A 71794-nucleotide genomic window follows, 5' to 3' on the forward strand; every position below is an offset into this window, starting at 1 on the left:
TTTTTTTTATTGAGTCTGCAAAAAATCCCAACATAAAAAAAATGCAATGATTTGGACATGTATATGGGCATATTTTTTGTCTTTCCTAAACTTAATTAGGATTTTTAGTTAAAATTGTCACAACTGTCACCAGCAAGAGTTGGTGGCCTCAGAGTGTGGCCAACAAAAGTGTTGTTGTGAGAATCCCTGGGTTAGTTGACTGAGTAAAGGCATACAATGAGTCAGTAATAAAAACAAGAAATAGAATCCAGGTGTCCAGATTCCCAATTCCCCCTTCAACTGCTAGACTTCACTGGCACTGACAAGAATAGGGCAAAATTGTTTTTCACCTGTGACTTTTTATTTTTGTTCCCATGGAGCAGGGATTCCTCAAACAGGGCCGGCTGAAATTGCAGTGCTTTCCATAGTTACTCAAATATTATTGGTAGTTGTTTGCCTCCAAAAATCCACCTGAAAAATCTTGCTCCATTTGTACACCGTTAAAAAGGTTCAGGAGCTGATAATTGCGTATTAACATAACAAAATGAGTGTTTCAGCACCGGTTCTGTAGGACATTGTATTGCTGTAAAAACATCTATTATTTAGTTACCAGTTGTTGAATGAAGACTCATCAAAGCAGCTGTTATTTATTTCTGTCATTAACAGTGTGATTATGAAAGAGTGTGCTAAACTGAGATCACATAACTCTACTACACACTTTCCAGAATATTCCCTTCCTGACAATTGGGCTTAGCAACCGTTTATGAAAACACCCATTACAACGGTTAAAAACTTTCCAAATAATATTCACTTATTTGCACAAGTCATATCCATTCTTTATCTACCAATAGCACTAAGGGTCTAATCCAACTCTCACTGAAGTCATTGGAAAGACTCTCATTGACTTAAGTGGGAGTTAGATTAGACTCTGTTCTACCTCAGCTGTTTGTTGGCCTGGGTAAGCAGTAGCACCATGGACTAATTCAGTGGTTTAACCCCACTGGAGAACTTGATTTAGATTCTGTTTCGGGTGCAATGAATGTAATGATCTCATTCAAGTTTTCAGTGAACACTGGTCCATGTAAATTTGGGAAGGTTAACATATCTGATCAGAAGCAATTACTGCTGCAGGTTAGGACTACCATGCTCTGACAGAGCGTTTGGCCAGACTCTCTGCTGGTGTATATCGGTATCGTTTGGTTGACTTCGGTGGAACTATGCCAGCTGGGGATCTATCCCAGTTTACAGAGATTCACTTTCTCCCACTGCTGCTATAAGTACTTCATTTTCACAACTACCCGGTGCCCCTTAGCAATTTCAGAACTTAAAACGAAAGCAAATTGGCTTGGTCGCTAAACTGGTCTTCAGCTGCTGCTCTTGAAAATGAGCTAGAAATAAGGAGGCATTGTTGTTGCTTAAAGTGACATTAAACTAGCCAAGGAATGTGAGAAGAGCTTTTGCAGATCCCCCACCACGAGCTTGGGCACCCAAGCTTCAGAAATGCAATTGGTGAATTAATTAGTTAATTAAGAACTGTGAGCAGGTTCTTGTCCCCAAATGCCCTGCAAACACAGTAGGCAGAGTCCAATGTCACCCCCTTCCTGGAGTAGGGATGACAAACAAAACAACATTAAGATAACAAAGGTCCACTCAAACCTTTCCCCAGGCTTGGCTGGTCCTATGGTTTCTCTCTAATGACTGCTCAGCCCATATGCTCTAGATCTTCCTCCCCAGAGAATCACTCCAATTTCCCTTGTATCCTCTATGAGTCAGCAGAACCAACTTAATCCTTTCCCAACAGTGTCAGCATCTGCTAGCAAGGCAGGGTATTTCAGTCAAACACTACAAGACTCTTACAGGAGCTCATACTATATCCTAATTTTCATTTCTTTTAAAATTGAAGCAGGAGATTAGACTACATGTTTTTGCTCTTCCGGGTGGTTTGTGGTATGTCTAGTAATAAGCATGTGGAAGTGATATGGGGGTGAAGGAATGTTAACCTCTGAGATTACAAATTTGGTTGATAAAGGTAATAGTGTAGATGTAATATATGTAGACTTCTATGAGACATTTGTCTTGCTAGCACATTACATTTTGATTTAAAAAAATCTAGAAAGATATCAAATTAACATGGCATATATTCAATGGATTAAAAACTGGCTAACTGATAGGCCTCAAAATTGAATTGTAAATGGGGAATCATCATTGAATAGGTATGGTTTAGTGGGATCCCGCAGGGATCAGTTCTTGGCCCTATGCTATTTAACCTTTTTATGAATGACCTCGAAGAAAACATAAAATCATCTCTGATAAAGTTGGCAGATGACAAAAATTGGGAGAGTGTTAAATAATGAAGAGGACAGAGCAATCTGGATCACTTGGTAAACTGGGCGCAAGCAAACAATATGCATTTAAATATGGCTAAATGTAAATGTATACTTCTAGGAACAAAGAATGTAAGCCATGCTTACATAATCATAGAATCATAGACTTTAAAGTCAGAAGGGACCATTATGATCATCTAATCTGACCTCCTGCACAACGCACAGTGGGAGACTCTATCCTGGAGAGCAGTGACTGAAAAAAATTTGGAGCTAAACATGAACTCCCAGTGCAACACTGTGGCCAAAAGGGCTAATGCGATCCTGCAATGCATAAACAAGGAAATCTTGAGTAGGAGGACAGAGGTTATTTTATGTCAGTATTTGGCAGTCTTGTGACCACTGCTGGAATACCGTGTTTTGGCGAAGGTTCAGAGAAGAGCCACGAGAATGATTAAAGGATTAGAAAATATGCTTTATAGGGATTGAGTTTTTTAAGTCTATCTATTTAGCTTAACAAAGAGATGGTTAAAGGGTGACTTGATTAGAATCTAAAGTACCAATATGGGGAACAAATATTTTAAAATAGGCTCTCTACTCTATCAGAGAAAAGTATAACATGACCCAATGGCTGGCAGCTGAAGCTAAATAAATTCAGACTGGAAATAAGGTGTAATTTTTTTCACTGTGAGATTAATTAACCATTGGAATAACTGATCAAGTATCGGGTGAATTCTCCATGACTGCCAGTTTTTAAATCAAGATGGGAAGTTTTTCTAAAAGATCTGCTCTAGGAATTATTCACAATGTCCCCTTCTGGCCTTGGAAGCTATGAATCTCATGATATTACACATTCACTGGGAAAATCATAGATTCCAAAGAGTTAATCCTGCTCTCAGGAATGGAAGCTAGAGATCACAGAGGGGGAATTTCCAGCCAGTGCTCATTGGTGGTAGCATTGAACCCACCTTAAAACACCTGAAGAATGAAAGTTGGTGATTGTGCAGGGAGTTCTCCCTGTCTCATTTAAAGATGCTCCATGATGCTTCTCCCCAAGGATGGAGGCTGGAAATAATGAAGGAGATGCTCTGTGTCCCCATCCCACATCCCAGTGAGGGTTTATTTGCCGGGTGCTCTCAGCACTTTCTCCGCTGTCATCATCTGATTTGGACGTGTTACTTTTGGAGATGGAAAATTCAATTTAACAAATCCTCCAGCGGGGTGGGGGTGGGAGGGAGCGCTCTGTAAGAGTGCTGCCAACAGTACTTTTTCCAGTTTTGCCCAATCAAGTCGCCCCACCCTTCCCCGTCTCTCAGGGTTTGAAAAGCTGCCACAGCATGCCCCTGAGGCAGAATACAGAAGGCTTTCATGGTTCTGAACATGAAGACTTGGCATCATTCCCAGGCACGAGGCCGAAGGTCAGAGGTTCATTCCTATGGAAGCTCAGCCCAGTTCAACCTTTGTTTTCTCAGTCCTTCCAGTCCCTTAATCTGACAAAGCACGTGAGGAGCAGTGAAACGGAGTGGGGGAGGGGAATGTGATGTAACTCCAGATCAGGCAAAGTCAGAGACGGCCTTCAGCAATGGTGGTGCTTGCAGCTCACAGTCACTGGTGGTGAACATTACACCCTGAATCTTGTCAAGGAACCAGAATTCAGAGCATCTGTGTGGGAACCTAGCGGATGAGACACCTTGTTCAGGTGAGGAGAGGGAAATATGACACGGTGCCTGCTCAGTGGCACAGACTCTGGCAGCTCTTTGTTCTGCTGTCTCTGGGGTGTGTCAGGCGGGACTAGAAAGGTTTCTGCACCCTGACGGTATTCCAGGAAAAAGAGAGAAGTTACAGTATCTCCCCTGGAAAGGTAAGTCTGCTCTGTGTAATGGGGTTCTCTTTCACTTGGGGGTTCAGCTCACTGTTGTGGAAGAAAAGGAGCTGGAGCGGAGCAGGCTGGGCTGTATGTAAAGTGTGTGTGTATGTATATATATAAATAACCACAAAGAAATCCTCCTTGGTTTGACTCAGAGTCAGCTGTTAATCCCTTGACAGATCTCTGCTGGAGATTTCTGTCCAGGTGATGTGAGCATGTACCTTTTGTGTCACAGTGTGTATATAAGTGATCGTGTCAGAGGGTATCAATGCCCGGGTGTGTGTGTGAGAATGACAAAATGAAAGTGGAGGTGCGTGTTTGATTGCTACATGTGTGGGAGAGAGACAGAGTCTTGGGTGTGTCTTCGAGGGTGATTGCTATGTACGTTTTAGAGTATGATTGGGTGCCTGTCAGATTGCATCTAGGTTCTCAGGTGTTAGGAGCGCTATAAACACCTAAGTAGTGAGAACCAAATTTGGCTCTGTTTCACCAATGTAAATCTGTAATGAGACCTTTAACTGTTATGGTTTTCCTCCAGATTTGCAATGATGTAAATGAGAACAGTATTTGGCCCATAGTGTCAAGCCTGGTCTAGTCCTCATTTTTGTACTAGTACACTATGTCAGTTAGAGGTGTCTTTCCTCACCCCCCTCCCCCCGAAATAGTTGCACCTGTACAACCCCTAGTGTAGATACATTTATACCAGTATAAAGCACCTGTATGCAGATAGAGCTGCAGCTGTTGTCGCTGTGGAACCCACCTCCACAGATAAATAGCAGTGCTGGGAAGGCTGGCTCTGACCCTGGAGCCCTGGTCAGCTGGGGATAAGCAGAAAGGAGAAGCTAGTCTCTCCACCCTCACCACACCACTGGTTGGCTAGAGAGCTGGCAGAAGATCCTGTGCCTACTTGCTTCCAAGGGAAGTTGTGATGCAGGCACCCAGTTATATCAATGCAATAACAACACCCCCAATAACGCAAAGCCAAAGTCTACCTTCTTCCATCCAATGTAGTGCTAGTGTAGACACTGAATTACCTGTGTCAATTCTAACAGTCCTCCAGCAGCTGTTCCACAATGCCCCTGCCCCCACAATAGTCGCCACTCCATTCTCTATTCTGAACTCCACTGTCCAGGGGTCACAGATGCCAGAATCCCCTCCTTCCCCTTTAAAAGAAAAATGCTTTTTTTTTAAAATACCTTTTCCCCAGTTGAACACCTTGGCAAGCATACCCACTAGCCCACATTTCAAGCATCCAACTATGCCTGCTCTGCACAGACAGAGAACTATACCTAGACACACTCCTGCCTGGAGCAGAGCAGAAGTCCTGGATCTCCTTGTCCTATCAGCCATCGGAGGAAGTTTTAAAGAATATGTTAGACAAACTCCTATCAGGGATGGTCCAGGTATATCTGGTCCTGCCTCAGGTGCAGGAGGCTGCAGAAGATGGCCTCTCTAGGTCCTTTCCAGCCTAACACTTCCATAATTCTATGAAAATTTGTTGAAATTTCAACACAATTTTAAATTGTAATTTTTTTAAATTGCTAATTCTCTTTTCCCCCAGACAATTTTTTTTGACCAGCTTGAGTCCTAAACCTGTGTCTATGAGTAACCAGAAGGCTCTGCACACTGCAGGACTTGGAGCCTGGGGTGGCATAAATGGGGTTAGGTGATCACAGACAAGTTAAATCTTATTTTGCTTTCCGTTCAGGGATCCGGGATGGCTTCAACTTGGCAGAAAATTCAAGAGTTCTACAAATGGGCCCTTGAAAATGGAGGTAGGTGGAGAAGCTGCCTTGCATGGGAATTGCCCAAGGATATTATTAGGTGGCACTATGGAAAGTACAAACCATTAATAAGAATTGTCCCCCACTTGAGCTCACTTTCTTTCCCTGGACACATGGCAAAATCTCACTTTTCCCTACCAAGATCTTGAGCTTCTTTAGAGCCCTGAGCTATAGCCCAGGGAAACACCAGCTTGTGGGGTGAGGGTAGGGATTTAAGCATCTTCATTCTCGCAAAGGAAAACCCTTTAATCCTCATCCACATTTGTAGAGTAATGTTGTGCCCCACGAGCATACATGTTCTGATAATTCATAAAGTAGTGGTCCTCCAATTATACTGTTTTAGACATTGTCACCTAAGCACACGTACACAATTCAATGAAAATTTTAATTTAGCATAAAAACACTTTTTCTGCATCAAAAATTGTGTGGGGTACAAGTGTACCCCAAACATGCTGCACTGTTATACTGTATTTTTAGAAGTTCTGTGTATACATGTTTGCTTCCAGTGACAATATCTGTCTAGTATTGTAATACTGGTAACTGTCTCCACACTTAACAGGCTAGGTTTTTTTGCATAAATGTAACTTGCATGTTTGAATTGATGATGCATATGTGGGTTAATGTTATACCCCATGAGGATGTATGTTGTGACACCTCATGAACTAGTGGCTATCCAGCTATGCTGTTCTAGGCATTGCATATGCTAACTGAAAATGCATTGTATCAACAATGGTTACTGCATACAGTCACCCTAAATAGAAGGTATTCCAGGGATGAGTGACTAGTGCATATTGGTTCACAGTGACTGCAACTCCTTTTTTTCAATTTGCTGTTTAGATAAAGTCTTTTCACCTAAAACTTTAAAGAATTGTTTTTGGTTTCTGAATGCATTTGGGGTACAAACTACAGTTAATGTAACTTTTTTCTTGACACTGGATTAAGGTTAAAGAAGGCAGCCCTTTATGGGTTCAGCGCGGGGCTCTGAAAGTCTGTCCAGCAAGAAGTGCATCTTGCTGCTTGTAAACTCTGAAATACCATGGAAAGTGTCGTCTTAAAACGTGCATAGGTATGTCATGGCCAGGCTTGATAGACCAGGTGGTTAGAGTTCAGGTTTTGACTGCTGAAGACCCAGGTACAATCCTACCTCGGGTAGCAAGTGAAATGTTGAGACAAACCAGTGAACAATGTTTGCAGAGTCATCAGGGTGTACTTAGGAGAGACCCAGGACTGGAATAACAGGAGGTGCTGCAGAGTAGTGTGGCATGTCAGGAGTGGAATATGCTGCAGATCAGAATTAAGGTGCATTGGCAGCTCTGTGTGCTGGCCCAGGATTGGGATAATAAGAGAAGGTTGAAATCTGGCTTCAGGAGCATTGAGTGGCAGAGTGGGGGCTCAGGACTAAAAAAGAGGGAATTCTACAGGCAAGTTGAGAGGCATGTTGCCAGAGCTGTGTGGGTCCCAGGACTGGAATAGCAGAAGGGCTTCTGAGTGAAGATTTAGGAGCACTGGCAGACTGTGGAACCCAGAAGTAGAATATTAGAAGAGTTCTGGCATCAGAGTCCATGGCAGGAGTAACAGGAGACCCTTCAAGTGGATATCTGTGGAGACAGGAGATCTGAAGGACAGGGAGCTGAGAAGGTCAGTACTACGGAGCATTGCCAGCGCTGTGTAAGGAATGGGTGAATGGAAAAGAAAGGAGGTGATGAAACAAACTCGCTGTGTTGTGTGGATCTTCAGCACCGGGATAATGGGTGAGGGCTGACATTCATTGGCAGAGCTATATGTGTGGGGAGCCCAGGATTAGAATAGCAGGGGGGCTGCAGGGCAGGACTGAGGGGCATTGGCAGTGCTGTATGGGGAGTCCAAGGCTGGAAAATCAGGGGGCAGCAGGGCAGGATTGGGGGCCATTGGTAGAGGCTGCATGTGGAACTCAAGGATGGGAAAGATAAGGGGATGCTGAGGCACATTGGCAAAGCTATGTGGATGGCCAGGTCTGGAAGAATAGGAGAATCAGTGAATGAGGACTGAGATGTCTTTGTGGACCTGGGTGTGGGTTCTGTGGCTGGTGTATCATAGAGTGCTACATGTTAGGTTTAAGGCAGTACTTTTGGGGAATGGCAGGGCTGTAATCCTGCTGAGCTACCTCCTCATGGCAGCACTAACAGAGAAGTGTTCAACCTTCTTCCGCCAAAACACTGTGCTATGAGATGGGGTGTAAGAGGAACAAATATAGTGTGGGGGTTATCTGGGAGACAGAAAAAATATGGCAGACCCCAGGGATGGAGGGGAGAAATTAAAATCCAAGACAGGAGCAGTTTATTTAGATATAAAGTCTATTTTCCTCTCAAGGTCCACAAGCCACACTGTTCTTTGCTTTTGTGCAACGTGTTTTGCCTTGCAGACCCAAGGACAGACCCCTGGCTCCTGGTTTACTCTCCTCTTCCAGTCACACTGCTCTTCACCCTCTACCTCGTATTTGTGGCATTGGGACCACGCCTCATGCGGAAGCGGGAGCCACTGAGGCTAAAGGGTCTGCTGACTGCCTATAATCTGACCTTGGTGGCTCTGTCAATCTATATGTTCTATGAGGTAAGGATAATGGATCAGCTCCATTTGGATAAACATTTTGGGGGGGGGGAATTTGAAGCAGGAGCCCTTTAAACTCCTTCTGTGATGAACAGGTTTCGGAGTAACAGCCGTGTTAGTCTGTATTCTCAAAAAGAAAAGGAGGACTTGTGGCATCTTAGAGACTAACCAATTTATCTGAGCATAAGCTTTTGTGAGCTCGTGAGCTGTAGCTCATGAAAGCTTATGCTCAAATAAATTGGTTAGTCTCTAAGGTGCCACAAGTACTCCTTTTCTTTCTGATGAACAGGTGACGAGGATATGTTTTCATTCTGCCACTAGAGGGCACATTCTACTCTGTAAAATATGTATTGTGGTGAATCCTCTATGGCAGAGGTTCTCAAACTGAGGGGGCACGGAATGTATTCTGGAGGGCAGGAGTGGGGGTGAGAAGCTTTAGGGGAAAAAACTTACTGCGCACATTCAGAGCTGAGTGGCTGGAGAGCAGCAGCTGCTGGCTGGGTGCCCAGTCTGAAGGCAGCACTGCTGCCAGCAGCAGCGCAGAGGTAAGGGTGGTCTGGTATTGCTGGTGGCAGCGCTGCCTTCAGAGCTGGGTGGCCGACGAGTGGCAGCTGCTGGACAGGTGCCCGGAGGGGGGTGGGGCATAAACTACTACAGACACAAAGAAGGGGGCGCGATCAAATATCTTTGAGAACCACTGCTCTATGGGTATTTCTACACTGCAATTAGACACCCGCGTTAGGGAAGGTTGCAACGTGGGGCATGTCTATACTGCAGCTAAAAACCCATGGCTAGCCTGTGCCCACTGACTTGGGCTAAGGGGCTCAGGCTAAGGGGCTGTTTAATTGCAGTGTACATATTCCGGTTTGGGCTGCCGCCTGAGGTCTGGGACCCTCCCATCTCTCAGGGTCCTAGAGCCCAGGCTGCAGCCTGATCCTGAATGTCTACACCACAGTTAAACAGCTCCTTAGCCTGAGCCCCGCACTCCTGGGCCAGCCATGGGTTTTTAGTTGTAGTATAGACATACCCTGTATGGCAAACACAATTTCTCCCATGTTTCAACCTTCCTTAATACACCATCCCTTCAAGTTTCAGAGAATTAATGCTGGTGAAAGGTCTCTTAATGACAAACCTGGAATATAATATCCATTATGTAGCAGCTACAGAACACATGATGTACATTTGTCCCATACATTGTGCCTCAGCCTGACCAGGTCTATCTGTGAGGGCGTGAGAGGAATTTTATTTTCCAAACTCTTGCAATTATGTTTGCTGAGACCTCCAACAAGGGTGCAAATTAATGCCACTGGTAGTGGAAGGGATGTTTATTTTTATTGTTGTTGGGGTTTGTGGATGGGCAACTTTCCCTTAGGAACCGAACTGAGATCTACCAACTCTTTTCATGTGCGTCACTGAATACCCATCAAATGACTAGAGCTGAGTACATTTGAAATGAATGATCTAACTAATGAACTTGGCTTTTTATTTACTGTTTTCAGAAGGATCATGAAATTCTCACACTTATTCAGAAAGAATTGCAAATGTATTTAGCAAACAGTTCGAGTCCTAAAGATTGCTCACAACCAGGTAAAAGTGAATATTCGCTTCTCATCCTTGACCAGTCAGTTATAGGGGCCACGTGGTATGGTTTCAGCTCCCTAATTAGATGACGAATGCAGCTTACCAACACAAAAGGAATGATGAGGTTTACAATCCAATACGCAATTCAAAATTTGCTTTCAGAGAATTCTCAAGCTTATAATTCACTCTTCATTCTAGAAAAGCTCAAGCACTCAAATATCTGAGGCAATGGGTAACAAACATGATCATATAGAAATTCACTTTCAGATTCTGACAGATAGAAAAAAAAATCTGCAAATATTTGTAGCTGTAGTGATGAATTTGAATCACTAGCAGCCTGTCTTGGATTGGGACTGGTTACCTAGCATTACAATGTAAATCTCCTTGAGACCAAGGGAATATGAAAGATGGGATAGATGCAGGACAGAAAATGGGTTTCTCCTATTAGTTTTTTTTTCTTTTCTTTCAGTTCCTCGTAACTTCAGTCTTGGCCAACTACAGTTACCTGTGTCAGCCAGTGGATTACACCCAAAGCAAGTTGGGAATGAGGGTACAGTTTCATACAGAACTAGTCTTTGGTCCCTCTCATTCTTCAGAGATAGATGGGTTGCTTTGCTGGAAGAATGGTGCCAAACTGCACTCTGGCTACCTTTGCATGTCCTGAGAAGGCTTTTGCTCCTATTCCTCTACTTTCAAATCCATTTCACTAAAAGATTTGCTTCACCACTCAAGGAATCTCTCTAACTCATGGCACATGGATAAGTCTGTATTTTCTACCTGAGGTTCATAAAAGCTTATGGATTCAGTAATTTTCATTACAAAATCCATGATTTTTTTTGATAATTCTGTAGTTTTGCCATGTTCCTATTTGTCTGCAAATACAGCCAGGCTTTGAATGAGTATACGTGTGGATCTGGATTTGTGGCTTGGGCCCGCCTCCCATGCTGATGAGTCCACTGCTTTGCCACGAGGCTGAAAATACTTGGCAATCAATGAAATGATACTCTGCCCTTGCCCCACCAAAAATAAACAAGCAAATCAACTAACCAACCAACCAAAATAAATAATGCAGGCTGAATTTTTACCTGTGAAAAGGGAGATCCATAAAGTCCACTCGGAACTTCATTATGCCTATAGATTTTATGTAGAAGACAGTCAGATACAATGAAGAAAGTCAGCCGTATAAGACCCTCAGGGGACAATGTACTGAAAACATACATCAGCATAGCTATGTTTCTCAGGGGTGTGAAAAATCCACCCCCCCAGAGACATAGCTATGCTGGCCTAGCCCCCAGTGCTTGGAAGAATTATTCCAAATGCCTTGGTCCATCACTCGGGGAGGTGGATTACCTATAGCAATGGGAGAACCCCTGCCGTCATTGTAGTGCGTGTTTACACTGAAGCACTACAACGGCGCAGCTGCGAGGCTGTAGCTGTGGTGCTGTAGCGTTTTAAGTGTAGATGTTCCCTAAGGCAGACAGATATGTGTTGAACAAGGATTTTTGTCTCGGTATCAGATGGCATTTCCTTGTCTTTTCCAGCAGATGGCGAGAGTGTGTTGGTGGTTCTTCTTCTCCAAAGTCATCGAGCTGCTTGATACGGTAAGGTGGGCCTGGCCAAAATAACGGGGCGGAGGCTCTGTAATAAACCGTTGGCTCTGAGCCCCCTCATGGGACAAAGACATAGTGCCAAGGCCAATGCGCTGTATTTATTCTGTATGTGGCTGATGCCTTTCAGTACACACTCACTTTCTCTCTCACACACACACGCTGTCTGCACGCTTCAGGGAATAATCCTGACACTGTCATGGGATGAGGACACAGCTTCAGGGTAGTGTCAGATGGAAACCACTTGCCTTCAAGCCTCTAGCCTTGCCACTGGCATCAGCCCAGTAAGTTTCCTTACAAGCATTGGCTGTGCCTTTTCTGTCCCAATGACTGCATACCTGACATCATATTCTCTGAGTGGACGTTCCCTTTAAATCTAGGATCAGCCCCCTTTACACAAACACACTTTCTGATGTTTAGGTAACTCAGACTGTCAGGGGTTCATGCAGGGCCAAAAGGAGAAATCTGAACCTGAGCGGTGGGTGGGTGGGGGAGGGACTGGTGAGGTTACACACCCACACGCTGGGAGAGTCCACTCCCCAAATGTGGGTGCAGGGTTAATTTCACCAATTAGTCAAATCTATTGTAGTGTCTGCCCGTTTTGCAGGAGACCGAGGCTAGTCATTGTCCCTCTGACTAAAGTATGATATTAAGCTGAAGAGTAAACAGCCTAGGACTATGTAGGTGCCCCAGACTCTCCACTGCTGCATGTGCATTGACAAAATGAGATTATTCCAGGCCATTGATCCTGGGATAAGGGTTTGTGCCCCGGGTGAGTTTCACCTTGAATTTCCATCATGGAGGCCAACTGTTCCATAGTAATATACCAGACCTTCCCTTGCACCTCAAATGGCAGACTGGACCCTATGGGGGAACTGGTCAGCAAGGGCAGGGTGTTTGCTGGATTGCCTAGAACCCCTAGAACCAATCCTGGCTGGGGAATACTTTGACACCCTCTATGCCCAGACTTTATTAGTGTAGGGACTGCCTATGAACTGGATCAACTGGAGTGAAAGTTGCATGGCTAATGGGCTGGCCTACCCCTCTGCATTCTGAGTAGCAGATATGGGCTGTTCCCCCAGTCATAGAATCATAGAAGATCCGGGTTGGAAGAGACCTCAGGAGGTCATCTAGTCCAACCCTCTGCTCACAGCAGGACAAACACCAAACAAATCATCCCAGTCACCACTGCCCAGAAAGCAGTTCTTCCTGGTAGTGACAAAGCAGCATATGATTGGTTGATATCACCCTCTTTCCTCATGGGAACACCATCAGAGCCTGGCTGCTCAATGTGATGCCTCCCCTGGAGATCTGTCTCCGGTGCTAGTAGACTATACGTAACTTGTGCTTCTGCATCGTGGACCTCAAACAAAACCCCAGATCCAGACACCTCCAAACTACATGGACGTTCAGGTATGGATCCAGATGTTGTGTCTTGGGCCCATCTGTGTGGGTAACCACTGAGAGAGTCTGCAGTGGAATCCCAAGGTACAGATGGCTGAGGCTTTGTGGAAGGCCTCTCCTCTTCCAAATAGCATAAGGTCCGTGTGTGTGTTGGATTTGCCAGTCTTCAGCTTGGCTTCTAAAGGGAAGGATGATATGTCACCAAGATGCAAGCGGAATGGAGTTGGGGTGCTTCAGGTCAAGTGCTGGCTACCCGTAGCCCCTTGTACTCCTAGGCCCTGTCTACACATACAGAAGAACTCAAGATTTTCTCTCTTCTGACTTCTTTCAGGTCTTCTTCATTCTGCGCAAGAAGCCTGAGCAGGTGACTTTCCTGCATGTGTATCATCATGGCACCATGCTCTTCAACTGGTGGGCTGGTGTCAAATACGTGCCTGGAGGACAGGGTAAGCTACACTTCACTGGGCGTACTTTGTCTCCCTCTCTCTTGTTCTGGAGATAATCTGAACCCTGCATCTTGACTGGTTAGTGGACAGAAACCTCACTGTACATTATCCACTTTGGTAGTGAGAAACGAGGGTATCACCACTGACACCTGTTGGATGCTTTTTTGGACTGTCCTGTCCACCTTTAGACTGTTCTAATCACTGCCTCATCCAGGACAAGACTGCCCCATTCACTGCCCAGACAGAAATGAGAACACCAAGTTCAAAGCCTAAGTTTGCACCTACTTGTTTTCCTTCCCAGAGCAGGACTGCCCTCATTCTCTGTTCAGCTAGGGCCTGTCCCATTCACTGCTGTGCCCAGATCCAGACTGTCCCATTCACTCTCCAGCTCATATCCTGACTATTCCCCACTCCCTGTCTAGCCTGACTGCCCCCTCTGACTAATCCACCCTAATGCACAATGCTAGAACTATAGAGCCAAGCTTGGCATAGGAATTCATGGTGCTTTTGCATGGGAAGCAGTTTTGTAAAAGGTCTTGGTATCTGAGTGATCTGCACTATCCAATCCAGCATTCCCTCCTCTGTCTTTGGACCTCCTGTCTGTTCCTTCTAGAAACCAGTTATGGCTCGGGCCCACACAGAGGGAGCAGGGTGGTGTAGGGTGCTCCTTGGAGGGTGTGAGATGGTATAAGATGATGGGTCATGTTTCCAGGGCATTCTTGGTGATGTTTAGTAAATGAAGGGTGTCACACATGTATGGGTCACAAGGGAACAATATTTTGGACATGTTACCTAGGGGACTGTGTCTGTCAGTACAGGAGGATGAGTCTGATAGACTCTGTGTGCCTTGTTCTTCCTGCTTTCCTGTATTCTCTATCCCACAGCCTTCTTCATTGGGATGTTGAACTCCTTTGTGCACATCTTCATGTACCTGTATTATGGGCTGGCCAGCCTGGGACCACAAATGCAGCGCTACCTGTGGTGGAAACGCTACCTTACCATCCTGCAGCTGGTAATTAATTCCATACATCCACCTCCTCCCTCTCCAGCCCTGGGATAGAGTGGCACCAGTTTTCTGTCTGTCCCCTCCCTGGCTCTCTCATCCCTGGTCTAACCTACTGGAATGGCCATCTCCCTAGGTGTCCTATTGCAATTGATCAGGGAGAAGTCTGGGTTGAGTGGTACTCAGGAATAAGCCAAGAGACATTTCAATACTTACAGTGACTTTTTCCAGACAAGTTTTATCTCCACAAGGGGAAGAAAACAGACAGAAGACTTTTACACATCCGTTACCCTCCCCACCCCAATTTATAAAAGAGCTTTCTGCATCACAGCATAGTACATTTCAGCTAGGGATTCTGGGGGAAGATCATTCCAACCACTGATTCCTCATCAGGAAGATTTGACGTCTTGTGTATGGTGGCTGTCTCCATACCCCACCTCCCCACCTCCAAAGTCCTTAACAAGTAGTTTGATTTTTGTGTGTGGAAGTGTTGAGTGATCACTGGAGTTTGTGGGAGCTGTGGTTGTCCAATAACTGTGGAAATCAGACCTCCTTTTATTTTGATTCCTTAGTGTGGATTTAGGTTGTATGCACCCAGGTTAAAAAAACAAAACACAAAAATGGTAGGCCTTATCTCCTAAATTGTTTTCTCTTGGCTTTCTCCTTTCCTCATCTCTGAGGATGTGGCAAATCCTGACATTTCAACCATGTGTTTCTCTGGTTGCTTAAGGCTACGACATAAATAGAAATAGTCCAGAGAAGGGCAATGATTACAGCCATGTGCCTGGGGGAGCGGGGAGTTAATTCCACATACAAAGAGAGATTAGGAAGACTAGGATTATTTAGTTACTAAAGAAGAGTAAGAGGAGATATTGTAAAGTTAAAATAATAAAGGGTGTAAAGAAGCCTGTTACAGAGCTCTTTTTTACCATGTGCTGTAATACAGGGACAAGAAGGCACTGCATGAATGAAAGATTTAAAAATACAGAACAGAGCAAAGGAAATATGTGTTTACACAACATACATTCAATGTATAGAACTCCATGCTGCGAGATATTAAGGCAAATGGCTTAGTAAGATAAAAAATGGATTGATGCTTACATGAATAAGAGTAATAGCTGCAGTTACACTGGCTAAGCTAAAATGTAAAGGGCTCTCAATCCAAATGTTTAAAGGTGTAAACTGAACACCATCTGGTGAAAGGAAGGATTCTCCTTACCTTCAGACACCTATCCCAAAGCATCAGTTACTGGACAGTAACAGAGAAGGGACACAAAAGAAGACTGACTAGTGATCTGCTCTTGAATGGCATGGGGCAGGATACTAAACTTTATGAACTAATTTCCTGCTCCCCCATGGTAGTGGGCAGGATCCAGTACTTCATGGACCCATGATATCCTTCAATATGGTAGAAGCTGAATATTGGACTTGGTGAATAAATGGTTTCCTCCACTATGGTGGGAGATGGGATACCTGACCTGCTCCAGTCTAAAAGAAGGCTTGTTCTGGACTGAGTGGACCAATGGTCAGTTGTGATGTGGCTAGTGGAGGATGTTGGACTGGAAGGACCAATAGTCAGTTGTAGTTTGACTATTTTGCTATGCAGCATCTCTAATCCTGCTTCTGTTTTTTTCCCTCACTGGCAGTGCCAATTTGTGGCCATCGCCGTTCACTCCTCCTATAACCTCTTCACAGAGTGCCCGTTCCCCGATGGCTTCAATATCGCAGTCTTCCTCTACATCCTCAGCCTCATTGTTCTCTTCCTGAACTTCTACTACTGGACCTACACCAGGGGGAAGTGGGAGAAACTAACATGAAGGAGAGGGGCATGGTCTGAGGACATTGCCAGAACTCACATATACTCCATTGTGTCTTCCTCGATTCCACTTAGAAGATGTATTTGGAGAGGGTGAGGGAGGATCATACAAGAAGATTCTTGGCTGCCTTATCATTATCAGTTGGGAAGGGAAGAGGAACTAGAGGGCTCAGAAGACAAGTAATGAGGTACTGATGTTTGCTTATTGAACATTGGTACAAATATAAGCCAAGCTGATAGATGATAGTCACCAGCATTTGGTGGCCTGTGTGAAACTGGTTGTTTGTCTCAGGTCCAGTGCTAGTGGGTAAGTGTCCAAAGCACAGTTGACATATTTGTTACAAGTAACAGCAGAGGCCAGGAACTCACTGGGATTCGAGAATGTATTAGCTTGTCATCCCTCCATATCAGGGAGCACGTATTCTCTCTCCATATTCTATCCCTCCATATCCGGAGCACACGGGCAGAGAGTGGACTTCATCCTGCTCTCTCTTTCACAAGCGTGTAACCCCACTGACTTCAGTTTACACCAGTGTAAGTGAGAGGAGAATCAGGCACTAACCACAGGAAACTCGCTCTGCTGCTGAACCTGCTCTCTGGCTCAACAAAGGTCGTCGGACCCCAGAGCTGTCAAGACAGCACTGACTTTCACCCTAAGTAAGAAATTAACGTGATGAAGGAAAACGTATTAACATACCATTTTCTGCCTTGCATGTATTTATCTTTTGATTATTGTTGTAACGCTAAAGCAATAACTTTTTAGTAGGGATGTCAAGCAATTAAAAAAATTAATCATGATTAATCATGCAATTAATCGCACTGTTAAACAACAGTGGAATTCTTATTGAATACCATTTATTTAAATGGAATAGAATATCATTTATTTAAATATTTTTGGATGTTTTCTACATTTTCAAATATATTGATTTCAATTACAACACACAATGCAAAGTGTACAGTGCTCACTTTACATTTATTTTTAATTATAAATATTTGCATGGTAAAATAACAAAAGAAATAGTATTTTTCAATTCACCTAATGCAAGTACTGTAGTATAATCTCTTTATCATGAAAGTTGAACTTACAAATGTAGAATTATATACAAAATAACTGCATTCAAATATAAAACAATTTAAAATTTTAGAGCCTGCAAGTTCACTCAGTCCTACTTCTTGTTCAGCCAATCACTCAAACAAGTTTATTTACATTTGCATGGGGACAATGTCACCTGAAAGTGAGAACAGGCGTTTTCATGGCACTGTTGTAGCCGACGGTGCAAAATATTTACATGCCAGATGCGCTAAAGATTCATATGTCCTTTCATGATTCAACCACCATTCCAGAGGACATGCGTCCATGCTGATGACAGGTTCTGCTCAATAACAATCCAAAGCAGTGCAGACCGATGCATCTTCATTTTCATCATCTGAGTCAGATGCCACCAGCAGAAAGTTGATTTTCTTTTTTGGTGGTTCAGGTTCTGTAATTTCCACATCAGTGTTGCTCTTTTAAGACTTCTGAAAGCATGCTGGGAGGGGTTGCAAGTGCTTTGGAAGTTAGGATTAAAATTGAAAGTGGTCTGGACAAACTGGAGAAATGGTCTGAAGTAAATAGGATGAAAGTCAATAAGGACATATGCAAAGTACTCCATTTAGGAAGGAACAATCAGTTGCACACATACAAAATGGGAAATGACTGCTTAGGAAGGAGTACTGCAGAAAGGGATCTGGGGGTCATAGTGGACCACAAGCTAAATATGAGTCAACAGTGTAATGCCAAAAAAGCATTAGTGCCAAAAAAGCGAACATCATTCAGGGATATATTAGCAGGCGTGTTGTAAGCAAGACACAAGTAATTCTTCCACTCTACTCTGTGCTGATTAGACCTCAACTGGAGTATTGAGTCCAGTTCTGGGCGTCACATTTCGGGAAGGATGTGGACAAATTGGAGAAAATCCAGAGAAGAGGGACAAAAATGATTAAAGTTCTAAAAAACATGACCTAAAAGGGAAGATTGAAAAAATTGGGTTTGTTTAGCCTGGAAAAGAGAAGACTGAGGGGAGACATGATAACAGTTTTCAAGTACATAAAAGGTTGTTACAAGGAGGAGGGAGAAAATTTGTTCTTAACCTCTGAGGATAGGACAAGAAGCAATGGACTTAAATTGCAGCAAGGGCGGTTTAAGTTGGACATTAGGAAAAACTTCTTAACTGTCAGGGTGGTTAAGCACTGGAATAAATTGCCTAGGGAGGTTGTGAAATCTCCATCGCTGGAGATTTTAAGAGCAGGTTAGACAAACACCATTTGGGAATGCTCTAGGTCAGAGGTGGGCAAACTATGGCCCACAGGCCACAACCGGCCCGCAGGACCCTCCTGCCCGGCCCCTGAGCTCCTGGCCCAGGAGGCTAGCCCCTGGCCCCTCCCCCACTTTTCCCTCTCCCTTGCAGCCTCAGCATGCCATGCTGCCGATGTAGCGTGTTAAACTGCTCCACTTAGGAATGTGCTACCGGTTGCAGTTACGGAGAGCAGTTCACTACACTACACCAGTGCAACACTCTGGTGGCCGGGCAACGCTCTGGCTGGTGCGGCTGTAGCGCCGCCAGCCGCCGGTGCTCTGTGCCGCATGGTAAGGGGCCAGGGAGTGGCGGGAGGGTGGATAGAGGGCAGGGGAGTTTGGGGTGGTTGTCAGGGGGTGGGGGTGTGGATGGGGTCGGGGCGGTCAGAAGGCGGGGAGTGGGGGGGGTTGAATGGGGGCAGGGGTCCCTGGGGGGCAGTCAGGAAGGAGGAGGGGTTGGATGGGGCAGTCGGGGGCAGGGGTTCTGAGGGCAGTCAGGGGACAGGGAGTGGGGTGTGTGTGTGTGGATGGGGCAGAAGTCAAGGAACAGGGGGGGTTGGATGGGGCAGGAGTCCCGGGGGGTGGGGCTGTCAGGGGGCAAGAAGCAAGTGGGGGTGGATGGGGGCAGAGGCACAGCCTCCCCTAACCGGCCCTCCATACAATTTCTGAAGCCCGATGCAGCCCTCAGGCCAAAAAGTTTGCCCGCCCCTGCTCTAGATAATACTTAGTCCTGCCATGAGGCTGGGGACTGGACTAGATGACCTCTCAAGGTCCCCTCCAGTCCTATGATTCTATGCTTCACACCTCATCCCTCTCAGATTTTGGAAGGCACTTCAGATTTTTAAACCTTGGATTGAGTGCTGTAGCTAACTGTAGAAATCTTACATGGTACCTTCTTTGTGTTTTCTGAAATCTGCAGTGAAAGTGTTCTTAAAATGAACAACATGTGCTGGGTCATCATCCAAGACTGCTATAACATGAAATATATGGCAGAATGTGGGTAAAACAGAGCAGGGGGACATACAATTCTCCCCCAGGGGGTTCAATCACAGATTTAATTAACACATTTTTTTTAAGGAGCGTCATCAGCATGGAAGCATGTCCTCTGGAATGGTGGCCAAACCATGAAGGGGCATACGAATGTTTAGCATATCTGGCATGTAAATACTTTGCAATGCCAGCTACAAAAGTGCCATGCAAATGCCTGTTCTCACTTTCTGGTGACATTGTAAATAAGAAGCGGGCAGCATTATCTCCTGTAAATGTAAACAAACTTGTTTGTCTGAGCGATTGGCTGAACAAGAAGGAGGACTGAGTGGACTTGCAGGCTCTGAAGTTTTACATTGTTTTGTTTTTGAGTGCAGTTATGTAACAACAAAAATCTATATCAGTAAATTGCACTTTCATGACAAAGAGATTTCACTACAATACTTGTATGAGATGAATTGAAAAATACTATTTTTGGTTTTACAGTGCAAATATTTGTAATAAAAATAATATGCACTTTGATTTCAATTACAACACAGAATACAATATATATGAAAATGTAGAGAACTATCCAAAATATTTAATAAAGTTCCCTTGGTATTCTATTGTTTAACTGTGTGATTAAAACTGTAATTAGTCACAATTAATTTTTTGAGTTAATCGTGTGAGTTAACCGCAATTAATCGACAGCCCTACTTTTAGCCCCATTGGGCATTGCTCCTTAGAGCAAGCAGAAAATCTTTACTTTCCCCATTTATAATTTTTGTTACTGATTATTATTACCATTACTTATTTTTCCACTCAGAAGTGGAAGAGATTTAGACCAACATTGATAACTGCCTACACTATTAAATCATACTTCTACATAAAATCCCATATAAGGCTCCATCCTCAGTTTGTATAAATTGGCACAGATCCATTGAAAGTCAATGCTGCTATACATCAGCTGTGACATGTGAGTGGGGTTTTCTAAAAAAGACTGTATAGCTCTTTAGTGCTCCTAAGTCACTTAGCAACAGTTTCATTTCCAAAGATATTTAAGCACTTAAAGATGCAGCTAGTGTCTAGTGGGATTTTCAAAGCATCTAGATACTTAACTGAAAGTCATTTAAATGGAACTTAGACACCTTTGGAAATCCCATCCATAGCCCATAAATGACAAACCTGTATTTATTGCATTCTCATTTTTAATTTGGGGTATACATTTAAGTTGCACGTCTATTACGGTGTCTTTAAAAAGGTTCCATGCAGCTTGCAGGGATTTCACTTTTGGTGCTGTACCTTTCAATTTCTGTTTTACTAACTTCCTCATTTTTATGTAGTTCTCCTTTATGAAATTAAATGCTACCGTGTTGGGATGTTGTGGTGTTTTCCTCGCAACAGGGATGTTCAATTTAATTATATTATGGTCACTATTACCAAGCGGTCCAGCTATATTCACCTCTTGGACCAGATCCTGTGCTCCACTTAGGACTAAATTAGTGATCATGAACTCCTTATTTGCAGTACTCAACTTTTTTTCATTTAAACTGGGTGATCAAAGTTGTTATTATCAGACTTAGGCATCCTGTCAGGTGGCAACAGCTGAAACTTGACAGTAGAGGTATATTCTTTAAAAAAAAAAAAAAAAAAAGAGCAAAAAATGTGAATTTCCCTTTAATGTCATGTCCCTAGAGTTTAAGATTACATCACAGTAATATACTGTAAGTAGCAAGAGGATGGAGATTAAAAATATCAGGCATGTGTTTGCAAGTCGGAAAGATTCATGCTCTCTGGTGGAGGCCAAAGCTTTGAGAGTGGATTGGAAAATACCGTGTAACTGCCGGATTTGTAATAGTCCCTGGGCCCAATCCTGCTTGTTCTAAAATCAGTGACAAAGCCCCCACAGACTTCAGTGGGAGCAGGATGATATTGAGATATGGCCTATACACAAGATAGTACCTAGAAGCACCACTCTAGTCTAACAGATGGCCTGATTTTAAATTTTTTCTATTTCTTTTTTTTTTTTAAGAGGCAGGGTGGGCCAGTGCGTAAGACACTGGATCAGGAAATCTGCATTCTATTGCCAGCTCTGCTGCTGAATTCTTGTGTGATATATGACAAATCACTTCATATCTGTGTACTTCCATTTTCCCCTTTGTAAAATGGGACTCATTAGGTCTTCCTTCGTATAGCACCTTGAGCTCTCCGGATGCAAATCGCTATATAAGTGGATGTAAGTGGCCGGATTTCCAGAAGTTCTGGGCACTCGCTGCTGCTCTTCAAGTCAATGGGAGATGTGGGTCTTAGCACTTCTGAGAAATCAGGCCGCTTTTGTTCTGTGTGCCTAAAAAATGCCCAAGTTTAGACATTTTGGCCCTAAAGCACCAAATTAACCAGGAAATTAGCCTAATGTTCAGTTTTAAGAAAGAAAATATCCCTGAGGGATTATAATCTTAATCAAAGCAAAATTCAGAAAATAAAAGAAATCTCGATTTTAAATCTTTTCCATATACTATCACAGATGCCGGTAAGGTGCTAAAGAATGTGTGTACTAATTCTAGGGAAATATAAAGGATAGGAACACTCGCTGGCTTTGTTATAATTCTCAGAGCTATTATCAATGTATGTGATGCAGTGTACAGTCCAAAAGCAAAGGGCTGAATCTCCAAGCAGTTTTCTGCATCTCATTGGACAAAGCGGGTAACGTAGGAGATTGTCACATGAAATAAATACAAAATCAGTGGTGCAGAAATACACATCTGCACAACTTACATTAAAATGGATCAGCCAGACACTATAGATAGAACAGTGTGAATGTTTTGAATTCATTAATGAATTTCTTCGTGGATTAGGCCTTGATAGAGAGAGTGCTCACATACAGATGTTTACTGTGATTTGTCAATGGCCTTGTACTTAATCCTCCTGAACAGGAAATAAGAGTCTGCACAGGGGACTCCCTCAGGGACCGTGGCAGTTTGCAGAAACTCTCTCTCTCTCTCTGTGGCCTGGAATCATCACAACACAGGATCAAGCTGCTGGAGGATTAGCAAAGGGAGGACATGGATTTGCCTTTAACCCCTTCAGCAGCTTCTCTGCTTCAAATGGCTTCCTGCATCCGATGAAGTGAGCTGTAGCTCACGAAAGCTTATGCTCAAATAAATTGGTTAGTCTCTAAGGTGCCACAAGTCCTCCCGTTCTTTTTACCCAGGAGGGACATGTTATTTATAGATCAGCTATGGCATGAATAGAGAGGAAACAAGGGGGAAGATCTCGCAGATCCCCACTTCCACAGGTGGCCCAGCCCCCCCATTCCACCGACCAGTGGAGGCCCATTCTAAGCTCTACACCAGCTGAGGTCAATGGTAAAAGCTGATCAACATCAAGGGAGAGCTCAGCAGGGCGAGTTACAGCTCAGTGTCATATGTATTTCTAGGGTGATGCACCTTTGCAGCACTAGTGAGGATGGGATGCATCCAGGGGCAGAGCACGTGGGCACACAAATAAATGAAACTGGAAGCAGCTAGTCTCCCCAAGATGATTCATAGCCAAGAAAACAAAATTATTTGTGTACGTGTCCAGAGTGTGGAGCTGGGCAGGGGGCATTTGAGCTGTGCGAAAGGCTAGGGTTGGGGGCGGGGGCGGCTGGTTCACTGGCAATTCTAAAAAAAAAAAAAAATTAAGAAAAGGTTTAGGTTGGTCCGAATTTTTTTTCCCCAAAAAACTATCAGTAAATAAAAGTTTTAAAAAATTCTTTGGGATAACAAACATTTCATTTAGATGTTGAGAATGTTTTAAAGGGTTTTAATTTAAAAAATAAAATGGAAGGGAATTTCTGAACAAAAAGTGGTTGTGCATCAACATTTTGACGTCTTTCGATTGGAAAATGTCAAAACAAAATGTACTGATGTAAAAAACAAACAAACCAGTTTTAGACACAAACAAATTGGTGAAACGGACAAGTCGCTCAGCGTTTTGGTATGGTCATATATGCTTTTTTCACTGCAAAAGGCTTTGGCTGAAAGATTTTTGCCCAGCTCTAGGTGGCACAGCCTGTGAAGCTAGTACATGCTTCCCATCCCCATTTCTACCACGATGGAGAATGTGGCCAGGGTGGAGGCTCTGGACTGACTGAAAAACAAGTAAAAATGGATGCTTGGGGGTGGGAGGGGTCCTTCCTTGGAACATTGTGCAATTCCCTGCATTTTAGGAATAGTATTGACCTTTCAAAATAGAGGTTTGACAGTAAATCTATGTATGATTGTATTATTTATCTGTACCTGGGAGGGAGCTGGCAGAGGGATGTATGCGTGAGTATAGGGAGACAATGGGTTGGGTACAGGTCTGCCTTTAGAGAGGAGATTGAGGTATCACAGCTGGGATATCTTTTTTTTTTTTTCTTTCTCAGGCACTGTTGCTATGGGAAGGCCTTTCTGAGGCACTGGTGGGAAAGGATGGGAGCCTCAGCCAGACACTAGCTCCTCTTCCTGTCCACACTTAAGATTCTCCTCCCTGGGGAGTCCTCATCTCACAAGCCAGTGGGAGGGGATGCTCCAGGGGAGCAGCACTCTTTGAAACCAGGAAAAGGGAGACATTTCCCTCTGCTCTTAGCAAAGGGGAAGAAACTGTCCTTCCCTGTGCATCCCCCTGGCCAGGGGAAACCAACAGCAGTCAGAAGGGGCCTGTGCACCTAAAGAACCAGAGGAATCCCATTTACCAGCCAACCAACCACAAGAGGAGGTTTGTTACTCAGGCCACAAGCCAATCCACCTGCTCCTTCTGTGAGGAGCAGGTAAGAGAGCCATGTAGAAGTACCTCCCTGAAGCAGGAAGTATGGCAAACTGAGAGTGGAAGTGTTGATCCCTTTGATGCATGGACGGTGCTGGAACGAACGGAACGTTTTGGTGTGGACGTGAGTGTGGTTGAGGTTATGTAACCCAAGGAATGTCACGTGTATCACTGAGTGAAGTGGAACATTTCTGAGAAAGACCCTTGTTAAAGTATTGGCAGCATTACTACTCTATCTACAAGTCAGCCTATTTTCCATGCCTCCCTCTCTATCCAATGCCACATTCCTGGGGTTTCCATAGACACTACTACCCTTCAAGAAAGCAGTCAGTCACACAGCCGCTGCTCACTGCACTCAGAAACGTGGGGATCCTGAACAAGAGCTGCTTTCATCGTGTCCCCCCCTCACATAAAACACCACATACGCACAACCTGACAACCTGCCCTGTATAGAGGAAAGGGACACAGACTCAATCGTACATGGAGGTGAAGGTTCCAAGGGTGGTTAAACTGGGAGGCTGGTGCGGGGAGAGAGAGAGAGAGAGAGAGAGAAATAGTGGTATTCTACTCAAAAACTGCCCACAATCCCAAAGTAGTTGGATGTTTCTGGTAAAATGCTCCGCAGGGCAAGAGGTAAGGATGTTGCCATTTTAATTTCCTTTATTAGGTTTCAGAGTTAACACTCTACCTGAGCTGAATGAAGACAGCTTATCTCTCTTTTAGTGCTATAATTCCCATTTGCTTCCAAAAGCGGGAAAACAGCACTGCATCAGTTCACCTTCAGAAGGTTACCTTCACAACTGTTAGGGCTAGAATTTTATTTCAAATGAAAGCTTAAATTCTGCAGAAACTCCTACAGGCATCAGAGAAATGCTGGTACAGTGTGTCACAGAGTGCTGGCTCTCTCTCACCCCTGATTGGGGCTAGGACAGAACACTCTGGGAGAGAGAAATCTGCCTGTCCTTCCCCGACTCTCTCCTCCCCCGGGCTCTCCAAAAGAGGTAGTAGTATCAACCCCTAGATGCTGTGCCAGGGAAGGCTGTGATCTCCACCATAATACTGCACTGTGTGTGTTAAGTGGGGCGGGGTGGCGGGGTGTGGGGAGGAAGGGAGAATTGCAGAGGGTGTTTCTGGGGGTGAGTATAGGTGGATGCTTCAAGAATATGCATTGAGCTGTGCATCCACCTATATTCACCTCCAGAAACACCCTCTGCAATTCTCCCTCCCATGAGTGTGGATCTGTATGATGTGTGTATGAAGGGGTGAAGGTTGGTATGTGTGGGATGTCTTTGGGGGTATTTATCAAGGTGTACCTAATGCCATGGATGGATTATTGTGGTTGCAATGTAGGAAAACTGTGTAAAGAGGATAGGATATGTGTGTGTGTGTGTGTGCTCCCATGGATGTACTGTATTTCCATGAACACATAAACCCACTACACCTCTGCACTTACCCACTCACATAGGTGTGAACACAAATGCCATGCATGTGTGTGTGTGTGTGTGTGTGTATATTTTGCAGGTTTGAATTATTATCTAAATAACTGGTATTGCAAAATAAGGGCCCTGTGTTGCAAATGTACACAGAATTTTGCTCCTGGGCAGGTAGTCCCATTGGATTCAATAGGGACTGCTCGTGTGAGTAAAGTCACTCGTTGGACCCTAGGTAATAACTGCATAGCCTTACATGTCACTGATATTATGTTAGCTCTGGGAGGCAAATTATAGAACAGTACTGTGCCAATGGGAAATAATCACTAATGACAACCATTTAATATAATTATGTTTTTTTCTATTTCAGGAATGGTTAATATGTGTGGGCATATGTTGTGTACAGAGATAACATTTTACATTAAGTGGAAATGAATTAATCCCCGTGAAACTAGGCAAATCATTATACAGCCACATGACTATAACAAAAGGATGCAATAATGAATAATGTTCCTGCAGTGGTGCATAGTAGAGGAAGGAAAATGGTTTTCCACTTTAATATTAAATATTTCACTCCTGGTTATTTCAGAAACCCAGAAATCCACAGCAGCTAAAAAACAGGTACAACACGTTGTAAAATTCTGAATATTACTATATATATATATATATATATATATATATATATATATATATATATATGTATACATCCCCATATAGAAATTGCGGAGATGTACTGAAGATGGCAAACAAATAATATCTTAGTATTGATTCCACTCGGTGTGATAAGGTAAAACAGATTCAACCCGTTTTCTCGAATAAATTTGCATCTATTGACATTTACAAAGTTTTGATGTGGTTTAAGAATGGCATATGCTTGGATTACGTCAATGGAAAACATGATCAATGGTATTGATATGCTGAAATCCTAAATAGAAATTTATTCTGATGAAAATATTTTGTTTTCTCCTTTGGGAGGCTTTGAAACAAGGATCAGCTCGTGTCTTCTGCAGGCTAAACAAACTCAGAGAAGGCACCAAAACCCCATTTCTTTGTTCTGTCTGAACTTGGAAAAAAATCGAAAGGCCAAAAGAATCCCCAAAGTGTGTTGTGATTATGATTTCCATTATGTGTAAATGGGGTTTTATAGCCGGAGAGACTTTACAGACCTCTCTCTATAAAATCCCTTTAACGAATAATCCATGAATGGGGACAGGCAGTATAATCCTTTCAGCCTGAACTGGTTTCAGCCTGAACTGGTTGTGTGTGCAGGCATGTGGGAGCCTGTGTGTGTTTTGGAGTGGGGGCGATGTCTATACATTCACTGTAGGGCAAGCTTAATCGTATAGCTTCAATCGCTCCTGTATCCCACGAAGGGAAAATACCCCCTTGTGGTGCGAGATACAATTTGTCATGTCCTTTCTTGCATCACATTATTACAGCGGTTCTGGATTCTGTCTAGCCACTTTTCTCACATCAACCCCTTTCTCCTATTACACTGCTGCAAAGGCACTGGCATCCCTGGATCTGTAACTGAAAGGAGACTTTCTCTGGGTCTGAGCTGGATGGTTATAGTCTCACTAAAGCCCACTGCGAGCTGCCCCACGGATCCTAGTGGGAACTTTGTTGAGTAAGGAGCTCGGGAATGGTTCCAGGTTTGGTCATATTTGCACTTCTTCTTCCCTGCCATTTCTCCATGCAGAACCCTTCCCCACCCCACTCCCGCCCCGGACTAGATTCAGATCCCAGTGAAACCAGTGTGAACCCGGAGTAGACCCACTGGGTCTGCTTGGGGGTGACTGAGATCCGAGGGGGAGAATTTCCACGGTGAAGTCATCTACCTGTCGTGCCCTTCTCCCGCTCTGCAGCCCCCCCCCCCGGACTCCCATGCAATTCCCACCCCCGGGAGGCATGTGCACGGCCCCGGAGCATCCCCTTGTCCCCCGGGGGCCGCCGCGAGGGGCAGGGCTGGGCGAGGGGCAGGGCGGCTGGCCGGGGCGGGCCGCGTTTGCCAGGCAGGGATGCTGTAGCCTGGTAACCGGGGAGGCTGCTGGCTGTTTGCATTGGGGGGCGCGGGGAAGCAGGGATCCTCTTTGACGTCAAGCCTAATGCTCGCTCGTTCATATCCGGGTCCCCGCGCGGTTCCCCGGGGCTCGGCTGGGCTGCCTTTCGCGGCGCAGCAGGCGGCGGCCGGGGGCAGCCCGGAGCTGGCCGGCTCGGAGGGAGGGGAGCGCAGCATGCCCGCCGCCTCCCCTGCGCCTCCCGCCCGCCGCTGCCCATGGAGATCGCGCTGGTGACTTTGGAGAACGGAGGCGCCACGGCCATCGGGGGAGGAGGCGAGGATGCGGGGGGCGGCCGGGCGCGGCGGCGGGGGGACCGGCTCCACGTCCCCAACTCCGCCGCCGCCCCCGCTTGGCTGAACGGCTGCCGCGGCGCCCCGGAGCCGGAGCCGGAGCCGGAGCAGGAGCAGCCCCGGGCGGGCAGCGGCGGCTGCCGAAGCAGGAGCGCCAGCCCCGGCAGCGCCAGCCGGAGGGTGCCCGCTCCCCGGGGCGCCTCGCCGCCGCGCCCCTACCCGGGCGGGGGCGAGGAGGAGGCGATGGTGCTGCCGGAGGAAGGCGGGCACCGCTTGGGCATGGGCATGGCCGCGGCGGCCGAGGAGGAGGAGGCGGCGGAGGAGAGCCAGCGCGCCCTGCACCACCAGCGGGTGCTGATCAACATCTCCGGGCTGCGCTTCGAGACGCAGCTGGGCACCCTCAACCAGTTCCCGGACACGCTGCTGGGCGACCCGGACAAGCGCATGCGGTACTTCGACCCGCTGCGCAACGAGTACTTCTTCGACCGGAACCGGCCCAGCTTCGACGGCATCCTCTACTTCTACCAGTCCGGGGGCAAGCTGCGCCGGCCGGTCAACGTCTCCATCGACGTCTTCGCCGACGAGATCCGCTTCTACCAGCTGGGCGAGGAGGCCATGGAGCGGTTCCGGGAGGACGAGGGCTTCATCCAGGAGGAGGAGAAGCCCCTGCCCCGCAACGAGTTCCAGCGCCAGGTGTGGCTCATCTTCGAGTACCCGGAGAGCTCCAGCTCCGCCCGGGGCATCGCCATCGTCTCGGTGCTGGTGATCCTCATCTCCATCATCACCTTCTGCCTGGAGACCCTGCCCGAGTTCCGGGACGAGCGGGAGCTGCAGGCCCCCCTGCCCCCGCACGGGGCAGCCCTGAACGGCACCGCCGGGGAGGCCCCCCCGATGCAGCCCCCCAGCAGCCTGTCCGACCCCTTCTTCATCATCGAGACCACCTGCGTGATCTGGTTCACCTTCGAGCTGCTGGTGCGCTTCTTCGCCTGCCCCAGCAAGCCCGAGTTCTCCAGGAACATCATGAACATCATCGACATCGTGGCCATCATCCCCTACTTCATCACCCTGGGCACCGAGCTGGCTCAGGAGCAGCAGGAGCCCGGGGCCCCCAGCCACGCCAGCAACAACAACGGGGGCCAGCAGCAAGCCATGTCCCTGGCCATCCTCAGGGTCATCCGCCTGGTCAGGGTCTTCAGGATCTTCAAGCTCTCCAGACACTCCAAGGGGCTGCAGATCCTGGGGCAGACTTTGAAAGCCAGTATGCGGGAGCTGGGGCTCCTCATCTTCTTCCTTTTCATCGGGGTGATCCTCTTCTCCAGCGCCGTGTACTTTGCCGAGGCGGACGACCCAGACTCCCATTTCTCCAGCATCCCCGACGCTTTCTGGTGGGCCGTGGTGACCATGACCACGGTGGGCTATGGGGACATGAGGCCTGTCACCGTAGGCGGCAAGATCGTCGGCTCCTTGTGTGCCATCGCTGGCGTGCTGACCATAGCCCTGCCCGTGCCTGTCATCGTGTCCAACTTCAACTACTTCTACCACCGAGGAACTGACAACGAAGAGCAGCAGTCTGTTCTCAAGGAGGAGCCCAGCAGCGCTCAGGGCAGCTCAGCTGGGGGGGAGCTGAAGAGAAGTCGCAGTAAAAACTCTCTGAACAAATCTGTTGTGCACTTGGAAAACAGTGAGGGGATCAACAACGGCACTGGATCCTTAGAGAAAACCAATATCAAAGCTAAAAGCAACCTAGATCTTAGAAAATCCCTCTATGCACTCTGTCTGGACACCAACAGGGAAACAGACCTGTAAGGAAGGGAATGAATTTGGGTTCTGAGGTACAGCAGGATTTGTTGATGTTGGAGCGATAGATAGATAGATATAATTTTTTTGTATCACTTAGACAGTATTTTAAGTCAGCCTATATTTTATAATTGAACAGACCTCCAGGAGTACATGTTTTTATGTTCTTTTTTCCACCACATAAAGGGCCACCTATTTTTAAAATAGACTAAGAATAAGCTACACTCCATGATGCAGGAGCTGGTAAATTATTACAGTGCAAACTGGTGTTATTTGTAGACACTTACTTTAGCAAACTGTGATTTTAAATGCGTCATTTGTAACTAATTCACTTGCTCAAAGTTTAGTATTAAAAGATTGGGAGGGGCGGTTGTGTATGGAAAATGAATGGATTTTTTTGGTACTGTAGTTTCAAACTGAAATTATTCCAATATATTTTATATATGTGTAATTGTATTTAAGAATGAATGGGGTATTTATTTTCCTGTGAAACATGACTTCATTAAAGCACTAGAAACATTAGCTAAGAAACACTTTCAGATTTCTCCCTTGTGATCAGTACAGATCTGGTTATCTAGTATGTGAAGTGAATTTGCTGCTTTTAACCCTTTAGCAGAAAACTTTTGATTTGTTGTTGAGAAAATGTTAGGTTTTTGTGAGCCTTAAATGATTAAATATTGTAGATATATTTCTTTATAAGTACTTTTATTAACAACCTTACTGTTTCAGAATTGCTAATAATTCAGCCCTGTGCTTTTTATTCCAGAAAAAAATGGTGAAGCTTTTTGTTTGTTTCTTTCTTTTTCTACCACTGGTATAATTTGGAGATTTTTTTATAGGCTATTGTCCGCCGCTCCTAGTTTTTATCCAAGTGCACAACAGATCAAAAACAGTGGGAAACGGGGGGAAACAACTTGAAAGCTAATCATGTGTGCGGTATCTGCAAAGCTTTTTTGATTTACACTCCAGATTTCTTTAGCACATGAATCAGGCTCATTGCGTACCCATGCCATTTGTATAAATGGCTTGCTGTTTGTCGTGATAATATTTCCAAAACGGGTGGCACTTAGAGTCTGACATGGCACAGAGTGCTACTTAAATAACCATCATGTGGCTTATGTCTTGGACTGAGGAGGAAAGAACCATCTTTCATCAAAATGTTTTCTTTTTGTTATTTCAAAGCAAAACCGTGACAAGGCTCTGGATTTTACAGTTTCAATCTTCCTAAATGACAATGACAGACCATCTTCATTTTGATGACATGGCGCTGTGCAGCTACCTTAGTGAACACTGAAGTGAAGTTGATTCGTTACTTCAAATCGAAACACTACGTTATCATTTCTGTTGCAAAGAGCTTACAATTTTTTTTTTACAAACTCCTGTTGCACTGCTGAAGGATGTTTCATGCCTTTACCATGGCAAGATTAGCAGGTCATGGAAGAGAAGTCTTGATTGTCAGCGCTCAAGGTTTGTTTTTATCAAATTTTCAATGCACTTAATAGTTACTTAAGACAAGAATCTATTGTATGCAATACAGTATTGTATGCACTGTTAGTGTAAATCAACCTTGCAAAAATTTCCTTTAATGCTCCATAATCCAGGCACAATATCTACCCACCCATCCTTTACCATGATTGATGCTAAGGAAGAAAAGTGATATTTTTCCCTCCTGTTCCAAAAAATGTGATTCATGCCAGGTGAGCAGGCAAGCAGAATCTTTTCCAGATGGTGTAAAGAAATATCACATAAGGCCCAACTCAAAGCCAGGGACAATTTGCCTGAGAGAGGCGTGCCGGATTCTCCCCGTTGGCATTAGACCTTTGTCTTTTAGTTTGGATGCGATGCTGTAGTCTGTTTAGAAATCATTCACAACAGAAGTTACAAATAAAGGGCCTGATCCTGACGCATTCCTGTTATAGGCAAACCTTCCTTTTTTTTCCAGTGGGAGTTCTGCCTCCGTGAGAAGTGCAGCCTAAAGTGCAGGTTGAGCAAAAATGTTTTTAAAAATAGGTGGCACAGTCTGCCTACCGCAGCTTTTAAGGTCTTGATCCTCTAAGGTCTTATCAGAGTTGCCTTTATGGGCAAATAGTCCCATTGACTTCAGTTAGTCCTTTTTTGAGATCCCTGAATGGGGCTTACAGGCTCAGGCCTTGGCTATGTCTCCCTGTCACCATTACCCCAGTTCTCCCTCCCTCATGTTCTCCATTGTTTGTTCTCCCACTTTGGTCTTGTATTCAGGTTAGACTGTATTCTCTTCAGGGGAGGGACCTGAATGTCTCTATAGTGCCTGGCACACCAATGGGGTCCTGATCCTGTTTAGGTTCTCTGGCCACTAATGCAATAAAAATAGTACATACTAAATGCAGTCAATGAAGTAGCACTGGTGTAAAATTGGTTCAGGTGAGAGCAGAATCAGACCCAATGAGTTTGAGGAGGTAGCATAGAACTTAGTCCTGCGAGGTGCAAAGTGTCCTTAAAGTCCAATTAAGTCAATTGGCCAAATTTTGCCTTCAGTTATGCTGGATGGTCCCTGGGGTTATTGACGGGAGCATTTCTCCGGTATGAGTTGTGGGTGCTCAGCATCCATCAAGATCAGGCCTTAGGAAAGCAAAGGAGTCTGCTTCTGCACAATGCTGTTTACAAGCTCATCAGATCATTCTTCATCCTTCAGTCTGAACACTCAGATGGACTGTCTGATGCTTTCTCTTGGTGTTTGACTGTCTCACGTTCTGTGTTTTTCCCCACTAAAAGGAAAGAGCTGTCAAATAAAAGGGAAACCAATTATTCTTCAGATATGATTGAAAATATTTGTTTGGCTTGGCTTTTTAAACTGTCAATCACACATTTAGATTTCATGGCTTTTCAAGGACAAGAGATTGCTGGAGGCTTATTAGGCAGAAAGAGATAGAGCCTGCAAGGTGCTGAGGATTGGGATTCAAGGAGTGCTTAGGCCCTGGTTCATCAACACACTTAAGCACGTGCTTAAGTCCCATTGCCTTCAATAACTATTCAGGTGCTTAAAGCTAAGCATGTGCCTAAATGGGGACTTAGAGCCCTTAGTTCCCATTGACTTCAAGGGGAGGAATTGGGAGCCTTAGTCCTTTTCGGAATGTGCTTCACGGGTTGCAAGACTGGGCCTTAAGTGCTGTGTGGTACACCAGGATCAGAACTCAGCTTTCCACGTTTCCTATCATATTCCACTATTCTTATTATAAATGAGTACCTGCAGCCCTTACTCCTGAGAGTAATCCTTCCTCACTCAAACAGTCTCATTAAAGTCAGCAGCACTAACCACTCTAGCAGGAACTATTTGCATGAATAAGAGTTGCAAGTTTGTGTCCTGACTGAGAATATCTATAAATAAATTTCCAGTAGAGAGGGCCTGGTTCTGCTCCCATTGACTTCACTGGCAAAGCTCTCATTGATTTCAGTGGGAGCAGGCTCTGGCATTGATCACTCCTATATGCAGTGCTGAAGAGGTAAAACAATGAGGAGGAACAAATTGTTACCCAATTTACTGCTGCAAAAGAATATCAGGGGGTGGGGGAGGAGGGAAGGAGGAGAAAACCAAAATTAGAAAGTTCACACATTATGAGTGAAATTTGGAGAGAGTTAATGCTACTTTCACTCATTCTCCACCATTTCAGGAAGAAAATCTGCTGCAGACCATTATTGATTTTATGTTAGCTGACCTGGAAATTAACAACAAACTTAAAAACCTCTTTAATCCAATACAAGGCACAAAATGTAAGAGTTAGTAAAAAAGAAATCAGTCAAAGTTTGAAAATAATAGTGGTTATTGGTCAGGACTTATGGGCAATGTACTGCATCATGTGAGGTCTCAAGATCAACCTTCTTCAGTCACTGAACATATGTAATGGTTATTAATGACTTGTCATTTGGGGCAGGATGATACAAGGTATTGAACAGCACTAGCCTTGCATTTCTGGGATGCTGGCTTGAATCATACCTTGGGTCACCAGCAACACGAGTTTTGGTTGCTCAGCCTGGTCACTAGTGGACATTCTTGCACATCAGAGCCTGTCATTCTACAAATGATAATACCATAACTAACAGTTCTAGAACCCCCTTTATCCCCAAAGTGTTTTCTGAACAATGGATACTGTATTCCTCTCCCATAGAGAAAGGTATAAACAGAAACACCAACTGAAAATGTCCGCGGAGAAAGGGAGCTGTATTTTCAATACAGCTTCTCTTGTGCACTGGGCCAGTAGTGCTGCACAAGTGCCACCGGGCAGGGCCTGACCTGATATATAAAATAGGGATCCCGAGACCAACCCCCCCAAAGACTGAGCAGCTCACTCTCCGTGTTCCTTTATGCTTTTCTGCACTCACACCCAGCAGTGGCAGCCTGGCTGGCTGGGGGGCAGTGCAGCCATTGGCTCTGAGCCAGCATCTGTGCTCGGTGACCTAGCTAGCCATCATTGGACGGATGGATTACCCTAAAGGCGGTTTACCAAAAAATGTCAAATTATCACAGTAACGTAAAAAATCTTGTAACTCCTCTGCTGAATCATCTGTCACCTCAGGTTTAGTCTCACCAAGAGATTAGGTTCCCAAAGAAAGCAAGAAGGGTTGTAGCATTTGATGACATTCATGAGGGCGAAGTGAAAGACAAATCACAGCTCTGTGTTTTGGCTACAGTGTGGCATGAAGAATGTCACTCGCTACCTTGCAGAAAGCAGCTGAATAGCAGGGGCCAAATTCCATGCTGTTTTACACCCTATGCCCAGGTGCATTGATATACATTTGCTCTACTGACATTTGCATCACATGCTTCTGTCCCTTCCCATATTTTGAGCGCCTCAAACTTTAAAGCCCCACTTACTGACAGCTGCTCATCTCAAAAAGTGAGACCTTGAGCATCCTGACTGTGCCTCCCTCACCACCCTCAACCTTACCATCCTGAGAGCGCCCCACTTACAGACCTAATGTGTGCCAACCTGAGAGCCCTCATCTTTACCATGCAGCTTTACCTCACCTCTCTCTCAAATCACGCCCACCTGCAACCCAGATAGTGGGAGGCAGGGAAGCCCACTACAATATTATATATTCCATATAGGTGATACGTACAGTATAATCTTGCTGCTCCAGCCTTCAATAACCAGTACAACGGCAAATCCTCATAATCAGGTTTGCAGTTTGCTTGCACTCGGCTACAACAGGGTTGATGAGGGCATTAGAAATACGATGGCTAGGTAGACAGTAGTGCAGACAATTGAGGGTCTGCAGCTGTGCTAGGAGCAGGGTCAGCAGCAGTGACATTCCAGGCTGTGTGTACAGTAGAATTTCATTCCCTGCACTGGTGTCATTCCAGCACTTGGTTATCTTCAGACCTCACAAATCCGCGCCAAGGTTCTCTTTGTCCTCCCTAAAGTTAGTAGGGATTAGTGAGATTCTACTCTGCTTAACACTTTTGGGCAAGCTCAAGGCACTTTTAAATCTTTCCCTCCTCCCTCTCTCCCCTGCTGAATCTGCATACGCCTTCACATAGCTGGAAATGCATGTGATTTTTGTGGACAGTTGAAAAGAGATTTGCATGATTGAAAGAGCGTAGCCTTGTAATTTCTCTCTCTTGTTAAATGTTTTGGAAATCTGAGGGGGAGTAATTGAGGGAAGTTTTTAATGTGAACGAACTTTATGATTTTTTTTTTGCTTTAGGAAACACTATAATTTTCAAGGCATAAAAGGGTTATTTAAAGATGAGAAAAGTTAATGTGAAAATAGTTTGTTGTTATACAGTGAAATTGCTGAACGTTTTAATGAGATAAAGTAACCGTTAGTGCAGTGGTAAGTTTCAGACTGCTTGCCAAATGATTAATTAGGAAGACATGATCAGTCTGAAAAGAGGCCTTTAATGATAATAATAATCATCATAATAATAAACAAACACCCAGCTTTTGTATAGCACTTTTCATCTGTAGATCTCAAAGCCTTTTGCGAAGGAAGCCAATATTCTGATCCCCATTTTACAGATGGGGAAACTGAGACACACAGCGGCAACACAACTTTGTCTAAGACAGCATGGTCTGGAGGAATGAGCTCATGGGTGGTTCTGAATTCTAACTCAGCCACTGACTCATTGTGTGACCCTGGGCAAGGCACTTTGAATGTCTTGCTCAGTTTCCCCATCTTTAAGTGAGATTGACCCATCTACCTCTCTGGAGTGTTGTGAAGTGGAACTAGTTAACAGATCTCCATTGCTTGGAATAGGTAAAGCACCATGTAAGCACTAAATACTATTATTATTAAATACACAGATATTAAATATTATTAGTAGCTGTGGGGTTTTTTAGCGTATTCTGCTGATTTTATATATATTTAATGCAGAATGAACTTGACTGAATATTAGTATGGTCGGAAGTGTCTCAGATTTTAGTTTTACCTAAATTTTGGCCATCTTGCTTTGCCATTGAATTCATACCTTGTTAAGCAGGTACTGTATTGAGGGGAATGGACAGAAATAGTATCTAGGAGACATGTAGGGGAAATGTGATAAAAGCAAGAGTGTAGGATCAAAAGTGGCTGGGTCGGAAGCGTGAGGAGAAATCGTAATGCAAAGCCTGGAAGCTCCATGGATTTCAATGTGGTGTTTACACTGACTAATGCCAGTGGGGACCTGTGTGGATTCTATTCCTATTGAGGGATCTGGAAGTTTTGTCGAGGAGGATACCTGAAGTCTCCTACCCATCCTGTGTCTCCCAACAAAGCAAACCTGTGCACATTCAGCTTTAGATGACAGAGGGGTGTAGATGCACCTGCTGTGGACCGGCAGTGGAGCAGAGTTCAGTGTCCATGGGAAGAAGCTGGATCCACTAGGAATAGTGGACTATGGGTCCCATATTATATTGACTTTGTCAACATGACCTTATTTTATATGTCGTCAGTTTCCATTGATTGGAAAGGGTTGTTGCTGTAGAGTCCAGTTTGGTTCTGGATGTCCCCCATGCACCCAGCGATGCCATTCAACAGAGGCCCAAACTGGTTGAATTCCAGGGAAGGGCTTCTGTGACTTTAACAAAGAGGGGAGGATGCTGCTGCTTTAGCTTATGTTCTACACTAACCTTCTTGTATCCCACCCACACAGCAACACTGTAGGCTGGCTATTGGCATTTTAACCACCTGGTGGTTAAGCTGCCAATGGCCATTGTATACTGGCTGGAGCTTCGCTGGACTTAGAAATGATGAGAAATCTTGCAAGTGTCAGAAGAATTCTCTTGGAACCCTAGGGACATTCTCTTTGTCAGTAATTGCTATACTGTAGTCTATAGGAAATAAACCATTACTAGAACTCTCTTGTAACTCTGGGGAAAAGTGTAAAGTCCACTAGAACACCCCTCCTAACACAGGGAAGCTGACTCAGATCCAAACACAGCAGGAGGGGTTTGCCTTCACCCCTTCACAATTCAGGATGTTCGTTCAGGTCCATTGTTATTGGAAGTAACCTCAAAGAGTCTATTATCATGTCTTAGTATTATGAAGCACTTGGGGGAATGATATGTTTGAACCACATGCTTGCCTCAGAAAACAGGCTCAGATATGTGAGAGGACAGAACTGCAGTTCATGGACCAGTCTCATCCCCGGTGGAAGTGGATATAACTCCCACTGGAGTTAGTAGCAGATGTGCCCATTATGGAGTGAATTTATGCCTTTTTACTGATTTCTCTACAGTGAGAAGCTGCTAAATATAGAATTAAAAATGGCAATGGACAATGAAGTGTAAATTTCAACTAGCTTAGGGGACAAATTCTGCTCTCAGGTCCACCAGTGTAAATCTGGAGTAACTCCACTGAAGTGAACCTTTGACCTTCCCTGGGTCCTATTCAGGTAGACCTGGGAATGGTCTGTTTTCACTTCATCCTTAATATACCTATTCAGCTGAGCTCTCACTTATATGGCTAGTAGGATGAGTGGATGTGTTGGTGCAGGGAGAGGGAGACTGTGTGGGGACCCAACCGTGCTTATTCCATATGCTTGACATGCAAAATGGCTAGATTGCACATGTTTTGTATTTCCATATTTAGTTCACACCCTGAATAGGAGTTATAAGGAGACTAGTCCCAAAGTGATTATACCTGGTGGGGACCAAAATAAGGTGATGAAATCATCTAGGGTTGATGATTGGTGCGAAATTGACATGCCACGGCATTGCACTCCCCTTTCTGGGGAGGACTCCTACAGCCAGATGCATAGCTGCTTAGCTGTCTGTTTTTAATTCCAGGATTGGGGAGTAGGCTTGGGTTTTAGTGCCTCGTGTAGGATTTTTTCCTATATTCGGTAATTCACCCTAACGTGCAGGAATCAGGCCTTAATAAAGGTCTCACATAAAATCCATTGTTCATAAATTAAAACCGAAGAGTTCTCGTTGCTAGTTTTCAAACTGTATTACCATGACTGTGTCATTGCAGGGTCCAAAAAATGGTTTCTCGGTATTATTGGAACAGGGTTGTAGACATGGGCCAATATGACATACTTGAAATTTGTTTTCCTTTTTAAAAGTACTTTGTGATTTTTTTCCCCCCAATCTAATGTACATCTGATGTCGGGCTTCCCATACGAGAATGGTTACAGTGAGGTTGACATTTTTAGAAATATGTGCGAATGGAAAATATCCCGGGAGAGCTGCCAATAGCAGATTCTGTGAAGTTTTAGTCTCCCATGAATAGGAAACATGATACAGGTACATTTCCTGAAAAGGAGCCTAATTAATGAAGTTGGTTCACTCAGGTGTGTATAGTTCTTGCCTTCTTTATTTAGGGAAAGAGTAGAAATGAATTCTGGCACATCTGATATAGTGAGGACACATTCAGTTCCCTTTTCTTACCAAAGGATAAGCAGCCAATCTTACATTTCCCAGAAGAAGGAAAAATATCTGTGCTGCAAAGGACAATGGTGAAAAGAGGATTTTCCAAGGTTTAACCCTGATGGCAGTGAAAAAATTGGTTAATACTGTTCTTGGGTCTAATTCACCACTGCATTACTCCAGTTTTATGCTGGTGTAATTGGAGTAAACCAGCATAAAACAGGGCTAACACAGAGGTGAATCAGGCCCGGGGTCTTTTATTGTACACGGAAACACTAGAATTATAAGAATGAATGGGGCAGATTAATAGTACGGGGCATGGCAACCAGGTTTATAGGCTTCCCAGGGTGCTTGTTTTAATTACCTTATTAAATCAACTATGGAGTTAGCATACAGAAGTATTTTACACTGAGCAGGCCAAATTCTGCTGTCAGTTACAGAGGTGCAACCCGATTAAAGTTAATGGGGTTGCACGTGGGGTAAGTCAGCACAGAACTCAGTTCACGTGATTTGTACGGGTGCATCCTGAGAACAGAGTTTGGCCCACTGTATGCTAATGCCCTCGTGCTGTCACTGCGATAGGTAGTATTGCTGAGTAACAGGGACAAAACATCACATTGGCTTTAGCTCGTGCTGATTTTTCTTTTTCGTCTCTCTTTTGCTAAGTAACAAACAGTGATTAGAGGGAAATTACAAAGTACCAGTGGGAAGTAGGGGTCTGTTATAACACTGGAAAATAATAACCTTGCATTAAGATAGTTCCTCCCATGCAGTGATTCCAGAGCCTTTCACAAACATTCCGCCTGCTCCACAGCCCACTGAAATCAACAGAGAGACTCCCATTGATTCCAGTGGGCTGTGGATCAGGCCTATTAAACCTCACAGCACCCTTAGGAGGGAGCTAAATTATATTATTAGCCCCTTTTTACACATTAGGAAAATGAAACACAGAAAGATCAATTGTCAGATTTTGTCCAGCTGCACAGCTGGGTGGGTGGCTGGGTTACAAAGAAACTAGCTCTACCCCCATTTGCTTTTTGCACCCCCAGACAGCAGTAGGGACACAGTTGCAGCCCCTTTGCTTCCTGGACCTCTGGGATTGCTTATTTTATTTTAATTGCAGGGGCACAAGACCCCCTAAATGGGGTTGGGTGATGCCTCCCCACCCTATGCACCAAGCAGCTATGTATGCTGCACCTCCAGAATTGGCATAGGAATTGGCGTGCTCCTCCATGGAGGAAAAACTTTTCCTAGAACTTTCCTTCGGGTAGTGGAGCTCCACATTGTCCCCAATATAGGGCTTTGCCTACAGGACACAACTGAGCCCTAAGCACCTTGCCCAAGGGCACACAACGTCAGGGCCAGGAATAAGACACACAGTTCCTGAGCCTGAGTCTTATGCCTTAACTCCAAGGATTTAGGACCAGATTCTTGAAGGCATTTAAAGCCTACAGGTGCAGACAGAGGTGCTTCGTAGGACACTTTTGAAAATCCCACTAGGTGCTTATCTGCATCTTTAGGCATCTAAATACCTTTAAAAAATTTAAAAGTCTGGCCTGCAGTCACTCTGGTCATTTGGTATGTTACACTGCTTCATTGTGCTGCTCTTTTTTTTTGGTGCAGTAGCTGTATGCAAAGGGTTAAGAGCTCCCTCGTTAGGGGTCTCTTCCAACACCCCTTGGAGTCCCTAGAAACACTCCTATTGAATCAGGCACGAGGGCCCAGATTTGCAATGGAACTTAGGCATTGGGTTGCTCCGTGTCCCAAGAGCCAGTGCACTAGGTGGGGAGCTGCCTAAACTAGCCAGTGGGTGATGTCAGTGAGAAGGGTGTGTGCTAAGCCCCACCCCTCTCAGAGAGACAGGTGCCTACGTCCTGGCTGCAGGGCGGTGACAATCTTAGCTAGCTATTTACAACCAGGAACCACTGTCCTGGAGTTAGGCGGTTTAGGTGCCTCAGGAGTTTCTCACAAGAGTTGCTTACGCAGGCAGTAACTACATGCAGAGGAGGAGGCAGCCACACCACCCGTCTTTTCTCCTCCCTTTTGCTGGAGGGGAGGGTGGGAGAATGGATTTGAACAGGGCTCATCCACCCCTCTAACGACTGAGCTATGGAGTAATCTGAGGTGGGGGCTCCCTCAATCTCTTCTGTTCTTCTTTCGTATGGCAAGAGAGGTGATGATCAATGTTCAAATAACCAAGCCCAGATTAGTGAGCCAGTAGGTAGCTGTTGAAGCTGTTCCACTGTGGATAGATCATTATGGAGTGATTGGAGCAGGGATGAGGCACCCAGGATCTCCCACATGGGTGCCCTAACACTGGACCACAGAGTCATGCTCCCTCGTGCTCTCTCTTTCACACTCCCAATGACTGTTCCACTGTGGATAAATGCTTAAAGAGTCATTGGGCCAGAGAGAATGAGTCTGTAGCCCAGTGATTAGGGCACCCACCTGAGAGGGCACAGGCATGACCACCACCTCCTCCTCTGGTTGGATTTTGAATGGGACCCTATCTGGTAGATGGCCTCTGAGCATGCCTACCAGATCGGGCACTGCACAGGACTAAGGTAGCCAAACACCTGTCTTCCCTGATTTGTGAATTGCTCTGGAGCTTAGGTGGAAGATAGTTCCCCAGGTGCCTAGAGTGAGGCAGCACTGCATGTACCCAGAGGTAGAAATTTAAGCCCTGTCAAGGCTGATTCCCCACTCTGGCACTTCGAGTGCAGAAGGTGGGTGCCCGCAAGGATTTTAACAATTAATACTGGCCACTTCGGGCTTATATTAAACTCCCAAGGTTACAGCTTTTTTCTGACCTTGGATGGGTAGATGCTGCCACCACCCAAATGCAGAAACCCCTTTGAGAATCCAGGAAGGTGCACTTGGAAATTCCTTCCTGTGGGGTTCCCTCAAGCTCTTTCACCCCACCTCCAGGGAAGAGCTGAGAAAAAAAAGAAGAAATCAGCTGTTGCCACCAGCTATTTCAACAATGTGCACAAACCTCTTAAGACACAAAAATCCAATTCTGTTCTTTAAAAAGGTAAACTTTATTAATTAAAAAAAAAGAAAGAAAATACACCTGGGAACATAGGCATTTGCTAGATTTAAAAAAAAAAAAACAAGGACAAGGATTTAGCATCAATAATAGCTTTCTTGAGGTCCAGCTTAAAGTTTACAAGCAGAACAAAAACACCTGAGGTTAGCACAGAGGAGTCCACAAGCCATAAAGAAATAAAAAGAGATAAAGCTGATCACATCTTCCTAGACATTTCCTGATCTACTTCCATATCTGGGGTTTCAAATGAGTAGGTTATAGGTATGATACTGGGAACTTTTCATACTTGGCCCCAAGCTTCTTCCAACATAGTCGTTGTCCTGTTCACTTCTCCCTGGGAGAACAACAGAGACAGACAAAAGGGGTGGCTTGTTTCAATTTTTAAAAGTTCTAGCCTTCCCATTGGTTCTTTTTGCCAGGTGCCCACTCACTTCCTTTTAACTATGCATAGCAGTGAAACTTTTTAACCCTTTGTAGGTAGAGCAATTAGAGAACAGCTACTAAGTGGGATTTTATAGCTACTGGATGGTTGGGTGTCCATAAATGGGAGCTACCTCCCCCCTTCATTTATCACAGTCCCCTAGGGAACTTTCACTGCCAAAACTTAGCTGCTGAATGAGTTTATGTACCTTCAGGGTTTGGCATGAGTTTTGTGGATCTCAATGGAGCCTAAAAGTGCATTGTAGGTACCTACATTTGGGGTTTAGGTACCTACATACCTTTGTAATCTGGGCCTAAATGAAGAAGAGGTTGTTTCATATCTGGATGTTGACCACATAAACTGGCAGAAAATCTGCCCAAGGTCTTTTTTGGTACCTTCATGCTCCACTTAAACCTCTTGTTATAATATGGCTAGGAACTTTTGATAAACACTCTATTTGTTTCTGGGAAAACAACATTGCTTCCTTGATTAACTACTGTGAAAACAACACATTCATGCATGCCTCATTTATACAATCAGTTTATGCACTATATAACGGAATACATTTGGATGCAGCTGTGGTATCTAATGTGTGTATTGGGAGCCACTTACAGCCCTCAGGGATGTAAATTGTGACCCTCGAAGGTGACTGTTTCAAAAAGAAAATATGTTTTTAATGATCATTGGAAAGGAATTCTTTGAACCACACCCTGTGATTATTAAATGGAAGTGTTTGCATCAGTCTTGTCACTAGGGGGAAGGGATCAGGGTCTTCCCTGCTGAGCAATGGGACCCTCCAGGGAGAGCAGGATAGGAGCTTGACTGGCTTTGCCTAAGCCTAAGGGAGTACCTAGGAAAGGATGGCTTCCCTCCCTTTTCCCTCCTCCCCCCCTTCCCCCAATAGCCAACAAGGGCAGCTCAGGAGAAGGGAAAACTAAAGAGAAGATGAGAATCAACAACCAATTACAACTCTCTGAATCCCAGGGCAGGTTAGAGCAACCCAGGCGCAGCTCTAAATTGTGTCTGGGAGCCAGCTATGCTTTCTTCGTGTCCACTCCCCACTCTGGGGATATCTTCAACAGTGGGCTTGTGAGTGGCTTCCTTTCCCTTTGTGTTCCCAGAACAGCTCAAAGTATCTCCCACTGGTCACGGTTCACCGTTCCAGGCCAACTGGGGCTGTGGGAAGTGGCGCAGACCAGGCCACCTCTTCCTGCAGCTCCCATTGGCTTGGAACGGCGAACCACGGCCAGCGGGAGCTGCGATTGGCCGAACCTGCGGTTGCTGCAGGTAAACAAACCGTCCTGGCCCGCCAGCGGCTTTCCCTGATGAGCCACGTGCCAAAGGTTGCTGATTCCTGTTCTGGTATAACTATGCCTGCAATAGGGGTTGTCCCAGTATAACTCTACTAGTACAAAACCCCAGACCACTACGAAATAGTTATACTGGTACAACTTTCAAGTGCAGACCAAGCCTTCCACCTTTTGAAATCAATGGGAATTAGGTACCTAAATACCTTTTGAGTATCTGGGACTAAATCCCATTTTCAAAAGGCACATAGATGCTTAGGAAAGTCACTGAAAGCAAGTGGCACTCAGGGCTTGTCTACATGTGGGGTAATGTGCACTACAGGGGTGTGATTTCTAACGTGCACTAACGTCTTGTGCATTAATTGGTCCATATAGACCCTGCTAGCATGCACTAATGGTTCCCTAGTGCACTTTAACATAGTGCTGTTTGAAAGAGCACGACATTTAAGCACACCAGCAGGGTCTACATGGACTAATTAATGTGCAACACATTAGTGTGCTTTAGAAATCGTACCCCTATAGAACACATTACCCCACCATGTAGACAAACCCTTAGATTTCTAAATCACCAATGAAATGTTACCCATCATCTATAGTCATCTATACACCTACACCCAGGCCCAATTCTGCAAGGTGTTGAGCACCTCCTGTTGGGTACTAAGTGCCCTCAATGCCCACTGAAGTCATTGGGAGTTAAAAGCCATCAGCAGTTCCCAGAATGTGCTCAGCATCCTGGAGGACAAGGCCCAAAGAAGGCACAGAGGCTGCTGTGGTTGCACTATAGTGCTTGATGTGCAAACGTACTATAGGTCTCATCAAGGTTCATGGGCATTATAGGCAAACATTGACTGGAGAGTAAAACCAGTCCTTTAAGGCGTGAAAATTTCTGTTCTATTCGTGCCCGGAAGGCACACCGAGGGACAGAATTCAGGTCACACACAAACCTGCTGAAATCTCTTTGGTTTGTTCTATAACTTGAACCCCAAAGGCCTGGTTTTGCACCATATAGATCAAAGAGACTTTTGCCATTGGCTTCAATAAGAGCAGGATTGAGCCCCAGGGGCACGATCCTGCTCCCATTGACTTCAACCGGCATTTTCCCACTGACGTCTATGAGGGCCTCAGTGTGGCTCTGAACTAGCAGTGAGATGAGAAAGCATTTTGGAAAAGGCTGGAGGCAATATAATTATTATTCATTGTCAACTCTAAAGCAAAGTTGTGATTCAGTCTGCATCTAGACTGTCTAGAAAGACATCACATGACATTATATAAGGCCTGATGTCACTGTCAGTGCATAACGTTTAACCTGGAAAATAGAATTGCAGAAGGAGTTCTGAGTCAAGTGGTGCTTTGTACTTTCCCTCTGAAATCAATCAGAGAGCATATCACAGATGATCTGATATTGCAGTGCATCATAATACCACAGTATAAGAGGATGTTAAGAAGCATTTTGAAGGGTACCAGAAATAACTATTGGAGCAAACATGTCAGTTCAGATACATTCATTCTAAATGAACTCACTGCATTAAAAAATAAGCCTGGAATTTTTAAAGGCACTTTGTATTGGCATAACTGTGCTCCCATGAAGCCAGTGGAAGTTCATCGATTTCATTGGTTGCAGTTGTGCTAATGCTGTATGCTTTTGAAAATCTCATCCTAAATATTTTCTTCTTTCTTGGCTTTGCAGTTATTTTCAGCTCTGGCCTGTGGAGCTCCCTCTGTCACAGCAGCGAAGCAAAAGTGAAACCACTGGAAGAGATGAGGGGGCTTTATACTATCTTGTTGATGTTCTCCTCCAAAAAGTAGCAAGACTCAGATGGTCTCGTTCTTTGTTCTTCCTTAACTTTTCTTTTAATATAGTTGCACCAATGTAGAGTTCCATCTGTCAGTCTTCAAGCAGTCATGCACCCTGCTATTTTTAGGTACTTCCAAGACTCTTAGGGTTTCCTGATGCTTTTTGAATAATAATAGTAATGAATAATAAATAAATGTCCATCCCTTCACGTAGCATGGGTGCCTCGCATCTCTCTTTGTCATGCATTTCTTTGGTGTACATTCAACCATGATCCAATTTGCAAATGACACCACAATTGAAAAGCAACTCATCTCTGTCTAATTCAAGGGCTGCTTTCATGTTTGTCTTGAGATGACTGACTACTAAAAAAGGTTAAGTTCTATTGCTATTAGATTTCATTCTATTTAAAATATTGGGTTGCACAGGGCCTGATTTAGGAACATAGGACATGCCATACTGGGTCAGACAGTGGTCCGTCTAACCCAGTATCCTGCCTGACAGTAGCCATTAGGTCTCATTCTGGTCTCTAATAGTTAGAGACTGGCATAAGCCCTAAAGCACAAAGTTTAATATCCCTCCCAAATTTTTATTGTCATTTATGATAACTCTGGGTATTTGTAATATCCATATAAATAGCCAATCCCTTTTTGAATCTGGTTAAGTTCTTGGCCTTAACTACTTCTTGTGGCAGTGAGTTTCACAGCTTAGTTCCCCGTTGTGTGAAAAAGTATTTCCTTTTACTGATTTCAAGTTTCCCACCTCTTATTTTGATTGAATGTCCCCTTGTTCTTGTGTTATAAACAGGGATAGCGGAAGCTTCCAATCTACCTTATCTATACAATTCATTATTTTGTAGACTTTTATCATGTATTCCCTTATTCATCTCCTTTCTAAAATAAACAATCCCAGTCTTTTCATTCTCTTTTCATATAACAATATTTCTAGGCCGGTGATAATTCTCATTGTCTTTCTCTGAATCCCCTCTAGGTCTGCAGTATCCTTTTTGACATGGAGTGACTGGTACTGCACACGGTACCCAGATGACGCTGCACCATTGATTTGTACAATGGCATCATAATATTTTTTTTAATTATTCTCCATCTCATTCCTTATGTATCCTAACATCTTGGTTGCTTTTCTGAGTGCAGCTGCACATAGAGCAGAGCTCTTCATTGAGCTGTTTACAGCGATGCCCCAAATCCCTTTCTTGAGTGGATACAGTTAATTTAGAACCCTTAAAATGTAAGAATGGTTTGATTTTTTCCCCCTGAAATATTCACTGGCCATTGCCCATCATGTTGTCCATTCCACTAACTTGTTTAGGTTTCTCTGAAGTTCCTTATAGTCCTTTCTGGTCCTAAATAACTTTGGGCCATCTGCAAATTTAATTGCCTCACTATTCACCCCCTTTTCCAGATCATTATAAATGTTTTAAACAACATGAGACCTAGTACAGAAGCTCGAAGCACCCCACTACTAGCCTTTTGCCCTGATGAAAACTGATGATTTATTCTCAAGTCTGCAATAGTGAACGTTATTGGTATTGGTCCACCCAACCACAACACCCACCCAATCTGAATGTACCCTTCTGAAAACATATTCAGATGTCACAGTAACAAATTACTGGGAGGTTATTGAAAAGGAATCCCTTGAATACAAAATGGTATTTTTCAGTCTCCTAACAATGTGTTATTTTCACCATTGTGCATGTGTTTTCAAATTTCAGGAGGCAAAAGTAAGGTTGGTAAGTGGTGTTTATCGGGTGGATGGTGAGTGATGAAGGATTATAAAGCCATGAGGAACTGACTGGACACGTTAACTTTTCATTGCCATGTATTCTAATTATTGTATTTTTTAAGAAATGCAGAAGTTGTATGGCAAAAGTGTAATGTTGTAGTTTGGCTGTTCACCGGACTACAATGAAACATACTTTTAACCTAACAAATTTTGTTTGTGTGGTATATTGGAAACTGGCTAAAAATGACTAGCTATCATTTTAAATGTGAGCCATTTCCTAGTTCTGCTTGCAGGAATGAGGGCTCTTACCAAAGCCATGTGATCTGGGTCATCTTAGTCAGTCAGCAGACAGTCAGTCTGGAAAAAGCCAGCTTAAAGCAAGGTGGGGTCAGCTGTACCTCACTGCCTTAGGGACCTACCTGCTTTTCTCTCTCTCTCTCAATTTTCTTGGGTTCTTATGAGTTCTTGTTCTGAATTCTGTGAAATAAAGTAGTGTTATATTGCAGTCTTCCAGCAAGTGTATTTATGTTTTTATCTAACTTTTCTGGGGCTTGGTCTACACTTGAAAAATGTAGGCTGGCAGAATTACCTCACTCAGGGGTTTGAAAAATCCACAGCAAGATGAATGCAGCAAGGTAAACAGAAAAATGCTTTCACTGATCTCGCTAACATCGCTAGGGGAGGTGGTGTTCCCGCACTGCTGGAAAAAACCCTTCTGCCCGTGTAGGCGGTGTTACACTACCAGGTTATGCCAGCATAGCTACAGTACCATAGCTATGCAAGTATAGTCCCTGTAGTGTAGACATGCCCTATGTGTATGATGAGAACATAACAGTTTGTTTATGAATGACACCGTTTTTTGAACAAGCACCAATAATTTCAATCAAGTTGGTTATAAAGTCTCCAGAAGAGGAATCTAGCTCTGACAGACTTTAAGAGGCTCATCAGAGTGGAGGTACCTTCCTGTAGTCCCCACTGTCCCAAACTCCGTCTTTGTGGAGGGGCAATTGTTAATTGCATGGTGAAGGACACCACACTTTGTGTTGACAGGATCAGTATTATTTTGCTTGGGTAATCCCTGCACATTCTGAGAGGGTGATGCTCCAGGTCTCCTTCCTGATTCACAGAGAGAGTACCTTCACCATGGAGTTTCCTCAGGACCAGGGAGAGGGACAGATGATGTCACAGAGCTATTACTCCCATCTTTCCTTGTATGCCAGGTCAGATCTACTCAGTCTAGTTCTCTCCCATGCTTGGAAGTGAAAGGGATAATCTAACCCTAACAAATTTGAACAGCTAACACATGCAGGTTAGTTGTGAGTCTCTGTATGGAAAATAGTGGGCCCAGTCCTGATTCCATGGAAGTCTCTGGGACTTCGTTATTGACTTCATGGAGTTGAGGACTAGGTTCAATACTGTTACATTTTATAAAGAACACCTGTAAAACACTTGTCAGTGACTTTATGATATTGAATGCAACAGAATGAAATCAGACTCTTGTACCTTTCTGAGGGATGCACTGTACAATCCTAAATATCAACATCAGGTTTCAGTGATATATATGATGACTTACTCTTTCATTGGAAACCTGTAATAAGAAAGACTGTTGGCTTCCTCTCTGTAACTGATCTTACTTAAATTCCAGCAAGATAACCAACTAGTTCATGTATGCATCCAATGAAGGGAGCTGTAGCTCATGAAAGCCTATGCTCTAATAAATGTGTTAGTCTCTAAGGTGCCACAAGTCCTCCTTTTATTTTTATGGATACAGACTCACACGGCTGCTACTCTGAAAATAGTTCATTAAGGGTCAGATTAAATATAAATGTGGCCTAAATCAGCCAAAAAATGCAGAATCCCACATTTGCTCATGGATTTTTGAGGGCAGATAGTCAGGGAAAACACACGCAATGTCTCCTGGAAAAGAAAATTCCAGCTCCAGAAAATTGAGCTCTCTTAATTTGGAGGCCTCGACACAACATGGAGAAAACATAAAATCTCAAAAGTCAAGGGACATGTCTGATGCGGATAAAGGAGGAGAATAAAATGGCAGTGCTAATTTCTTATGGGATTCCTTTCCTTCAACTGTCACACCAGCTAAATTACTATACCAAAATGGTATCACTTTATATTGGGGAAGATTTCTGCCCCTTTAAAGAGCCTATTCTGTTCTATTAAGTCTCTAACCCCGCTCCTATTACTGTAGCTTCCAATGAAGCATTCAGCAAAGCGACTAGTGTCTCTACATGCCTCTTATTGAAATGTTTTTCTTCAGTGCATCTCAAGCCAAGCCAACGTTTATATTCTAGTGTGGTCCTTCATGTACCATGAAGTTGCCATTGTGTGGTACATGGAAGTCAAGTGACTTGGTCAAAGTCAGCCAATGAGAGATAGCAACTGAGAGGGTTAGGAGTCCAGACCCTCTAGGTGCCCGTTTCTTTGCCTTAACATCTAAATTAGGTCGATTTTATAGAAGTTGGTTTTTAGAATTCAGTTTCATACAGTCAATTGCGTATGTCCACACTAAGCGCATTAAGTTGGCGGAGTGTGTCCTCACTACCATGGCTAGCATCGACTTACAGAGCGGTGCACTGTGGGTAACTATCCCACAGTTCCCCCAGTCTCCGCTGCCCATTGGAATTCTGGATTAAGTTCCCATTGCCTGATGGGGCAAAAACATTGTCGCGGGTGGTTTTGGGTACATGTCCTCAGGCCCCCCTACCTCCCTCTGTGAAAGCAACAGCAGACAATCGTTTCGTGCCTTTTTTCCGGGGTCTCGTCCGCCGGCCCCACTCAGCCCGTTGCCTGTCTGGATGATTGGAACCCCAGGCAGACAGTGGGCTGAGCAGGGCTGGTGGACGGAGCCCCAGACCGGCTGCAGCCCAGCCCGCTGCTGGTCTGGGGCTCTGTCCACCAGCTCCTGCCAGCCGGCATCCCGGCCGTCAGCCCCGCTAAGCCCGCTGCCATGCTTGCGATACCACGGCAAGCATGGAGCCCGCTCAGCTCACCATCACCGTATGTCTCCTGGGTGCTGCTGGCCTACAAGGTACGGCATTGCTACACAGCAGCAGCTCCTTGCCTTCGTGGCAGACCGTGCAGTAGGACTGATAGCCGTCGTACGTCTCCTGGGTGCTCCTGGCAGACCTCGGTGAGGTTGATCAGGGGGGCCTAGACGGACATGGCTATCCTCCTCTTAGAGCACCGAATAGGAGTGACTCCAGGTCATTCTCTTCTTTAAGTTTCATCTCATGGAGATTCAGTCCTGCCTGGAATATCATGCGAGCTGGAGGCTTCTGCCTCAGGCTGCTCTGCCAGCCGGCAGCACCACGCGGTCGCACCTACCCCAGCCTGCCCCTTGCTCCCATGGCTCATGAAGCCTGGACAGTAGTAAGGAGCAGTTCAACTTGTGGAATGACAAATCCAGAATGAAGGATTGCACTCTATGGGCCACGTTAAGATTATTTCAGAGTCCTAGATAGCATTTAGTCCCTATAAAAGGCTTCATGAAAATTTCCCCCTGCCCCTAACAAAAATGTTAATTTATCAGAGCAGCTGAAAGGGTAAGGAACCCAGGACTATAACTTAGAGAGAGCTTCCATGTTATTTAACTCATAATTCATATAATTCAAAGTAAAATTTCACAGTGCGGTCTGTTCTAAGACTAAAAATGCAAGAGGGGAGTCAGAAAAAGGTGAACGTGATAACCACTACACTATGAAAACCCAACTTGAATGTATCCCTTGCGTGTTCCCTATTATACCTTATGTAACGTGTGGTTGTGTATTATTAATAGTTTGGTGTGTCACGGGGCTTCTCTTTTTTTTGCCCCAGACTTTGCCGAATGCACAGGACTGTTTTCTCTAGCTACAGAAGCTACCTCATGCAATGTCTATATCTATGGCCTTCCTGCTCACACAGCGGCCATGCCCCCGCCCAAGGCTGACACAGCGCAGAGCGCATGTGACACAGCGACCTGGCTCGGGCAGGATCGCTAGCGAGGCATGATACTTTTGCTGTTAAGCAAACACAGCAATTCTTTCCTGGCCTCTGCCACCGAATCCCTCATGCATTAAGCTGTGCCCTATCAGTGCAGGAGGACTGCATGAGCTCGGAAAACATGTCATCGCGAGTGCATTTTTTTCGCCTTCTAATCTGTGATAACCTCAGAGACGGAGATGATAGGGGGAGCGTAGAAATATTCATGGGGGACTGCATGGTGCTGCTGGGTGCTGCTGAGTTCGCCATGCTGGCCAAACAGGAAATTAAATTCAAAAGTTCCCGGGGCTTTTCCTGTGTACCTGGCTAGTGCATCGGAGTTCAAAGTGCTGTCCAGAGCAGTCACAATGGAGCATTCTGGGATAGCTCCCGGAGGCCAATACCGTCGAATTGCGTCCAGACTACCCCAAAATCGACCCAGCGATGTCGGTTTCGGCGCTAATCCCCTCGTCAGGGAGGAGCACAGAAATTGATTTTAAGAGCCGTTTAAGTCGACAAAAATGGCTTCGTCGTGTGGACGGGTGCAGGGTTAAATTGATCTAACTCTGCTAAATTCGACCTAAACTCGTAGTGTAGACCAGGGCTAAGAGACCGTCTTCCTAGTTACATCTTTCCTAGGCTGCCTATTTAAAGCCTCTTTTCAAACGAGAAAGACAAACCAGTTTGTAGATTAAGAAACATCTTTGGTATCAAAACTAGGAGTGAGGGAGCTACCTATAGGTCTTGCACTAAAATAGGACTTGTCCTTAAGGAACAAATTATTTTCAGGCCCTGATGACCCAGAATAATTTATTGTCAGGCCCTGATGGCTCAATGTCATTGCGCTTCCATTTGACTCAACAAAAGGGTCGGGGGGAATAGGAAGCTGATTATGGCTCCCTGATTCTCGCTGACACTCTTGCACAGGTGAGAGCAACCTGGGGGCTGCTCTAACTGTTGCCAACTGGCTATGTTCCCTGATGGTTCATACATCAGTTGAGTCACAGATAAAGCACGGTGTATTTCACCCAACCTGCCTCCCTCTCACTATGCTGGGGTTGAGTGGATGGGATGGGTCTAGCACAAGGCCTCAGTACACAGCTCTGTGACAGTGGAGAGTTCCCCCTTGCCAGGCGGATTCACAGCAGTGGCCAGACTGGCTGATTTCCAGCACCTTTGCACCTCTCAGATGGTGGGAAGAGGCTGGGGTGCTTGGGAGAATCTAGCAAGATATTGTCAGAGTCCCACTCAAATCAGACAGTTAGATGTCAGAATGACCTAAATAGGATGGTACTAGTTCAAGTCAAACGAGCTACAAGCTCAGGAAAAACGTAGGCTCAGGACAAGAGGCTAAAGCACAGGACAGGTGTTGCTGAACAGTGCCTCTGAGCAGGGTTTGACAAGCACAACCTGTTACTGATTTGATTCAGTAATACCAGGGTACTGGGATACTGCAGCTGGGATCGAACATTCACAGGTGCTGACAGCAGGATGCTGCACTGCTTTGAGAGCACTGCTTCTTCTTTGGCCCACTTTGATTCCCTTAGCTTTCCCACTAAAAAATTATCATTAAAATGGCAACAGGTTTCATTTCAGGTCAGTAACCACAGCCTCTTCAGGCTTCTGCTTCAGGGTTTCTACAGCTGGGAAAGATGGTGAGAGGCAATGACATGACTGGTGTGCTAAGGACATGCTTCCACATTCAGGATGTCCTGCTATTTGGACTGCGGGAAGGCCCTGACATTTGAATCTGGGGAGTATGAGTAAGCCGTCGATCTTCCTTCCCTCTGCTGCACATCCACTCCCTTCCAGCCAGTTAGTCGTACTCTAGCTTTGGGCTGGGTGAGAGAGTAGAACAGAGGACACAATGGGTGACCTGAGGTAGCATCAGCATATAGAGCAGTAAAATGTCTCTGGCAGTGGCAGGCCACTTGGCACTGCTGTATGACTGTCTAGCTCACCATCAGCAGTGCACCTAGAAGAACCTGCTGAAAATTGAGCTGACAGGAGATTAAGCTTGCTACAAAGCTAATGGATCTGCAGAGAACATAATGTAACTTTCATGGGAGTGCATCATGCTTCGGCGTCTCCTTGGGAAGGTTTGGGGGTGTCTGTAAGACCAGGCATGAAAGACTGAGGGAGAACAGAGGGCCAAGGGATCTGACTTGGAGTACTGGAGAGATGAAGAGCTAGATTGTGCCGTTAGGCACAGCCCTGTGTAAGAGTCAGTGCATATGTGTGCAACCCCAGCAGCAGTGCAGGGGAGGAGTTGTAAATCAGAAAGTCCAGCTGCCTCTCTGTTCCCCCTTGCTGCATGGGCAAGTCATCTGCTATGGCCCCAGAACAGGGGCAGATTACTTCCTGTCCATACCAGCTCAGTTCCACAGGCTCACACAGAACGTGGAGTGGAGCCAAGGATTCTCCCTCTTCCTGCCCCTCTTTGCTCCCATCCGCACCCATTTGATTGCAGTGGGAGTAGTGGCCATATGGAGCTGCTTTCCCATTTACATCCTAAGCAGCGATGTGGGTTGGAGGGAGGTTGGAGGGAAGGGTCCTATGCCCCACTGTAGCCACGAAAGGTTGGACCACAATCTGGTCCTGAGAGTAAGAGGTCATGGATTGAGAAGGAATGATCAGAACTTCACATGCTATTCCTGACCAGGTGGCATCACTGAATAAAGGCATTATAATATTTTCAGTTTGATTCCCCATCTCATTCCTTATGCATCCTAACATTGTGGTAGCTTTTTTTCTTAATGCAGCTGCCCATGGAGCACAGGTCTTCACTGAACTGTCTACACTGACACCCAGGTCACTGTCTTAAGTTGATACAGCAAATTTAGAACCTTGTAAGGTTTAGGAGTCATTTAAGTTTTTCCCTCCAACTTGCATTATTTTGCATTTATCCACACTGAACTTCATTTGCCCATCTCACAAGAGCCTTCATAAAGGCTTCTGAAATGTAGGTTATCCATGCGATGGTCTCTCTGTATTTGTATTATTTACCTGTCTTCGGTGTTTCTATCATCTAGGTTCCTAAGTGTCGACACTTATGTAATAAGCTAAATCAATGCCATATCCCCACTGAATGCTAAAAGCACTTTGCTAAACAGACCACAGTAGCCACAGTAATTGTGATACACTTTTTTGTTCTCTAGAGTGACCTGGAGCAGAGACAGTGGTGCTGTTCTTGAGAAGGCTTCCCGGGGCATAGCAGTCCACAGCACACCCAATGAGACACAGTACTGGGATGGAAATTCTAGTCTGGGAAGGGTGTGAGTCACGAGTTGGTGAGTGAAAGAAACAGCAGGATCAAATAACAGAACGAAGTATGATGCTGAATGTTAATCTGCTACGTTGCATTATCCTTGCTTGCATTACCCATAACAAAATAATATGTAGTGTGCACTGCAGTGCATAACACAGATTGTTGTATACTATTCTGAAAGTATATGGTTTAGGATGCTGGATTGGCTATGCCTTTAATTCCTCTTTTTAGGACTGATTGAAAATTATTAATCACATTTTTCAATGAAAAATGCCTTTTCAAACAGTATGGACATTTCTGTATAAAATTTTTGCATCATTCAACATTTCCAGATTTTGGACAAAACAATTTAAAATGAAAAATTTTCATTTCAATTTGAACTGAGTAGAATCAAAATGATTTTTTTTTTGTTTTCCTTTTTTTGTTTCCTTCCTCCATCTTTTCTATCCCCTTTCCAGGAGTAAATAGATAGAGAGGAGGAAAAAGCCTCAAAATTGAAACATTTTCATTTTGCTTCTACTTGATGTGAATCAATATGAAAACGTGTTCTTCTGGATTAGTTTGAAAATTTTTGTGTGTTTGTTTTGAAGTGTTTCATCAGAATATTTTGGGGGAAAATTTCAAATGCAGAGTGGAATTTTCAGTAGTACTCACTAGGGTGGCCAACTTTGGTTGGACGAATTCCTGGAGATTTCATCACATGGCATAATCTTTAATTAAAGATTAATCTTTAATTCCTGGAGATTCCAGGAGAATCCTGGAGGGCTGGCAACCCTCACACTCACCATTGGCTTAACTCTTCCTGGGGTCAACGTTAGGCCACTGCTAAACATTTCTGAAATCCCAAACAAAGTCTCTGAAATTGAAAAATGATTAAATCAGATTTTACCAAACATCTCTGAGACCTTTTCTGCACTGAAGCTTATCCAGATATTTGAACTTTGAAAAGGCACTCAAGGTGATTTTCAAATTTTCCACCCAAATTTATGTTTATGTTCCATCCAAGATAAACACCTGTAGGAAAGTTAAAGGTCACTGCATATAGGCAGTAAGAGCCAGGTGTTTAGGTGCCTGACTCCCAATGGAATCATTGGGAGTTAGAGACCAGATCGGATTTTGAGAGAGGAGTTAGGCCAGCACTGAGTGATATTGAAAATCGACCCTTTGCTTGAAAATTTCCCCAAAATATTCTGTACTTTTGATTAAATCAGTGGGAGTTAGGTGCCTAAAAATCTGTCCCTAGGTGCCTTACACCCATTGATTTCAATGGGAGTTAGATGTCTGGGTACTTATCTACATCTTTTGGAGTCTAAATACCTTTGTAAATCTGGTCCTTAGGACTGAGCTAAATCTCACTGAAGTTAATGGAAAAACTCCCATAGACCTGAATGGACTTTGGATCAAGTCCTTATGCCGTATTGCCATTTTTGGTTGGGAAGGGTAGATGCCATTCCCTGCCCTGAAAGGACAATGGGGTCTCAGCAACGGGAACGTCATGGGGATTTGCTCCCCAGAGCCTCATGGGAAGGGTTGATGGAGGTCTGTTAGGGTTTAGTCAGGCATCTAGGCCCTGCTCCTGCACCATTAAAGTCAATGGGTGCTTTGTCTTTGACTGCAGTGAGCACAGGTTCACACCCATAGACATCTTTGCAGGCTACCGCATAGACAGCTCTTAGCATTGCAGGGAAAAAACGTATCTTCATTTTTTCAAGTGGGAAAAGGGATCTATTTTATTCTAGTCATTTCAAGTCATTTCAAAACCCACTAAAGTGTATTTTACTTCAACTTTCTTAACATCATTTGTCTTTGGGCTCTGATGGGAGTGTGGAAAACAAAACATAGAAGACTTGCAAAAGTGAGAGGCTAGTGAAAACAGGAGTTTATAACGCAAGACTATGTGTATTCTTATCCATCACACATTCTCTAACTGTGAATGCCGTAATCACCATTCACAATGCTACATTATTCAAAATGTAAATTACTTTTCTTTGTAAATATTCTCCTCCTCCTCCCCTCCGCTTAGGTGCCTCAAGGGGCAGGGCACTTACCCTGCCTCTGAGAGATGCTGAAGTTTAGCCAGGTGAGAATCCCCCTTGTCTTGCAAACACTGATGCATGTGCTTAAAGTGAAGCACGTGTGTATTTGTATTTGCAGGGTCGGGGTTTGTGAGCAAAATATTTTTCTTCCTTTCAGATCTTGTTACAAATGGCTTATGTGATTCCACTACGATGAAACCATCTTGAATAATCCTTTATATTTCTATTTTCTCTTTCAGAGGCTGCTTGAGAAGCTATTTAGGGCATCTTTTTTATAATGTTTTTAACTGATCTTGTGTTGCTTTTTTAATTTATACTTACACCTACGTAGCTCGTCATTTTTTTGTATATTACATATTTTTATTTCAAAATTTGTAAAAAAAATATTTTTTAATTTATATTTATGCAAGAAAAAGGAAGTCATTGTAATTGTGGTTTGACATCTTTGGCAACAAATTTTATTCGCTACTCAGTGGCCACTGTTTTGGTTAAGACACCATTTCATTAATCATATCTGTAAACCCAATAGGGTGCTGAAGGTAACTCCCTGGGAGAGGACATTTATGGTCCAAATTTTCAGAAAGGGAGGTTGGAGGTAGGAAAATACACAACTGCCCTTGAAGTCAATGGAAATCTGTCCACTGTAAATGGTCATTTGGCCAAGCTAACTGGTGATTTGCATACGCAAATACCTGATTTACGGAGGTAGCTGTATTAGTTGCATGCACGAATGTAAGCATGTAATTGAGCATACAGTCCTGCAAGTGGATCTACCTACTTTTCTGAAAATGTTACACTTACGAGTGTAGGGGAGAAAAGTAATTTCTTTCTTCTGTGAAATCTGTCTATGCAACTGTACTGAATTAGAAGAATTGTCCAAAAGGAAAGTCAGGAATGATATTCGGAGGCACTGATACATTACTGGTTTGCTCTAAAAAGTTAGGAAAATAATGGAACATTGTAATCTGTGTGTCTGCCACTCCTGATCTAAGCCATATGTCTGTGTTTGGTATGTATCCTGAAGGCTGCACCTGCAGTTGCTTGGTAGAGGACTGGCTGCCTTTCTCCTAGTGTCACGCTGCAGTAAAAGGACATTGGGAAGAAATTCAGAGATTGGAACTGACACAGGTAGCCAGATTCCTTTGCTCCCTGTTCCCATACCTTCTTGGGATATGAAATTCTATCAAAAGCCTTTCCCTTGCATACATTGCTTTGGAGTTGCCCAGCTTCTTCTCCGCCGTCCCCCCACCCCCCTCACATGGATGTGTTCCCATCGGTTGGATTCCACAATTTGGATGTTTAGGAATTTGTTCTTTTGGGGGTTTTCTCTTACAGAGAAACTGTTCTGCATTCAGAGCCCAGTTTTGAACTCGTTCTCAAACACAGCGAAACACATCAGTGACTCTGCTGTTTTGGATTTTGTATGGAAATATGTGAATGATTGATTCTAATTCTTTGCTTTCCTTCCACTAGTGCTGTTCTTTGTCAAAGTCTCTCATAGTTTAGGGAGATTATTAAAGTACCATTTATTTCTGTCTTTTTTGACATTCATTTTCTTTTATTTATTTTGTATTTTTAAGATGTGAAGTCTCTGGGGTTAATATTTCAAATCTTAGCATCAAAGTGCTGTGCATACAGGTCTAGTACACACCTGAAGGTTAGTCTTTGTTTTTGTGTGGCTTTGACTTGAACACTTTTCCATTTCTCTTTCTGTTAATATTGGTATTTGGGAAATGTGCACTGCCTGTATTCTTTCTGCCTTTTGCCCCGTCCCTTAATTCAATAAAAAAATGTTTTCCTCAAAACTATGTTATTTATATAGTACAGAAAGTCTTTGTAGGTGTGCATTGGATATATCTCGCATACATAGGAGATCTTCTGATGTGGGGTTTGAGAGGGTGGAACTATACCAGTGAAGGGGTAAATTAATCCCTGCAATAACTACACCATATTGCTTACATTGAGAAGATTTTTTTTTTCAAAAGCATCTATTTCCTAAAACATTGCACACCATGGGTTAGAATCAGAGCTTGTATAAGCAGATGCAAATCAATGAAGTTTCACCCATTTACACCAGGTCTAATTTGGCTTCATGTGTATATCACGTGTTATTCCAGCTCAGTGGTGAATCTATGACTACAATAAATCCTTTGTCCTGCTCATGAGGGTGTACATGCCTTTTAAGGATCTTAAGAGGAAACTTTTGGGGGTAGTATTACACCACAGCCTCCCTGAGAAGAGAAGAAGGATGGTCCAGTGGTTAGGGCTGTTGCCTGCAAATTGGAAGATTTGGCTTCAATTCTGACTCTGCTGTAGGCTTCTTGTGTGACCATGGGCAAGTCACTCTGTGACTAAGCTCCCGTCTGTAAAATGGGGACAATAGTAGTTCTCTAGCTAACAGAGATGTCTTGAGGAAAAAGACATTAAAGATTGTGAGGTGATCAGATCCTACAGTAATGGCATCCATATAAATACCTAAGATACACAGAGGACACCAGCAGGGTATTAACCAGACACAGCTGCTTTAAATTAGAAGCAGAGAACTCTCTTGTTACTATGGGATGAAGAAAGACAGCTGTGTGTATCCCAACTGCTGCTCAAGCTGAGCAGGTGGGTTCTGTTCCTCAATTTAAAGGAGTGATACGCAGCAGGAGATAAACTATAGCGGAAGGTACAAGAAAGGTTTCCTAGGATGGATGACTCTTAAAAGCTTGGGTGAGTACAATGTTTTTCTTCTGTGAACCCTGTGTTGCTTTTTGAATTGAATATACTCGTATGTGGTACTGGAAAAAGGCTGGCTCACCTGTTTCAGACCCTTTGAGCCATTTGCCTAAGCTGGTGTAAACTAACATTGCTCCTTTCACATTATGGAGGCTCGGTTAATTGACACTATCTGAGGATCTGGCCATTTATTGTTTAGTTGAAGTGTGTTGCCACAAAACCCAGCCTCCAACAGGGGATTTTCTCTGTTTGAAATAAAATGAACGTTGTGACCTGAGGTGCTATTGATCAGACACAAGCCTTTAGACCCTCACAGTCTGAAAAACAAAGAGCTCCTCAAATAACACTAACTTTCCTTTCCATGAGAAACTGCTACTGTGACTTTCAGCACTGCTCTTTCTTGTGTGTAGGGTCAGAGGTCCTGATCATGCAGCATGCTTAATTTTATACATGTGAATAATCCCAGCTGATGTGAATGAGACTATTTATTTGCATACACAGATGTCTGCGGGTAGAGGTCTTTTAATTAGCATTTTTAAAAACCATTGTCAAATAATGTTTGATCTCGGTGTGAATCTTTAAAAAAAACTCTCAGAGGAAGGACATGAAACACTCCAATGTCTCTTCTGCTTTATGGAGATTCAGCTTCTCTTGTCAACTCTATTAGATCACTAGCAGGAGAAACTCAAGGCCACTATTACTGCTGCAATATTCCTTTGGGGCCTGATGCAAAGCCTATGGCAGTCCACTGGCATTTTCCCACTGACATCAATGGGTTTTGGTTCAGACTCTTGCTGCCACACACGAGGTCATTAAACCAGGATATTTATGGACCATTCTCAAAATTTGAGATACTTTTCATCCTTGCCCATGTCAGACTTTGTATCAAGTCAATGACCGTTTCTAATAATCTAACTCTGTCAATTTAAAAGTGTCCATAAAAAGAAAACTCTTGCTGGAGTTCCCCTGAGAACTTTTCCACTCAGTTCCTCTCGAACTCTATCTTGTCAGTCAGCTTTCTTTATTTGGCATGCCCCCCCTAAGAGGGTGTGCCCCACAGTTTGGGGACCACTGCCCTAGGCTGTGGTAAGAGCTGCCCAGGGAGCCTGGGCAGCTGTGGGGAGACCTGGTGCTGCACCTGCCTTAGGCAGGGGACAGGAGTGCTTGAGAGTAGCCCCCAGCCCTTTTCCCTGCTCCCCAGGGTGCACTACACAGGGCAGATGGAGGGTCCAGGGCTCCCCACAGTGGTACAGGCTCCCTGGGCAGCTTTTACCATGACCCGGCTCGTGGCCAGATCAGGGGGCAGGGCCTTGGGGGGTAAGGGGAGGAGCAGAGGTGTAGCCTCATGGCAGGGGTGAGGGATGTGGGGGGCTCAAATGTTCTTTGTGCCCAGGGCTCCAATATATCTTAATCTGTCTCTGCCTGTATGGCCAGTGCTTGACTCCCATTGAGTTTTGGACATGGAGTATATACACCTCTAGCAATGTCCATTAAGTAGTATGATGCATCCACACAAACAAGTAGTTGGGGCAGTGTAGTTTAGTTAGAATTAGCATTAAATGAAGACTTTAGTTTGGATTAACTCATTTCTACATTGTCATTTTTCCTTTCTAACTGATCATAATTATTAGAGGGTGGAAAGCCATTCTGGCTTCCCCATGTGCTGGTTCCTCTTAACAAACTGCTATTATCAAGCACAGCTACTCTCACTTCTCTTGATTCCTTTTATATTTCCTCTATTCTGATGCATGCTCTGAGCACAGCTGCCACCTCTTGAGCAATCCAAAGAGAGAACACTTTTCTTCATAATTAATTTACTACTGTAACTTCTGTAGAATCCTGACAAATGCATGCAACTGTATAATATTATTCTATTAAAACCAAGGACTTTCTACCCCTTATAGATTTCATAAAGAAATCAAAGCACACGCTGGATACAAATCCCAAACTAGAGCTGAATCCAACGTACTTTGAATCCCTTATGGCAATGATTGGTTCCAGCATACTTCAGAGGACAACAAGAAAAACACCTACTTCTGAGCAGCTGCAAATTGAGCAGTGTAGAGTCTGTAGACTGCAGTAATAGAAATGTCAGTCCTCCTATGTTCACTGCTCCTGTGTTGAGATTGAAATTATGGGGGTATTGCAAGTCAGGATCAAACAGCATCATTCATAGGGCTGGGTAGGAAGTGGGTTTTCCTATCCCCGGAGGATTTGTGAGATTTCAAAAATCTTCCCCCTCCCAAATTGGGATGAAAAATTGAAATCTCAGATTTTCATGAATGAAAATTTCACCCTCCCCTGAAAACAACAATAACCAGATTGGTTCTACTTTTGATTTTAATAACTTAATTTTTAAAACAAAAATATCAGTTTGACCCAAAAATCTGAAGTTTTTGTTTTTAAAATGTCAGAATGAGACTTGTTAACTTTTTTAGGGGCAGGGAAGGGGGGGATAACAGGAAATTCATTGAAACCGACCCTTTCTTGTGATCCGTTTTGGTTTTGACATATTGTCATTTCCATATGGAGAAAATACTTTGTCAGTAAATTCTCAACCAGCTCTAATCCGTCATTCTGTGGGTGGGCTCAAAGGCTGGAAAATCAGGGGGTGATGCAGGATGGGAATGGGGTATATGGGCAGAGCTGTGTAGCATCCTAGAGTCTGAATAGCAGGGGATGCTGTAGATCAGAAATAATGCGCCCTGGCAGAGCTACGTGTGGTGCCAGGGCTTGAATATCAGGGGATGTTTCCATTTGGGATTAGAATCCACAGGCCTGTGTATGTTTGTGGCAAGGGAAACTTGCACAGCTCATATCCACAATGTGCCTGGCTAAAATCACTGCCAACTCCATCTATTGAACACTATTTTTTTTTTTTTTTTAAGAAGGGAAGATGAGCAAAAGGAACATCAATTTCTAACAGATGGGACTAGAGTAGGGCAGCTGCAGGTATACAGTACATTACACACAGCATTCAAGGGTCTGTAGAAGCCTTTCCAAACATTGCAGAGGCCTCTCTCTTTCCCTGACAATTGAGTCAGGTAACTGTATTTTTCCACGGTCACACCACAAATCCTGTTACTCTCTTCTGCCCATTTGAAAAACTAGGGGGGGACTCAGGGGAATGCTAATAGGATCTGGGTGTTGGGCAGCAATTGGTGTTGTCCATGTGAGACAGGTGAACACATTCCTGTAAGGTCATCATTTGTTTTACATTCTGGGTCGAAATCCTCTGTAAACAAGATTACAGAACAGGCATGTAGAAAACAAAACGATAGAAAAAAGACAGGAGTAAACAAGATTACTAGGCCAAATGGTGCCGCTAAGCACATTATCCATGCTGCAGGGGATGTACAGCTGGGGCAGGTCTGGAGGAGCTCTCCCTATGCAGGCAGAATACACTGGGGTGTAGAGAGCTCAGGAGAAGAACACGCATTAGTGTTGCCAGTTCTCTCAGATCTATTGCAAGTCTCGCGATAGCTGGTGTGTGGGTTTTGTTTTTCTTAAAGCCCCAGCAGCTCCTGAAATCCTGTGATTATGAGAGAATCTCAGCTTTCAGATAACAACAAGAAGCACATTAGCTCTCAAACCTATAGAAAAACATAAATCCTAATGGCTCAAAACCAGAGGTCAAATAAAGAGAACCCCCAAATTATTATTATTTTTTTAAAATATCATGACATTTAAGCCAACTTCCGGTGTGTGTGGGGGGAGGCAGACTGGCTCATTAAGGTTTATTTTCTGTTTTTTTTTTTTTTTTTTAATGCTTGATGTTGCCAATGTTGTTTGTGTGGGCCCGATTCCGTCACCCTTACTCAGACCAAGTAATCACTTACTCAGAACAACTAGTCCCATTGAAATCAACAAGGTTATTTTCAGGGTAAGGAACTACTCTCTATGAGTAAGGGTGGCAGAATTAGGCTATATAAACTGTATTGAGCACCACACCCTTCTGGTTGCTAGCAGAAGGCAGAGCCCTGCACACGCTATCCAGTTGGGTTGGGAGACACTCTTTACAGCACTGGCACAGTCACAGCAGTCCATCTCCTTTCTCCGGGTGTTCATTGATAGATAGCAGCAGCAAGTCCTCCTTGGCCCTGTGTGGATGCACAAAAGTGGAGGAAGTTGCCCTCCTCAAGCATTGTGCAAAAAGAATCCATGTTTGGCTCCGATGGGGAAAAGGTGATGGGTTTTAATGTTACCCTCCTATTCCTGAAAAGAGAGGGCCCAATTCTGCAACCCTCACTTTTGACTGACTAGTGCTCTTAAAGTCACTTGGCGTACTCCCTCCCCAGTCCTGTGTGGCCAGCCAGCTCTGCTGGTCCAGACATGGAAGCGAAGGAGATGGCCATGGCCCACCTCTCTTCACAATCTTTTCAGTGAGTTGCTTCTGAGGATGAGATAGCAGCGCCTCACTCGCTATGCATGTGGCCTCTAATTTAATGCTTACTAGGTCCAGATATAAGGCTGGCTTAGGTATGGCACAGAAGGTGTTAACTATGAATGGGTTCTGAAGTTAGAGACCCATGTTAGTGCTTTTCACAATAGAAGTGGCATATTCTGGACCTAAACCTGACAAAGCTTGCAATGGGAAGGTAAATCCAGTGTGCAGGGATCCTCCTGTGTGGTAAAAGTTGGTGTAGTGACTTTTCTAGCATACATGCCCCATTCCACTGGCCAGGGAAAGGAGGCACTGTCGGGACTTCCCTAAGCTCAGCTGAGTTTATAGGGACTGTTTGGGGCTATCTGTAGCCAGTGTAACTCAGAGCTGCCTTTTAATGTGTAAATAGATTTGAGTTTTTAAAACTGAGGGGGGAAAAAGTGAATTTCCCAGTGCAAGTGCTTTCTTCTGCACTGAAATCTGTCCTAACCATTTCCATGCAGAGACAGAATACTGGAGTATGCATGATCTTTCTTTATCTCCCTCCATTAAAAACAGTGTATGCTCCAGCAGTTAGTAAAACATGAATCGTTACTTCCCATATTGCTTTTCAAAGGACAGCTGGGTCACTGTTTTTGTGCTTTGTCATTTCTAGACTAGCTCTCCAGCCTGAGAAATGGTTTCAGAAATCTTCCTGTTCCATGAAACATCAGGCTTAGTTCTGCTTTTAATCTCACTGGTTTAACTGAGGAGTAAATCGAGTGAGGTCAATAGAAAACTAGCATAAGGGAGAGCAGAATCAGACTGACAGACTTTGTGGGCTGGCGGGGTAGCAGTCACAAGAGGGATATCTATAGCTAAAATCCATTTACTAAATGTATCAAAGGCATCATTCCTCCTCTGTGTGGAGGTTATGGATCTGTAGGAAGGATATCTAGCACATGGGATTGTTTTAAACAAGAGAATACATTGGGAAAACAAGGATGTGAAATGACCCCCCGAGGAACTGGCCTCTGAGACCTAAAAGGTTTTGAAATGACCTAAATGGGTTTGAAATACGGCCAGATAAAGATGCTTGCTTTTGATATTGTGATATAGTCTCACACTACCATTGCAGCTGAAATGAACACAACTACTCATAAGAGGAAAGAGAGCTGAGTTAATTTCTGTAGATATAGTCATTTGATATCTATCCTGTCTAGGATGCTCACCTCTTCTTCTCGTGCTGAACAATCCTTGTTCCCTGAATGCTGCCAAACCTGGGCAAACAGCCCCAAAAAGCATCTGAGGAAAAAAGACCCCACCAATTCACTTTAGCCCCTCTCATTTTCTCTTTGCGAACATTCATGTGACTTAAATTGTGTGGAAAGCATAAAGGTTGTGACAACGGACCCCCATTAGGCTCTGCACTGGAAAGGTTTGTGTGACTATCTTGAAAGGTCTTTGAGGATTTAGGAGTCCTCCAGTCAGAATAGAGATGATACCATGTGACTTGAGTGCCTTGTCATGTAACATGGATAGTGAATTACAACTAGTAGCTACTCTTAACAACACATAGTGTATCACTCAGTAACTTTAGGCTGAAATATGTCTGTATCAATCACTCATCAAATGTTACAAGTCGCAACAAATTGGTAAAAATCCAAATATAATAATTCACAAAAAAGTCAAGTAAAATTTCTTGATTCAATTGTTGGCTGGAACAAATTCTCTTCTGTCTGCTCACAGGTCCCTTATAACTTTCTTTCCTTTCTCTACTATTCCAGCAGAGATTCAAACAACTTATACTATCAAAGCTTTTAATTCACATTAAAAACATTGCTGCATATCAGCTATTCCAACCCTCACAGTGTCATGTTCTCCATCTCATACAGAGCACACCTGAGCCTTCTTGGCAATGCCTGACTGTGCAGGTAGAGAATTCCCAGGCTTGGCACCAGTCCTGTGGGAACTACTCTGTTGCTTAGTGTTTACATGGTTTTCTCTGTACTTTTGCTACTCTTTCATCAGCACAGTAAAAACTGCTTTGCTCCTTATTGAAATTTGCTAAGTAAATACAGAGTAACCAGCAAATACATCTAGATAGCGAGGACCAAATTTTCTGACACAGGCCTCCGTTTCTTTAGCATCCAGAATGCGGGTGCAATCTGATGCCCACTGTTTAGTGCAGGAGTTCTCAAGACCAATGTTTTGGTGTCCTCAGAGTGCGGCTACCAACTCTAGCCAACACAGATACATGTCCAAATCATTGTAATGTATTTAATTGCTAGCTAGTAAGTCTGTTGGGGAAAAGTAACATTAACATACAAGTGTCACTTTTCACAGCAGACTTACTCAGCCCTGCCAAGCCTGGGTTAAGCCCTGGATGGGGGTTGGGGGAAGCCGCAGGGGTCTGGAGCCTGAAGCCCTGTGGCCAGAGCCTACCACCCCACCACTCCAGGATGGAAGCCCAAAGCCTGAGCCCTACTGCCCCTGGGAAGGTGGGGAATTCACTGGCTGCCAGCTCCTACAGCATTGTGCCCCAGATGTCTCCAGAGGGGGGGCACATCCCAACTCCTGCTGGCAGCCCCAGCAATCAACACCAAGGCTTTGCACCCAGGAACAATGGGGGTGGGGGGAGCTGCTACTTTGCCCCACCCCCAATCACATCCCGGGAGGCTGTGGCCACAAGAAAAGCCCCTGGTGTCCACATGTGGCCTGTCAAGGTTCCTTCCCCACTCTGAACGCTAGGGTACAGATGTGGGGACCTGCATGAAAACCTCCTAAGCTTATCTTTACCAGCTTAGGTCAAAACTTCCCCAAGGTACAAAATATTCCACCCTTTGTCCTTGGATTGGCCGCTACCACCACCAAACAAATACTGGTTACTGGGGAAGAGCTGTTTGGAAACGTCTTTCCCCCCAAATACTTCCCAAAACCTTGCACCCCACTTCCTAGAAAAGGTTTGGTAAAAAGCCTCACCAATTTGCATAGGTGACCACAGACCCAAACCCTTGGATCTGAGAACAATGAAAAAGCATTCAGTTTTCTTACAAGAAGACTTTTAATAGAAATAGGAGTAAATAGAAGTAAAGAAATCCCCTCTGTAAAATCAGGATGGTAGATACCTTACAGGGTAATTAGATTCAAAACATAGAGAATCCCTCTAGGCAAAACCTTAAGTTACAAAAAAGATACCCAGACAGAAATAGTTATTCTATTCAGCACAATTCTTCTCAGCCATTTAAAGAAATCATAATCTAACACATACCTAGCTAGATTACTTACTAGAAGTTCTAAGACTCCATTCCTGGTCTATCCCCAACAAAAGCAGCAGACAGACAGAGACCCTTTGTTTCTCTCCCTCCTCCCAGCTTTTGAAAGTATCTTGTCTCCTCATTGGTCATTTTGGTCAGGTGCCAGCAAGGTTACCTTTAGCTTCTTAACCCTTTACAGGTGAGAGGAGTTTTCCTCTGCCCAGGAGGGATTTTAAAGGGGTTTACCCTTCCTTTTATATTTATGACATGGCCACAGTGGCTACACTGGAGAAATGCTGGGTTAGTGTCACTTAGAGATCTACATAAAAATGGAGGCCAGTGTCTGAAAATCAGCCCCTCAAAAACAGTGGGATAAGTCCTTCAGTTCATAATTGGGCAAAACTTTCACTAACTTCAATTAGGGTTTCATTGAATAAATACTGCAGGATTTGACTCCTTGCTGGAGAAATCAGCAGCAGTCCTGCATTCAAATAAAGACTTTTTTACAGGAACACACCACAGAGCATTTCCAAATACCTTAATAGATGTAATTTGTCCCCCTTATCTGTGTTCCTCATATAATCTAATATCTGATAGTCTGTTGCATCAAATCCAAACAAATAAGAGACAATGGAAAAAGAGAAGGGACACATATGAAGTGAGCTGTAGCTCACGAAAGCTTATGCTCAAATAAATTGGTTAGTCTCTAAGGTGCCACAAGTACTCCTTTTTTCGTTTTTTGATAATGGTTAATGACATTTTAAAACTAGATATAAAGCAGCCTAACCACAAATATGTATGCAAAAGTGCAACTTATCTATGTTACAGTTTTCCAAATCTGTCTGAATGAATTTCTGGTGTTTAACTGGTGAGACTGAATATCTTCTCACACTGAGCCCAATTTTTACCTCTGTTTTACTGGGGGTCAATCCTGAGTAACTCCAGTGAAGTCCATGTAGCTTCTAAGGATTTACACCAGTACAAATGAGAACACATCTGGTCTTCATGGAGATCCCCTTAGGTCCAGATTCCAAGCATAGGAACCAGCCTTGGTGCTGCTCCACCTGTAAAAGACAGAGCTCAGTCTCTAGTGTCTTTTCTTTCATTTGTTGCGTGGTCTGGTGATGACTCTACCGGTTACAGTTCCAAACACGTATGGGGTAGGCACAAGTGCAGACCTCTTCAGGATCCTCTTTATTCTTATGAGCTATAGCTTGTCTGTTTCCCAAATGCCATTAGGAGTTAAAAACAACAGGTCCTCTCTGCAGTTATGAAGACTCTGGGCTAAGAAGTTGGGATGGATGTGCAGTGGGAAAGGAGGAAGGAATGCCCTTCTAGGCCATGGAGAAACTGCAGAGCTATGCTGTAGCGGCCACGTCAGTCAAGCTGAAGCAGCATTTTATAGCTGTAATGTACACACTCCTCTGCCCAAGGGAGTGAGTCCCAGAGGATCTGCATAGTCAGATCAGCAAATTGCTGGATTAGATTAGATAGAATCTCTTGACTAACCGCTAAATGAAGAGATTAAAAGTGTCTACAGGAATGTGAAGCATATAAACACTTGGGAGAAAAGGATTTTTCGGGGCTGTACAGCAGGGTACATAAACAAGTAATGGGATAACTTTTTTTTTTTTTAAGGACAACTTCGGCCCAGTAGAAAGAACCAGTTTGGAATGGGGTGATGTATTTCACTCTGGAAGTCTCCCAAAGGGAGTGGGGAAAGCCCCATCATTCACATTTTAAAAGATGACTGGTCAAAGTACCTTGGGAGGGAGAAAACCCTGGAACAGCACTGCAGGGGATGAATTATAGCAGGTGACCGAAGAAGCCTCTTCTATCTGTAACCTGGGTGATTCTAATAGCCAAGGAATGGTCTGACCACGTGTGCCTCTGACAGGTTGTGGCAGCACATTGCCGCAAATACCACTAGACTGAAGCCCTGGCTCTGCCGTGAATCAGAGGCCACCTGCTTAACCAATTGCAGTACCTGAGATCCACGCCTACTTGTGTAATTCTATGGTCCTCGTCACTGTAATATCTGAACGTGCATGGGGGGCAGGTTAAGGGGAGGAGAAACAATCTCCCACTGAAATACTGACTTGTTCCAATCGTGCTCCTCTTATGAACACTCCCTTGCACAAGACTTCCGCTAAATGAGGCACTGCTGCACATAGGTATGCACTGTAATTAGAGCTGGGTTTTTCTCATCCTGTGAAAATTTTCAAGATTTTCAAAACTGTTTGAACAGGACAAGACTGTGACCTTTCAAACTTTTTCACTAAAAGCGAGCAAGAGAATAATCTATAGCCCAGTGGTTAGAGTACTCACCTGAGATGTGGATCCCCGCCGCTCCAAGTCCCTGAATCAGGTAGACCAAGGAGTTGAGCCTGGGTGTCCCACTTCCTGGGTGAGTGTCCTGCCCACTGGGTATTCTGGGGTGGGTCTCTGTCTCTAGTTTTAACCAGAAATTCCATCTTGGATTTTTCCCTATGAAAGTCTAGCTGAAACTGGTACCCCCCCCCCCCCCACACCGTTTTGACAAATCAACAGTCCAACAAAAAGCAGGTGAGTCATTACATTCCCAATCAGCCCTAATTGTGATAGCAAAGAGGCAAAAAAATCTTGGTTTTTTCACTAGATTTGTGTGCAATCAGAACTTGGTATGAACTGGAGAACACACCGAACTTCCTCACTCTACATTTATTGTTCCACTGTAGTTCATCAATATCCTTCACAGTCATAGGATGGAATGAGCACCCTCTGGTGGTTGGGTGTTTTTATTTGAAAAAAATGGAGTGGTGGTGTAATATCTTCTGCATAGTCTAATGGTTCATATACCTGGCTTGTGGCTTGAAGGTTGCCAGTTCAAACCCTGTGGGGTGGTGTTATACATTCTGTAACATATATCTATTTTAATCTAGATTACTGTACTCATCACATTGCTGCATTAATTATCTTTGCCTTTAGACACATTGGGTCAGATCCTCCCTTAAGGGTACATCTACACTGCAGCTGGGAGGTGTAACTTTTAGCTTGGGTAGCTAGCACAGAATCGAGCTAGTGCATTAAAAATAGCAGTGTAGCTGCAAGTGCTATGCCTGAGGGCATTCTTCCCCCCAAAATAAAAAATTCTGTGCACAATATTTTAAAATTCTGCAAATTTTATTTGTCAAATAAATGTGGAGGCTCCAGCATGGCATTGGGGTGCACAAGCCACTGGCTGCACAAAGGTGAGAGATCAGTGAGCACCTCCACCCCCGCCCCCTGGGACATGGACTCAGTGGTGAGGCTGCATCCAACCCTGACACAGCACAAGGACAGGGCCTGCCCCAGAAACACCACAGGGGCCTGCACCTCTGGGCCAGGTGCACCAGGTGTGGGAGGCAGGCTCAGCAAGGCAGGATCCAAGTGTGGATGGGCTTAGTGTTGGGGGGAATCCAGGTGTGGGCTGAGAGGGTTCTTTGTGGGGCAATCTGGGTGTGGGCGACTCAGTGGGGGATCCAGGGGTGGGGGGGGATGTGTGTGCGCACTCTGGCCTGTTGGGGTAGGGGGGTCTGGGTGCAACGATAATGGGACTCTGCAGGGGGGTCCCAATGAAGGTGGCTGGGCCTCAGCGGGGATGCAGGGTCTGGGTGTTGCTGGGGGCGGGGGGTAGAACTCAGGTGTGGGAACTGGGTGTGGGAGGCTCTGGGGGCAACCAGATGCTGGGGGAGTGGGGCTCAGTGGGGTGGGGATCCAGGTGGGGGTGGGTCATTGGGGCTGTGCAGGGGGAGTGGGACTCAGGGCTCGGTGGGAGGGTCTGGGTATGAGGGGGTCTGGATGCATGGGGGTTGGGCAGATGGGGGAGCAGCTCCCTGTACAGAGATCTCTCCCCCTCCCCCCATGCAGCTGAAGAGCAATGGGTGCAGGAAGTGTGTGCGGGGGAGAGTTTGCAGAGCTTCCTACAGCTGGGGGAGAAATCTGGGGGTGGGTCTGACCCAGACCAGGATGCCGTGCAAGGGAAGAAGAAGTCCCGTCCTGCCCAGCCTGGACTAGCAACCGAGCCTGGCGCAAAATAAGAGCCACTAGCCCAGTTTTCCCCAGTCCTGGCCCCTGCCCCACAGTGATTTACCTCTTTGCCAGCTGCCCTGGGCACCCAAAACATACTGCTGGAGAGGGTCGCATGACCACTCTTGTGGTTTCCCTTTGCTTCCCAACCAGAAAGTCATTTTTCTACAGGTAAGCAAAGAAATCTGCAGGGGACATAAATTCTGCACATGCACAGTTGTGCAGAATTCCCTAAGGTGTAATGTGCATTGGGATGGGCTAGCTGCCCAAGTGCAGTCGTGCCCAAGATCCTAGGCATGTACTCGGGCAGCTAGCCCATGCTGCTGCGGCCACACTGCTATTTTTGACGTTAGCTCAAGCAGAGCTAACGTGCATGTCAACTCGAGCTAGAAATTGCACCGCCCAGCTTCAGTGTTGGTGTAATTACGATGTAAATTAGAGAATCTCCACAGAGTTCAATGGAGCCCCACTGATCTACACCACCTGAGAATGTGACCCATTATTACTCCTAGAACAGCATACCCAAATAAAACTGAACTCGGGAACAAATGTAAGATCCTCTCCTCAACACCTCACTTGGAAATAAGACTTGGACTTTATCTAGGATGTCATGACTGTCTAAGTGCTCCCAGTCATAAAGGGATATACTTTCAAAAGGGCCTCTACCGGGCCTTAATGTGTGTGATGAGCACATACAGGGTTGCTCATACACATGTGCCTCCATTTATGAGGTATAGGTGTCTGCTCACACACTCTGAAAACTCTAATCCTAGTGCATGTGCTTTTAAGAGTAACACCTGGGCTGGAGCAATTGTTTGACTATTAAAGAGATTCATCCTGGCGGTGGAGCATACTCAGATGTTTGCACCTGACAAGTGTGAGTGCATGTACATGTACATGCAGGTGCAAAAGTGGCAGCCTTGCCTCTGTAGA

General features: G+C 44.5%; 2 protein-coding genes across 4 annotated transcripts; both read left to right on the forward strand.

The window, feature by feature from the left end:
- Positions 1-3847: 3847 nt before the first annotated feature.
- On the forward strand, positions 3848-17216 carry LOC102932502 (elongation of very long chain fatty acids protein 4). 2 transcript variants are annotated; one of them, XM_027819325.3, is made up of 8 exons: positions 3848-4161; positions 5876-5942; positions 8353-8540; positions 10588-10668; positions 11663-11719; positions 13461-13575; positions 14460-14587; positions 16225-17216. In XM_027819325.3, exons 2-8 carry the CDS (start codon positions 5885-5887, stop codon positions 16393-16395), a joined length of 798 nt encoding a protein of 265 aa, XP_027675126.2. In that variant the 5' UTR covers positions 3848-4161; positions 5876-5884; the 3' UTR covers positions 16396-17216. The 2 variants fall into 2 exon arrangements, with proteins under 2 accessions (XP_027675126.2, XP_027675125.2); XM_027819324.3 differs by having other exon boundaries at positions 3848-3999.
- A 10669-nt stretch (positions 17217-27885) lies between these two features.
- On the forward strand, positions 27886-58275 carry LOC102932724 (potassium voltage-gated channel subfamily A member 5). 2 transcript variants are annotated; one of them, XM_043528913.1, is made up of 4 exons: positions 27886-30065; positions 31243-31527; positions 54328-54459; positions 56713-58275. In XM_043528913.1, exons 1-2 carry the CDS (start codon positions 28189-28191, stop codon positions 31286-31288), a joined length of 1923 nt encoding a protein of 640 aa, XP_043384848.1. In that variant the 5' UTR covers positions 27886-28188; the 3' UTR covers positions 31289-31527; positions 54328-54459; positions 56713-58275. The 2 variants fall into 2 exon arrangements, with proteins under 2 accessions (XP_043384848.1, XP_043384868.1); XM_043528933.1 differs by lacking the exon at positions 56713-58275 and having other exon boundaries at positions 54328-54482.
- Positions 58276-71794: the final 13519 nt, after the last annotated feature.

The sequence above is a fragment of the Chelonia mydas genome, chromosome 1, assembly GCF_015237465.2.
Source record: "Chelonia mydas isolate rCheMyd1 chromosome 1, rCheMyd1.pri.v2, whole genome shotgun sequence".
NCBI classification, from domain to species: domain Eukaryota; kingdom Metazoa; phylum Chordata; order Testudines; family Cheloniidae; genus Chelonia; species Chelonia mydas.

Coding starts and splice junctions, on each gene's coding strand:
- LOC102932724 (XM_043528913.1), top strand. CDS start 28,189: ATGGAGATCGCGCTGGTGACTTTGGAGAACGGAGGCGCCACGGCCATC. Junction 30,066..31,242: donor ACCAACAGGGAAACAGACCT/GTAAGGAAGGGA, acceptor GTTATTTCAAAG/CAAAACCGTGACAAGGCTCT.
- LOC102932502 (XM_027819324.3), top strand. Junction 10,669..11,662: donor AAAGCAAGTTGGGAATGAGG/GTACAGTTTCAT, acceptor CTTTTCCAGCAG/ATGGCGAGAGTGTGTTGGTG. Junction 13,576..14,459: donor ATACGTGCCTGGAGGACAGG/GTAAGCTACACT, acceptor TCTATCCCACAG/CCTTCTTCATTGGGATGTTG.